The 71,679-nt window shown below is 41.9% G+C and overlaps 2 protein-coding genes across 2 annotated transcripts; both read right to left on the reverse strand.

Moving 5' to 3' along the window:
- Positions 1–2,332: 2,332 nt before the first annotated feature.
- On the reverse strand, positions 2,333–41,350 carry ahr1b (aryl hydrocarbon receptor 1b). The gene is made up of 11 exons (XM_015958034.3): positions 41,088–41,350; positions 39,813–40,000; positions 26,720–26,829; positions 24,627–24,716; positions 22,150–22,273; positions 20,729–20,859; positions 16,829–17,037; positions 16,644–16,753; positions 9,951–10,092; positions 8,620–9,874; positions 2,333–2,610 (listed from the first exon to the last, which is right to left on the reverse strand). The coding sequence occupies exons 1-11, from the start codon at positions 41,126–41,128 to the stop codon at positions 2,473–2,475; spliced, it is 2,538 nt and encodes an 845-aa protein (XP_015813520.3). The 5' UTR covers positions 41,129–41,350; the 3' UTR covers positions 2,333–2,472.
- Positions 41,351–53,621: 12,271 nt separating this feature from the next.
- arl4ca (ADP-ribosylation factor-like 4Ca) lies at positions 53,622–59,152 on the reverse strand. Its single transcript, XM_015958035.3, has one exon. It carries the CDS (start codon positions 58,424–58,426, stop codon positions 57,842–57,844), a length of 585 nt encoding a protein of 194 aa, XP_015813521.1. The 5' UTR covers positions 58,427–59,152; the 3' UTR covers positions 53,622–57,841.
- Between the last annotated feature and the right edge of the window lie 12,527 nt (positions 59,153–71,679).

Here is a 71,679-nt window from a genome sequence, read left to right on the forward strand (position 1 = left end):
GTGCTTTTAACACACACAAACACACACACACACACACACACACACACACACACACACACACACACACACACACACACGGAACACTATTACATATAACTTGTACCTAGTTTTTTTACTTATAACATGTTTTGCAAGTGTAACTTTCGTTCTGTAGCATTTAATTCACGTTTTGTAACACATCACGCTTGTTTTCTAATACATAATTCTACTTTTGTAACATGTAACTTTCATTTTGTTGTAAATCTAATTTTGTAACATGTAATGTTTGTTTTCTAAAACGTAACTCTCGTTTAGTAACATGTAACATTTGTTTTGTAACGCACAACCTTCATGTTGTACCATGTAATTATCGCTTTGTAACACATAACTTTTGTTTTGTAACATGTAACTTTCATTTTGTAGCATGTAATTCTTGTTTTGTAACATGTAACTTTCATTTTGTTGTAAATCTAATTTTGTAACATGTAATGTTTGTTTTCTAAAACGTAACTCTCGTTTAGTAACATGTAACGTTTGTTTTGTAAAGCACAACCTTCATGTTGTACCATGTAATTATTGTTTTGTAACACATAACTTTTGTTTTGTAGCACAACTTTTGTTTTGATGCACGTTATTCACGAAACCTTTGTCTGTAACATAAAACTTTAATTTTGTAACTTGCAGGAAAAAATCAATGTAAAGTTACATGTTACAAAACAAGGTATGACATGCTACAAAACCAATGTAATGTGTTACTAAATGTTAATTATGTGAAACAAAACGAAAGTTACTGTTACAAACATGTTACAAGTTACATGTAATATTGTCCCAATCCTAGCTCCATACACACACACACACACACACACACACACACACACACACACACACACACACACACACACACACACACACACACACACAGTTTTCTTTTTTAATTATTAAAAAAGATGCTCAGTTTTATAATTGTCTTACAGCATTTGATCTCATAAGTGCTTTTAAATGATCTGTTTTATAGGAAAAGACAAAGTAAAATAAACTAAGGAGGTAAAACTATAAATGCATTTCGTTGCTGTGGTGATTGTCATCCGCTGATGCTGCAGATTCTGTGTCTGATACGTCTTTATTCAGGACATTCAACACCAGAGACGCTCTGCATTTGGTTTCCGACTCGATGCTAAATGCTAAAGGACTTCCTTCTTCAGGTTCTGGTTCTCAGGTCAGCTGTGTTCCAGTCCAGATGATCCAATCACAAGTGGAAAATTCTCTCTCTGTAAAAGACACACTCATCAGCTGTTCCTGTTTGACCCAAACCTGTGATTGGACCACCCAGGAGAGAGTTTGATATCTTCATGATACATAAATAAGACCTTCGGGGAGTCGATGAGCTCTGATGATCTGACCCGGTTACATGTTTGGTTTCAGGCTCCAGCTGATGGAGTAGCACCAGGGTTACACACATGAACATCTCTGACATAAACAACCAGTAGATTAGTGCTTCAGTGCTGCTCGTCTGCTCCTGAGTCACTGGATTAAAACAAATCATGTATTTACAGTTCGGTTGGTGTGTGTGTGTGTGTGTGTGTGTGTGTGTGTGTGTGTGTGTGTGTGTGTGTGTGTGTGTGTGTGTGTGTGTGTGTGTGTGTGTGTGTGTGTGAGATGGGCCGAGGCTGAAGACAAGGCATTAACTGGGGGAGTTCTCCAGTCAGGAAACAAAATGCTTTAACTGGATGTGAACCTCGGATCGTGTCTGACTGGCTGTTTAAGTGCACAGAACCTCTGTAAACAACTTCAGGACAAACATCTCCACCTCTCATCTTCTACGTCTCTTTAATAACACCAAAAGGAATGAGATGCTCCAGGATGACCCTGTTGACCCCCACTGATGTTTAAATAATCTGTAATCAGGAAGATTTGATATAAATACTGAACATTTTTAGAAGTTAAGCAGCATTTTTTGACTCTTCTGTTGGTTTAATTTCACATAAATATCATTTAATTACTGCAGATAGATGAAAAATCTTTTTGTAATTTGACTGCAGATCAGTTTCAACAAACCTATCTCCTTCCAGTTTCCATCGGGTTACACAGACTAGCCGCTACGATGCTACAGATGGGCTAACTGGTGCTACTGGTGTGGCAAAGATGAGTGAACACGGTGTTTCTACGACACAACATCAAGTTTAAATGCTTCAGCCATCTGAAACTTGCAGATTATTTCAGACCGAATTAAAATGAAACCCACAGCTAAGCAGCAGAAGTCACGAAGAGAACCTGAGCTCCTCGGGCCTCCTCCTCCTCCAGCGGTTTCTGCTCAGATCAGAAAAAGGTTTCTGGCTTTTTTCCAAACTTTCAGTGAAAAACGAACACGGTGTGACAGAAAACATCAGCTAAGTTGTTTTAAGGTTGAGGTGAGACATCGGAGCAGTTCTTAGGAGGAAGTTAGACCCAAAGTCCGGTCTCGCTGTACCTCCTGTGCTCCCCCTCTTCCTTCAGTCAGAGGAAGAATCCTGATTTCTGGGGGTCCTGCGGGCCCAACAGTCCATCGGGACACGTCACTCCATTTGTTCCCAGTGCTGGACATGTCCTGATGTATGATGCGTTGGTGCTGCTGAGAAGACAAACGCTCTCCACCTGAGAAACAGAACAAATGATTGATATTCTGGACCGCCCCAGGACACGCTGTGCAGACCTGAGATCCTGGGTAAAGGGTGAGACTCAGATCATAAAGCATGTTCAGCAGTGAGTTTAGTTAGTTAGAACAGATTCTCGTCCTCCCGGGAGATGGTGGAGAACCGAGTCTGGCTGCACGTCTACCCCCCCAGCGTTTGCAGCATTAGGTAATGATGACAGATAAATTGTAGGTCAGCAGCGCTCATGCCTGACTGGCTCGCCTGCCAGTATTTTTCTTTCAGCGACAGTCACTGACCCTGAAGAATAACAGAGGAGGCTGAATGAGGGGGGCGGCCTTGTTCTATTCATTACTGGATCCTATCTCACTGCTGTCCTCACTCTTATTTCTCCTTCTCTCTTCTTGTTGGAATAAACTGTCAGAAGCACAGAGAACTAGGCTGAAACAAGAAGCAGCCATTTTTGAAACACAGCAGAACAACAGAACTGTCAGAACTCCTAGAAAAGTCCAGCTGAGCGCCTCTTTGGAGCCCTGGGTCCAGAAACAGGTTTAATTATTGTGGCTCAGTGATGATCCTAAACAGAACAGTCGTTACTTGGTAAACTAAAAGCAGCGAGGATCTAAATCCACTCAGATTAGGGCAGGACACGAGAAATGACACGTGGAGATCAGGAAGTCACTCTAAACCCCGACTTGACTCTGGCCTGTCTCCCTCTTGTCTTATTTACACGACATGTCTGTTCGTATCAGCGCAGTTTACACTGAGCCTGGCGTCGGCCCGAGGCTTCTGTGTGCCAACTCGGAACAAACTCCATTTTCATCACAGTGAAAGAGAAGAGCCAATCGCTGCGGGGCTGTAGATCCTGTCGATGCTCACTCTTATTTGAGGGCAATAAAGACTCGAGGCATCGAGGATCGGATGGAGAGTCCAAACAGAACCGGTAGCTCGGGCTCTGGGAGGAAGCAGGAGAGGAAGATGAAGCTGAGCCGACAACACAGACGCTCTGAGAGGAGTTGGTCTTGAGGACGACCGAGACCAGGAGCGTTTCTCAATATGCGTAGTTGTCTGAACTTGTGACACGTCATCAACGGCGGCCCGAGGACGGTTCCAATCCTATGTATGCATCATGGCAAGTTTGCTCAAAGCTCCCGGATGTGTTCTTGCTCCGCCCATTGTATCGAGGATGCATCAATGCATCCTTTTGCAGACGTGGAACAGCAGTTCCCCACAATGCATTGCTTCGCAACCGTTATACTCCGAATGTCAGAGGATAAATCTAATAACTGTAGAGTTTTATATGAGAAATACTAATAAAGAAGCATTAAGTTGTCTATTATTGTAAACAATTGTGTGTAACCTGTAAAATTTGCTGTGTGCATTCAGGTTTTATTTTTCACGATCCCTCAAAATGCTAATCAGCTAACCCACTTTCAAAATAAAAGCAGAGTTGCTCTGTTTTCAAGAAAAAATATTGTTTTTATGCACTTAACTGTGGAAAATGCTGGTAATTTATCAGTTTTGAACAAAAGTGGACCAAAGATGATACAAATAACATGTTTTCGTTGTTATTTACAACAAATTAAACTTTATTTTTATATCAGGCCATTTAACCGGAGATAGAAACAAGCAGTGCTTGTTGCCATGATGCAACAGAGTACTGGAGCGACATGAATGGCCTCATTTGTGACCCAAAGGTCACACTTCCTCAGCTGGGTCAAGCTGTCCTGGCTGTACTTCTATCTACAGATTATCCATCACAGGAGACGTGAAGTCTGCTGTAAACCATCTTTAATCTGACTGCTGTTCCATCCGCAAGACGAAGGACACTTCAAGATTTAAAAGAATCATTTTTAATAAACTCTTTTCACTGTCTATTACAATGTTCATAAATAATCATCAAGGTTCATTATAAATGTATTTAATTACTGAAATGAATTATTATTCTTTGGTTAATAATAATTATTATTTATGATAATCAGTAATGTTTAACAGTGACAAGACGGTCATGTGCACTTATACACACCATGCAGGACACAGAACTCAGGTTAAGGTTAACTGCACTCACATGTTTATATTTATTTATATTTATTCATTTGGCAGACACTTTTATCCAAAGTGACTTACAATTTATAACCTATAGGGCATGTTGTGATCTGTGGGGGAAACCGGAGAACCCCGAGGAAACCCACGCATGCATGGGGAGAACACGCAACTGGGGTTGTCACAGTGTGAAAATTGAACCTCACGGTTATTGTGACCAAAATTATCACGGTTTTCGGTATTATCGCGGTATTTTTTTAAACGTGTTACATTTTCAGACGATTAAATAAACCCAGTATATCAGGAAAATATTGTCCTCAGTTTGTGTCTAAACTTTGCCTAAAACGTGTTATTTTGTAATTATGTTGTTTATTTGTTTACATTTTCCCCTTTAGTCTTTAAAATACCAATATTTGCCCATAACTTGTTATCTTTTGTCTGTTTGATGTCATCATTTTAAAAGTATTACATCAGATGATACTCAGTACTCAAGTAGCATTCTAATCAGATGCTTTTTTTCTCTTACTTGAGTAATAAACCCTATATCAGGAAAATATTGTCCTCGGTTTGTGTCCTTCCAGTGAGCTTTGCAGATTTCGGAAAATGCCATCAGGCAGTAATCATTGTTAAATTCATAATTATTCTCGGAGAGAAACCAACTCTTATCTGCCCCTGGGAGCTCCGTAATGCATAGCATCCGCGACACGGTTTATATGCAGGTAGCGGCGCTGCGGCTGCTTTATATATTGACTCGTTGCATTCTCCCTCAACCCAAATCCTCGGATCACGCACTTTAGCTAAAACGCTAACATTAGCTTGCCTTGCGTTGACTGTAGAGTTGTGGGTGATGGTCACGCAGATGTGTCATGAGATTTGAAGCGTTGCTGCCTTTCACAGACACTTTTTCTACACGTGCTGCAAACAGGATAGCCGTCTTCTATCAGCTGTCCCTCGGCATTCTTCAAATATCCAAAAAACTCCCATACTTCCCACTTTGTCGTCTTTGAGGGATAATAAATGTCCTGAGTGCTGCCGTCTCCTCCTTTGGTCATTATTTCAGCTTTAGCTTCAAGAAAGTTTTGGTTGTAAACAACAAAGTGCGCATGTGCCGCCGGCAACTTCAGCAGACGATACGGTGGCTGGTAAGGGTCACTGCGCCTACACCGCAGCCACGGTAACCCACCGAGATAATATAGTTTTTAAAAAACAAGACGGTTATTATTATTGTCAACTTTGTTACCGGGGTTTACCGCTACACCGGTTACCGTGACAACCCTCCACGCAACTCCACGCAGAATGGCCACAGCTGAGTTTCGAACCTGTGACCTTCGTGCAGCTAGGCTACAGTGCTAACAACTGCGCCATCATGCAGCCCACCACGCAATGTAACAGGGTGAAGACACAACAAAATCCGACAAGGGGCAAATGCAGAACAGGGGGTATAAATACATACATGTCTTTGTTCCATAACACCAGAGCTTTCTATCTTGGGAGGGCGTGTTTTGAGGTAAGTTAAAACCTAACTCCTCAGTTCAAGTTCAGTTCTTGAGCTCACCAAAATCTCTCCGTGGCAACGAGAGTCCAGAGGATCGGGTCGGCCACTCGAAACCTCTACTAAAGCTTTTCTGTTATGCCAATAGAATTGCTTCAACAGAAACGCCATCTGCAACAAGCTGACGCTAAAAGATTCCTTAAGAATCTGCTCAGACGCAAAACCATCCACCTGTGTGCCTGCGGCAACTCTAGGACCAGAGAATCGGCACCACTGGTCTACCCTACCGGACCGAGTACCCAGAGGCTGATCAACATCCTCCCTTGACCTCCGGATCCAAACAGAGGGTCGTCTGAATGGTGAAGTAGAACACAAGATTGCGTCTGGATGCCTGTTTATTAAGAAATAATTTAGCTTAGCTGCAAACCAAACTCTTTCACCCAGAACACGTTTTTCTCTCTCTAAGATAAAAACCTTCTGAGACCTACATTCACACATCCAAACACACACACTTCATTTTTAGTTTCATCCAGACACAGATTGCTTTAATACCAAGTTTTTAATACCAAAGCTTTTATACATTGTCATTTATTAATTGTCTTTTAAATTGTCATCTTTAAATTGCACCATCTTGTAGCTTTTTTGGTTTTATTTGTGCCATTTCAAATGGTTTTTATCACTCGTCACATTATTTTTATTTTTGATAGTGATGTAAACTGTTCTCTTATTCTATTGTTTTTAGTAGGAATTTTTATCCTTGATTATTTATGCTATGTTTTTATGTATTTTACCTGCTTTCATTGTGTTTTATTGATTTGTTCAAGCATTTGGCTCTTTTATGTACTGCACTCTGGTTAGCTGCCATGTTATTTTGAAATGGTGCTTTATAAATAAATTGGAATACTATGAGATCAAAATAACTCACAGCTGTGGTAGAAAAATCACTTAACAGTAGGGATGGGTACCTTTGACATTTGAATCAATTCGGTACTAATTGCCGGTACCTAGGCATCAATACCGGTACTTAACGGTACCAATTTTCGATACTTTTGAGTGTTTAATATTTAAATACACTTTTATAATTAAATATATATTTTCTCAATATATAACCATATTTGATAAATATCACAATAAATAACATACAACTGTTTGTATTTTAACATCGTCCTTGTAGTTTTATAAGCTGATAATTAAACTGAAGCAAACATCTTTACTGTGAACTAAATTTACTGTGTATCTTCATTCCTTTTACCGTCCTTTTTCATTTGATTTTTCCTACTGGGAAGTTAGAATCTCCGAGGAGAAAGCGAACGCACCATTAGCTGATAACAATGGTGGCAATGGAAGCTAACATATCAAGCTAACGCTATCTTAAACAGTTTATTTAGCTGCTGGAGCAGATTAAAACGATGATGCCTCACACTTAGATCGTTGTTGCTGGTTTCATCTTCACCCAATCACCTGTCGCATTTAGTAAAGTGAAGCCAAACTTTAGAGCGCATTCATGTTCTTCTAGTCAGAAATTCGGAGTTCCGAGGAGAAAGCGAACGCACCATTAGCGAAACGGAAGCTAACAAATCAAGCTAACGTTATCTTAAACATTTTATTTACCTACCGGAGCAGATTAAGATGAGGATGTCTCACTTAGATCGTTGTCGCTGGTTTCATCATCACTCAGTTACCCATCACATTTAGTGAAGTGGACCCAAGCTTTAGCGTGTGTTCTTTCTACCATGCTGCTCTGTTTACAACTTGCTCGCAGCGACCGACAACATAACACCCTTGCAGCTGTCTAGGCAAGTTTTCGTTATGAAGGACGGGTACCGAAACGAGGCACCGTTTCAAATGACATGAATCGGTGATCAGTCGGTACTATGGAATTCGGTCGGTACCTTAAAAAGTACCGAATTCGGTACCCATCGCTACTTAACAGTCTAAATATTATTGCATTTCTACCTATAATCTAGTTACAGCATACCTACAAATGAAAATCCTTAACACCTTAACAGTGACACTAGAACAGGCACTGATCTGACTGATGTTTTAAGTTTGCTAACTTAGGTCAGACCCAAACCCAGAAGTGCTGAAGCTGGGTGGTAAAGACGCACAGTAAGCTGTAACACCTGAGCGGCCATGACGTCCGTGTTACAGTGGTACTAAAGAAATGATCAGGAACACTAACGTTAACACTGCAACAGTAATGGAAGCAGAGTCATAATGATTAAGTCATTCATCTGTTTTCACGTTAATGAAAATACTAACTACGTTATTCCCATCTCTATAAAATAATCTCTGAGGTTAAACAGGTGAGAAGGCTCCGCCCAGTTTGGAGCTCTCAGGTACTGAGAGAACAACAGGGATCCTAATGAGCTTCTAGCATCAGCATTAACATTTCTGTTGGTTTTGGTTCTCTATACAATCAAGCACGGACCACATAGAGCAGACTAACATACAGATTTATTATTTAGTGTGTCTCACCTTGGCGTCTGCCGTCGGGTCCAACAGGCTGTAGGTTAATGGTGTCAGCCCGTCCTGCGGCTGCGACAGTGACAGAAGCTGTTCTAGCTCTGGGGAGGAGTTCTGAGTGGACCCGTTGGGCAAACAGGATGGAGCGATCTGTTTATAGTGACCCAGCGGTGGCTGTGGAGGTACTGTGGTACCCGTCATACCGTTCAACAGCAAGCTGGACAGGCTGTAATCCACGTGTCCCACCTCCAGGTTGGCTGGGAAGGCCATGAGCTGGTTCTGGAGGTATGACCCGTTTGATGTCAGCTGACTGTGGCAAGCTGACAGGCTCTCCTCATTTCCCTGCATCTGCCACTGGGACTGCAGGTGTGGGTCCTGATCCAGATGTTCACCATTAAGCTGCGAGTGTGTGGGTGGGGGCTGATGAGACGTGGGATGATCCTGGTCCACCCAGTCACTGACAGATAAACCGCCCAGATCGTCGGTACCGACTGCTCCAGGAAGTGAGGCAGACTGGATGTGCTGCTGCATCTGCTGTGACAGCTGGATGATGGGCTGTCTGGTGCTGGAGGGGACCAGGGGCACAGAACCCGGCTGCTGTGAGAGGTTCTGGCCCGGGTCAGGGTTTGATGGATGGCCCGGCTCCTCCGTCTCGCTCTGCAGAGAGTCGTGGACGTAAGAGAGGATTTCGTTGTTGGTGAGCATGTCGCTGAGTGAGGGGACGTGGGTGGGGTCCAGCTCCACCTGGATCATCCGCTCATCCAGCAGCAGAAGCTCCAGATCATCAGCATTCAGGCCCAGATTCTCCAGAGCGCTGAAGAGCTCGCTGTTGGAACACATTTCTTCTTCAGCCAGAGACAGGGAGTCCAGAGTGGACAGAAGAGGGTCAAAACTCAGCGTTTCAGCACTGCAGGTCCCTGCCTCCCTGCTGGACCCGATACTCCAGCTGGTGCTGCTCAGCAGGCCGTCAGGCTCACTAGTCCTGCTGCTGTGGAGGGAAATCTTGGGTTCCACATCCGGATGACAGACGTATACAGATTCATCCTGGCTCATCAGCGCTCCCAGAAGAGAACTTGGGTTCAGCTCATCTGCAGAGCTCCTGTCCGCTTTGCCCTTCTTGGATTTGCTGCCTTTGGCTTTTCCCTGAAAGGAATCTGGGAAGCCGTGCAGCGGGTATCCAGTCTGGTAGAGAAGAGCCTCTCCGGTGGTGAAGGTGAAGGGAAGGTGCATAGATCTTTTCCTCAGGTGTTCCCCTCCCTCCTCCTCCCTGTGAACAGACTATCGATCAGATAAATCAGGTCAAACTCAAACAAGCTGCAGAGGAAGGATGCAGAAACACTCACGCCAAAGGCCTCTGGGTGGCGATGATGTAGTCCGGTTTGCTGTTCTTGTAGACGAGTCGGGCGTTGGCCTGGACCCACTTCCAGCGGTTCTCCTTGGTAAGCAGTCTGAAGACGGTCAGGCCGCTCTCGCCCGTCTTTATCACTGAAACCAGATCAGACGACTCGTTGGAGGCTCTGCTGCTGACATGTGAGCGTGTTTAGTCATGCGTGATGCTCAGAATGAGGCTACATGCTATAAATCCTGATGGATGTGTCTCCAACAGCTCCACTGACCAAACAGGAACATTTGTGTCTGTTCATTAGTTTTAATCTCTCTTCATTTTCACCAATAAAGCAAAAAAGTCAGACATTAATTCTGGAGGATGAAACTTTATCTTTTAGCTCATTATTTTCTTTTGGAATTGGTGCTTTTGAATCTGACTACAGGGTTAAACCTGCAGAGTGTGATTCAAGCCTACCACCCTGATGCTAATGCTAACGCTAACCCTGACATGCTTCTCATAGAGGTTTTGAACAATAACAGTTTGCTTTATGTCCAGTAGGAGTTGTGACACTTTCTTAGCTGAATTTAATGCTCAGTAATCGTGATCAGTGACCATGTTTAGCCAGCGATGTGTGTTAGTTTGACCGAAGTTGCTGCTGCTGCAAAAACACATCACGCATGTGTGTGTGTGTGTGTGTGTGTGTGTGTGTGCATTTAGAGTCTGAGCCATCAGCAGTAACAGCCTCCATTAAGAGAAATCATTTACATCCTTCAGTTCTGATGAGCTAACGGCTAGTCTGAGTGTGTCGCTGTGGTCCTAAAACTCCCCAAACCCTGTTTTGCTGAACTGAGGCTGTGCAGGAAGCTACCTACATGATTGATTGATGTCATACACCATAAAGGGTGCCATAAACTTTTATCGGAATTTTCTGATCTTTTAACAGACTTTCTTCCAAAATATGGTGATTTTAATATACATGTTTGCTGCCCTGACAAACCTCTTGTTGGTGGCTTTTTAGAAATTTTAGATTGTTTTGGTCTCCAGCAACAGGTCAAGTCACCCACCCATTCAGGATCGCACATTTCAGACTTGGTTTTGTCATTTGGGATCTGTATCTCTGATCTGATTGTTGACTCTTCATGTATCTCTGATCATTCTCCTATTATTTTTAATATCTGTGGCTTGACACCTCCATTCACTAGGCAACATAATCAACACCTTGCAAGTTTGCACATACCAACCTCTGTATATTTTATATCTCTTATTTTATTGTTTACTTTATTCATTTGTTAAATATGTATGTACGCACACTCACATGCACACACGTGGAAAAATAAAAAATAAAATGCTTAACACACACATTTAGGAATGTATATACCTTAAATACTATATATATTATTACTTAGATCAGCCATTTTTATATTTTGCTTGTTTTTACGTTATTGTATTTTGCACAACTGTTGCTGTGAAGCTCGCATACAAGAATTTCACTCACATGTACTGTACCAGTGTACCTGCACATGTGACGTGACAATAAAAGCGATTTGATTTGATTTGAATAATTTCCCCTTTCACCACCAATCTATTAGTATCTAGCCTAGCTGCGACTCTATCCACTTCCCAACCTGATTCCACCTGTGTAGAAGTTGAGGAGCTGCTGACCTCTTTCAACTCTACCTGTTAAACTGTTTTAAATGCAGTCGCTCCTCTAAAATCCAGGTATAAAAAAAACTGTGGCAGACCCTTGGCTCAATGAGGAGACTTGTGCCCTAAGACGCCAATGTAGGGTCTGCGAACGCCGGTGGCGGAAGGACAAGCTGCAAATCTCCTACCAATTATTCAAGGATTCTTTGACCCGCTATCAGAAAGCTGTCCGCACAGCTAGAAACAGATATTTTGCAAATATAATCACTAGGCATAAAAATGACCAGAAGAAACTGTACAGTGTCCTCACCTCTGTACTATCCCTTAGAGAATCTCCCAACTCTTCTCCCTCTACAGGGGCTCTTTGCAACGAGTTTCAAAACTTTTTCCTGCATAAAATCCAGGATATTAGATCCGGTTTCTCTTACTCAGGCTGGGTTACCTGTGTGGAACCTCATTGTCCACCCTCATTCTCTTGCTTTGCGCATGTGACACTCTCTTCCCTGGTTGATCTAATCTTGGCTATGAAGCCCTCAGGCTCTCCAGAGGACAGCCTTCCTCCAAGACTGCTGCGCGATGTCCTTCCAGCGGTGGCCCCTGCTGTTTTGGATATTGTCAATTCCAGCTTCTCCTCTGGTGTGTTTCCAGCTGCTTTTAAAAATGCAGTTGTTCAGCCGCTATTGAAGAAACCAGGCCTTGACCAGTCTGGCTGTGCCAGTTATCGCCCAATCTCAAAACTTCCATTCATCTCAAAAGTAGTTGAGAAACTGGCTCTCACGCAGCTTACTTCTCACCTAGATGACAATGGGCTTCTTAACCCATTTCAGTCAGGTTTTAGACGGAATTACAGCACAGAATCTGCACACATTAGGGTACTCAATGACATCTTGATTCTGACTGACTCTGGCTCCCATGTGCTGTTACTCTTACTCGACCTGACTGCAGCATTCGACACTGTAGACCTCACCATCCTACTTCACAGACTTGAATTTTGGGTGGGTGTGACCGGTACTGCCCTCGAATGGTTTAAGTCGTACCTTAATGGTCGGTGTTTTAGTGTTCATGTTGGAGACTGCTCTTCTCCCAGTGTCCCACTTCTATGGGGAGTACCACAGGGCTCCATCCTGGGTCCTCTCCTCTTTTCAATTTACATACTACCACTCGGTAAGATTTTAGCAAGTCTCAGGGTTAACTACCACTTTTATGCAGATGATTGCCAGATCTACCTTCAAATCAACCAACAACACTCATTTTCTATGATGTCAGAATGCCTCTCCCAGGTCAGATCCTGGCTTTCTCAAAACTGCCTACGTTTAAATTACAGCAAATCTGATGCCATACTTTTTAGCCCCACTAACATGATTGGTGCTTTAGATGTCTCAACTCTCCCACTCAATCTCAAATCATGTGCCACTAGCCTAGGTGTGAAACTGGTCTCTGACCTTCCAATGTCTTCACAAGTCAACGCTAATGTCAAGTCCTGCTTTTTCCAACTCCGCCGCATCACTCAGCAGCACATTACTGCAGCAGCACGTCTTGCTCACGTAAACTGCTGCTTGGCCCTTCCCACGAGACGCGAAGCAGCAGGGGAGCAGCTGTCACTGACCGAGCACGAAGTCACATGAGTGACTTCGTCAGTAAACACAACAACAAGCAGGAGAAAACTACAACATGGCTCCAAAAGGTTTGTGTTTTATGTTCTGTCCATTTTATAATCGCCAGTACGGACCTGAAAAACAAAGGAGACTGCTAGCTAGGTGATAACTTCTCACGGGGCCGCGCATTTAGTAACGTTTTTTAAAAGTAAAGCAACCGAAAGGCAGTACGTTCTTTATTCTGAAAATCTCGGGAGCTTCTCTCCATTTCCGCGTCCGATTTCCTGTCTTTCCTTCCCCAAAAATGTCGAACTTGACCCGTTTCAGAGGCGTCGCGCGTAGAAAATAGAACCGACGCGTAAAGGCCGCGACATGCTGCTCCTGAGATGCAGCCGACTCGCGCTGCTGACGGCTCCAGTGGAAAAGGTTCTGTTGACCACAGCGGTTCCTATCAGCAGCTATGACGTGCTGCTGCAGTAACGTGCTGCTGACGGCTCCTGTGGAAAGCTGGGGTTACGCCGGCTCCCAGGTCCTGTTATATGTTTACAAGGCTTTGTACTGCCCATCCCCATTCTATCTGACGGACCTGCTGACCCCATATGTTCCCACCCGTGCCCTTCGGTCAGCAGATCATCTGCTGCTTGTTGTTCCGAAGGTTCGGTACAAATCACGGGGGGAGCGTGCCTTCTCTTATGCAGCCCCAAAACTCTGGAACTCTCTGCCCCTCCATGTGCGTCTGGCTCCCTCTGTTAGCAGTTTCAAGTCGGCCCTGAAAACGCACTTCTTTAGCATTGCCTTCCCTCTGAGACACTTTTCATGACAATCTAGCACCGGATTTGAGTTTTTAATTCCATGTTTATGATTTAGTTGCTCACTTTTGGCACCTCACACCATCTGGTATTTTATTTTGTTTTATTTGTGCCATTTCAAATGTTTTATTATTCATTGCATTATTTTATTTCTATAGTGCTGTTAACTGTTCTCCTATTTTATTGTTTTTAGTAGGAATTTTTATCTCCGACTATTTATGCTTTGTTCTTATGTATTTTGCCTGTTCTTATTGTGTTTCTTGGTCAAGCATTTGGCTTTTTTATGTACAGCACTTTGGTTAGCTGCCATGCTATTTTGAAATGGTGCTTTATAAATAAATATGGTATGGTATGGTATGGTACATTAATGGTATAATTTTTTACAGTAAGATGCCCAAATTTTTATTTGAGACTCGCCGAACGGCATTGAAATCACAGATAAAAAAGATGTGGGTTCAACTTTCATTTTGGAACAATTTTTCAAGCAAGGGAAGGGAATGATCTGAGCATGCAGGAGGACTGACCCATCATAAACCTTTGTCGGCTGTGCTGAAGAGAAAGGTACAGAACCAAGTTATTTAATTAATTAGCTGCACATTCTCCTGTCCTCTGTCCTCCGGGCCACACACACACACACACACGGGACTGTCTCAGCTGTTATATTCGTTAAGGAGTGTGAGCGTACAGCATGTGCACCTCGTGCATGAGCCTACTATTGAAGCTGCCGTTACGCTTTTGGCCTGAGGGGGCAATCGTGAGCATAAAAATTCAAAAGTCCGAAAAGTCCCTTTAACTATACATGGAACCCATCCTGTGCCCCCCCTCCACAGCTAACTTTGCTGCAAACTTATGCACACCCAGAAAGCATCTTAATGCTTGGTGTTGAACAGAATTACATTCAAATGTTTCTTTGGAACCCCAAACTCCTGCAGCATAAAATAGAACTGGGTCAACTAACGATTCATAAAGTTGTGTACAAATGGAAAAACCAAGATCTGGGCAAGATTACATTTTGCTTAGCAAACCACCAAGAGCTCTTCCTGCAGAATCTGCTGGTAATTTTTTTCCTTCCTGAAACATCATATTCTCATCCAAAGCAAAACCTAAATATTTATAAGATGAGGTAAACTTTAAGGAATCATCACCAAAATAAAAGGTGTAACTACTCTGAGGAACCCTCTTCCTTCTAAAGTGAATCACCTGCGTTTTTTTTATTATTAATAGCAAGGCACCATTTTTTACACCAGAGGTACATAGTATCTATCATTTTCTGCAAATTATCAGGGTTTTCAGCCATCAACACAATATCATCTGCATATGATAAAATACTTAAATTTAAGTTATCTACTGGAATACCCATTTGAATTCGCTTAATTTCCTGGGCCAAATCATTTATATAGAGAGCAAATAAAGAAGGAGAAGGTAGATCCCCCTGTTTCACACCGAAGGGCGTTGCAAACCAGTCCGTTCTCATATTATTAATTTGTACACAAGCAGTTGAATTTCTATACAGTGCTTTTATAGCATCATAGAATTTTCCATCAATACCAAAAGATAGTCATTTAAATAACAATAATTCTCTATTGATACAGTCAAAAGCTTTTTTAAAGTCCACAAAACAGCAATAAGTACTCAATCCCTTATTCAACAATTAGCATGTAAGGAAATGTTTATACATTTTAACCATAAACATTCAAAGTATCTGATCTACTGAGCATTTTTGATAATGATCAGATCTGTCTGCTTATTTAGCTTCCTCCTAATCTGGTTTTGGCTTGTGTTCTGAGGGATTACAGACACGAATACGTTCAGCTCCTACAGTAATCCACATTCATAATATTTTATTTAGATTGCACCAGTTATGCTGTCAAAATATTTTCTTCTGTGGTTTCAGAGGTCAGAACATCTACTTATCTGGGCTTAATGTGCACTCTAACAGAATGTGTGTGTGTGTGTGCGTGTGTGTGTGTGTGTGTGTGTGTGTGTGTGTGTGTGTGTGTGTGTGTGTGTGTGTGTGTTATGGCATAGGAGCCAATGTTTGTAAATCCATGTTGTGTGTTTCTAAACATATACACTCGTATTTCTTGCTTGATTACAAGTGTGTGTGTGTGTGTGTGTGTGTGTGTGTGTGTGTGTGTGTGTGTGTGTGTGTGTGTGTGTGTGTGTGTGTGTGTGTGTGTGTGTGTGGCAGTAGAAGTGTAGGCATTACGATTGCCATGGCGACCAATAACCGGGTCATCTGGGACAACGCTAAGTAGGACACTCACTGAAAGATTTTCTCCATCAGCAGCAGAGCCACGGTGTGTGTGTGTGTGTGTGTGTGTGTGTGTGTGTGTGTGTGTGTGTGTGTTATGGACGCGGTGCTGTGGGATCACTTTAACTCCTGTTATAAACTAAATGTTGTTTTAAAACATGGTTCTGGTTCTGTAAGTCTGCTTTGAATCCATTTGGAGCAGAAATAATCCAAACTAGATCCAATGAGTCAGAAACATTTGAAGCCTGTTATGTAAATGAAAGCATCTGTGTTTGTTTTAAAGAACCTTTTTTTTTATCCCAGAGGAGAGTTTTCATCCCAGTGGCTCTGGGCTGGACCTGTAAGCAGCCAGCCTCAGGTGTGAAGAGACTCTTTCTCAGTGCAGAATGAAAGCAGCTGGGACTTACTCCGTACGTGGTTCTCAGCACAGTGTAGCATGTCGGCTGCATGAATGAACTGGTACCCCGAGCCCCGGACTCTGAGTTCTGCTTCGGTGTAACCCAGAACTATTTTCCCCCTGCACAAGCAGAAGCAACCGTAAATGTCATTACAACCATCACCACAGAGGGGAAATCCGATCAGGGTTACATACTTTGCATCACAGGCCATCGGTGTAAAGTCCAGCTTGTGTTTGGTTCTGAAGATCATGTTCTTGGTCCGGATCTCCAAGATAGCCGGTGGCTGCAGCGGCATGGCAACAGCAAACAGGGCGAGCTGTGGTGGGCTGATGAGAACATCATCGTCGCTCTGTTGTCTGTTCTGACCGTGCAGGAACTTCAGACGGCCCTGGATGCTAAGTGGCTGTAAGAAAGTACCTGACTCATCATCATCATCATCATCATCATCATCATCATCATCATCATCATAATCATCATCACCATTACAGTCATCACCATCATCATCATTAGAGAAAGCACAATCATCACCACAACCATCATAGTCATCACCATCATCATCATCACCCTCATCATAATCATCATCATCATCATCATCATCATCATCATCCTCATCATTATCATCACCACTATCTTCATCCTCACCATTATCACCACCATCATCGGAGAAAGCACCATCATCATCATAGTCATCATCATCATCATCATCACCATTACAGTCATCACCATCATCATTAGAGAAAGCACCATCATCACCACAACCATCACAGTCATCACCATCATCATCATCATCATCATCACCATCACCAACTCCACCACCACCCTCATCATCATCATCATCATCATCATCACCACCACCATCGTCATCATCGTCACATTCGCCATCACCACCAGCACCATCATCATCACCATCAACACCATTATCATTTTCTTCATCATCACCATCATCAACACTACCGCCGCCACCACCATCATCACCACCATCATCACCATCATCATCATCATCACCACCACCATCGTCATCATCGTCACATTCGCCATCACCACCACCATCATCATCAGCAGCAGCAGCACCATCATCATCACCATCAACACAATTATCATTTTCTTCATCATCACCATCATCACCATCATCACCACCATCATCACCATCATCATCATCATCACCACCACCATCGTCATCATCGTCACATTCGCCATCACCACCACCATCATCATCAGCAGCAGCAGCACCATCATCATCACCATCAACACAATTATCATTTTCTTCATCATCACCATCATCAACACTACCGCCGCCACCCATCATCACCAACATCATCACCACCACCATCATCATCATCATCATCATCATCATCATCACCACCATCATCATCATTAGAGAAAGCACCATCATCATCATCATCATCACCATCACAGTCACAGTCATCACCATCATCATCATCATCATCATCACCATAACCATCACAGTCCTCGCCATCAACTACATCATCATCATCGCCCTCATCATGATCATCATCATCATCATCACCACCTCCACCACCACCACCACCATCATCACCATTATCACCACCACCATTGTCATCATCGTCATCGTCATCATCATCATCAGCAGCAGCAGCAGCACCATCATCATCACCATCAACTTCATTATCATCACCATCATCACCAACACCATCATCATCACCACCACCATCGTCATCATCGTCACATTCGCCATCACCACCATCATCATCATCAGCAGCACCAGCACCATCATCATCACCATCAACACCATTATCATTTTCTTCATCATCACCATCATCAACACTACCGCCGCCACCCATCATCACCAACATCATCACCATCATCATCATCATCACCACCACCATCATCAACATCATCATCACATTCGCCATCACCACCATCATCATCATCATCATCATCACCACCACCATCATCAACATCATCATCACATTCGCCATCACCACCATCATCATCATCATCATCATCATCACCACCATCATCATCATTAGAGAAAGCACCATCATCATCATCATCATCATCACCATCACAGTCAAAGTCATCACCATCATCATCATCATCATCATCATCACCATAACCATCACAGTCCTCGCCATCAACTACATCATCATCATCGCCCTCATCATGATCATCATCATCATCATCACCACCTCCACCACCACCACCACCATCATCACCATTATCACCACCACCATTGTCATCATCGTCATCGTCATCATCATCAGCAGCAGCAGCAGCAGCACCATCATCATCACCATCAACTTCATTATCATCACCATCATCACCAACACCATCATCATCATCATCATCATCATCATCAACTTCATTATCATCACCACCACCACCACCATCATCATCATCATCATCATCATCATCAACTTCATTATCATCACCACCACCACCACCATCATCATCATCATCATCATCATCAGCAGCAGCAGCAGCAGCAGCAGCAGCAGCAGCACCATCATCATCACCATCAACTTCATTATCATCACCATCATCACCACCACCATTGTCATCATCATCATCATCAACTTCATTATCATCACCATCATCACCACCACCATCATCATCATCATCATCATCATCATCACCATCGTCATCATCATCATTATCATCATCATCATCATCATCATCATCATCATCATCATCATCACCATCGTCATCATCATCATTATCATCATCATCATCATCATCATCATCATCATCATCACATTCGTCATCACCACCATCATCAGCAGCAGCAGCAGCACCATCATCAACACCATTATCTTTTTCTTCATCATCCCCATCATCACCATCATCATCACCATCATCATCACCATCATCACCATCATCATCATCACCACCAACACCATCATCATCTGCTTCATCATCACCATCACCATCATCAGCAGCAGCACCTTCTCCACCACCACCATCGTCATCATCATTATCATCATCTACCTCGCAGGTGTCAAACTCAGGCCGAATTTGATCCGCGGTCTTTTTTTATTTGGCATGCGAGGACAAATATCAATTATATTAAAACTGGCCCGCCAGCCGATTTGCCCGCAAAGACTACAAATCCCATAGTCCTTTGCGGCGTTAGCCCGAAGCACCCCCTCCTTTCTGTTTACATTAGCATCCACACTACTACTCGGCTTCTACAGCGTCACCTCTCCCTTAGGTGAAGGAGCGGTATCTGAGAATCCTTACAAACTTAGGAACTCATATATGTTGTTGACTTTTTATACCTCTAGACTTGTTGAATCCAGCATGTCTAAATGACAGAAACGTTGCTCTGCAGTGACCTTCTCACCTCCTGGCCTCTCATGTGACCCCCCCCCCCCCCCCCCCCCCCCAACCCTGAGTAATCGACCATTGTGGGTTTAAGGACCTGTAGCTGCGGCATCAGGATTCCAGCCCTGAATAGCAGGAGGGATTATAAAAAACCAAGCCACAGCCGATGCAGACAGGAGCAGAAACTTGGCTTATTGCTCACGCAAACCAACAGGGTCCAGACCTCCATTTGGGTCCAACTGGAGCATCTCAAGAGGCTCTTTGTGCTGACATCACCTCTGCTTTCATGTTAAAAATACTAACGTTCTCCTTCAACGTCTCACAGAAAATGTAAAGATGAATTTCAGAGCTTTTAAAACTTCGATATTTCAGTCGGGTTCTGATGAACTAGATCCAACCTGGAAATCTGAGAAAAAAGTCTGTATTTGTTATTTTTCCTTTCAGTTAAAGAGTTCTCATATTCTTCTCAAACTGTGGAGAATCATGGGAAACGAAGGATTTGTCAGCAGCTCCTGGACACATCAGCCATCACCTGGAGCAGCAGTGGCTCTGACTAACCAAGTTCCTTCTGGTTGGTGGGAGGATTAATGCCTTTTTACCCACGACCCCGAGGTTCCCTTAAGGCGGATTATAGGAGCAAACGTTGGTTTCTGATCTCTGAAGGACTGAGGTGGCACGCCACAAAGCCGGCAGCACAAACAGGCCTTTAAACGCTCTCATGAGGTCTCTAAATGGTTAAAAGGTGAGCTAGGGTCACTTTCTTTACTGATAAAAGCTAAAGTCCTCACCAGGAAGCCAGAGGAATTGTCCAAGAGGCAACGGAAGCGACAGACGAAGGCTCTCTCCAGGAAGGAGGAGTTTTCAGGAGGAAGCTGGTCAGGGTTGTAGCTCACCAGGCAGGAGGAGGCTGATTCTTCAGCTGAGCACACAGGCACACACACACACACACACACACACACACACACACACACACACACACACACACACACACACACACACACACACACACACACGTCAGATTTTTATTACCACAAAAGATGGCCGCCACAGCTAACGAACTTAGCTAACCCAAAAATGGCTCCAAATCAGTCAGATTGACAGATATTAGGCTAAAGTCTGATAATCATTTACAGCCTGGTGCTGATAGATCAGACATCAGATGATGATTTAAAACCCTTCGTTTGCTTTGATTCACATTTATTTAGGTTCCTGGCTGTCAAAACAAGAGGTCTTTATGAAACTGTATCCAGAACAGAGGCGGGCGTTGTGTCCTTGGTGTGTGAGATGTCAGCAGATCAGCCTTCTCTAATTCAACACGACGAGAGAGTAAAGCCACGTGAGCATCTGAGAGCCTGTTGCTGGCTCCTTTTTAACTCAAAAGCTGTTTTTACAGGACCGAAGCGTTTGCAAAACGGGATTTGCCACGGCTCCCTGGGGAGGATAAAGGTCGTTTATAAGATCAGACCGTGGCGGTAATGTGGCGTAATCGTGGCAATTTTATAAAAGATTAGGTGATGGCGGCATAAAGGGGGTATGGGGGCGGTCTCTGCGCTGCCGCAGACTTCCGTTTATCTTGGACATAACTTGCTTTTTATTGCGATTGAAGCCGTGATCACTACGTTTTTGACAACAAGCAGCTCCTAAAGGTGTCTGTCCCCATCAGTCCCTGTGCAGTCCCTGGTGATCTGAGCTTCAGCTCTAACAGAGAGGCTCGTGGAGCGCTGCGGCGCTCCAGTTTGCCATGTCAGCTGATTTTGTTCAAAAAGCAAACCTTATTGCCTGTGTTTACTTTCATTTTCAATAAATCTCCCCACGTCATCATGACATCTGTCTCTGTTGCGCCAAGGCGCATACGACGATATTACTACCAAGCGAGGAGGAACGAATGCCGCAAAATTCGCGCAACGCCATGCCGGCATGGCGCGTTTATAGACATACCATTGCGGTAATATTACGCCGATTTGCCGGCATGGTGTGTCTTGCAAAAAAGGGCTAAAGTGTGTGTGTTTACATTTAGAGCACACCTCTGGAGGATTTGCTCAAAGGTCATCAGTGGTTGCCCTTCCCTGACCTCTAGTTTCTGTTTACCTCTTTGCTCTTCAGAGTGGATTTTTAATGTTGAGGGGAGGGGAGGAGGGGCGGGGTCGCGTCACAGACGAAGCGTGTAAGCCGTGTGGAAGCAGACTAGGTGGGTCTCCAGGATACCGACCTGCAGGATCAGTGGGGGGTTCCAGGCTGAGAGGAGGATTCAGAGCCCAGTGAAGATTCCTTTTGAACTCCTGCTGGTCTTCAGTGTGGATCAGCTCAAACACACTCTGGTGCATCACATCAGTCTGACAGGAAAAAAACATCAGCATCAGCTGATTTCAAGCTCAGACGTTTAAATCTTTTGCTTAAAAACCTTTAAAGAGCAACTTGACTTGTGTTTTTTTAACACATGTATGGCCTCTAGTATAAATTATTTCCTTGTGGGGAAAAAACTGCTTCAGGATGTATGTGAGCTACAAGAGCTGAGCTTCAGATGACAGGATTTGGAGTCTTATTTTCTCACATCTCTTCTCTGATTGGCTAACAGAAACGCGACTCTACCACTGACTCTGTTTACTTTGCAACGTTGATGTTTTATCCCCATAAGTAACACAAGTCTGGAAGAGTTCTGCTGTGTGGTGGAGTTGCTAATGCTGTCAGTTAGCTTCTGCTAGTCGGGACGCTCTCTGCTGTTTCCTGGACGTTGGACCAACAACAGCCGTTCCCGTCGCGAGTCTTGGGTGAGTCCATGAATGTTAGGTGACGGTGTGACTTTCAGATCCTATCGTATCAGAAGCTAGCAGAAGCTAAAACGTGGCCTTTAAACTCACAGAAACAGACTTTACACCATTTCTGGATTAAAGTTGATCCTTATAAAGCATAAAAGAAAATAAACTCTCACTGGAGATTAAAATCCGATTTCAGAACTAAGAGGGTTGCTTTTAAAGTGAAAGTCCCATAGTCATCATCACACACTGGTGAAACGACATCTCCACATTTGACCCATCCCCGTAGGGAGCGGTGAGCTGCAGCTGTGGAACTACATGGTGGTTTAACCCTCAATCCAACCCCTCAAAGGGATATTCCACCCATTCACTTCCTTTTGGTTCTTTACAAAACATGGATGGCACTGCCGTTTTTCAGCCGCCAGTGGCTCTTTCGACTGCTGAGTTATATCCATGTACCATTTATCACTTTTGCACACAAAATGCTAGTACCGGCTATTCACTACTTCCATTGTTTATGCTAAGCTAAAGCAGACGGACTGCTGCCAGACCCGGAGAATTACTGAAATGTTTACAAAATGCTTTTTTCTCACTTATCTAACTCTGGGGAATATGGAAATAGACAAAATTTTACTTAGGGGTGGAATATCCCTTTAAAGCTGAGTGTCAAGCAGGGAGGCATTGGGTCCCATTTTTAAAGTCTTTGGTATGATCCAACCGTGATTTGAACCTCGATCTCCCAGTCCCAGGGCACACTCTACCACTAGACCACTGAGGAGGTGATAATTTAATAGATAAATTATAAAACAGAATTTTAAACAGATCAAACTCTGTTGTACAAAATAAATTAAACATCATTCTGTGGAAACAGACGGTAAAAATCTTCTGTTTTGAGCTGAAAGTTCTATTAAACCAGATTTCTGTACGTTTTATGGTCAGTTAGAGAAAGTACAGAAATACCGGACCTGTTCTAATCAAAGTGCTGGCGGACTCTCCCCTGGTCCAGAGGGTGGACAGGACTCTAACGGGTCAGGGGGGAAGGACATCTGAACATCTTATCTGTGTTTGCAGGTTGTTTCAGTCGAGGAGTTCCTTGAAGTGAAGCCAAACCAGTTTTGGATTCAAATTTCTGAATTGAAGCCAGAGACCCGCTGAGACTCAGAACCAGACTGACCCAGCTTTGGATGTGAGTAGAACCGCCCTCCCAGTGGGGAGGAGTCAGACTTGGGTCAACACGAGAGATTTAGACCGGCTCAAGTGTTAAAAGAAGTGCTCTCCAAACATTTCTGCCAGTCTGTGTCTGAGCTCCCGGGTTCTGGATTGAGTGTTTTGCTCTGATAATCTAATTCAGTCTTCATCTGATTAAAAAAATCAATTCAACATATTTTTTTGTGTTTGGGCTCATCAGAACCACCTAAAGTAACTTCAGATTCTGTGTGTACCATGAGAGGTTTGCAGCTATGTTAAATGTTGGTGTTTGCTTGGTAAACATGAGACGACGAGCCTCAGGTGGACAGGGAAATGAGGGAGGAAGGTGAAGATCACACCTCTATTCAGCACAGGAAGCAAAGTGTGTGTGTGTGTGTGTGTGTGTGTGTGTGTGTGTGTGTGTGTGTGTGTGTGTGTGTGTGTGTGTGTGTGTGTGTGTGTGTGAGTGTGTGTGTGTGTGTGTGTGTGTGTGTGTGTGTGTGTGTGTCTGTGTGTGTGTGTGTGTGTGTGTGTGTGTGTGTGTGTGTGTGTGTGTGTGTGTGTGTGTGTCACGCCAAGACTCAGGCTAAATTCATGAGCCTCCTCTAAAATGAGATTAGAGCGCTCTGTTGTGCTGCTAAGTGGATTAAAGCTCCATAAGTGCTTTTTGTTCCAACCCCCCCATCAGATGAAGATGATGCCATCACTGGCTGTGAACTCAGTCTGTAAAACTCAAGCTGCAGACCTGATGGAAGCCCAGGAAGTCCTGTATGGTGTGGGAGCAGAAGAAGATGGTTCCTTCAGCCGTCACCACCAAGACGAAGCCGTTCAGGGCCTGCAGACACGAAACACAAATAACAGAGGAGAAGATGAAGAAGATCGGACCACCAACGATAACGTGTAACAACGTCAGAAATAGATCCAGTAAGGTGTTTGGTTTTTATCGTGCAGGAGGGATCAGACTAATCCGTCTGACTCAACCTGTTTTGTTTTTGGCTCAAATCAAATTCCAGCAGGAACTGAAGATTTTAGTGAGAAGAAAAGAGGCAGCAGAGGATGAAGCTAAAATAACTGGGATGAGAGCATCCTCCATGCAGAGGGAAGGTGACAAGAGGACATCAGAGTGAAGATGTGGAGGAAGGAGGTCACACATGGATGAGTAACACCTCCATGGAGCTCTTCCTGAAGCCCCGGGGGTCTCTGAAGAGGACACGATCAGACGTGTGCACTAACACAGACTTCCCTTTTCCTTTAAAAGTATTTAGTGAAATTCCTGAACATTACAAAGCCGAGAACCAAATCATCTACTCTGGTTTTAATTGATGATTTATTTAAACGTCGTGATAGAAAACCCTCATCTATGGTTACGAGATTTGGGCGGGGACCGAAAGAACAAGCGGCCAAAATAAGTTTTCTCCACAGGGTCGCTTAGAGATAGGGTGAGAATCCCATTCATCCGGGAGGGGCTCAGAGTAGACCCGCTGCTCCTCCTCAGTAGCTACATTTACATGGGCACAAATAATAGGAATGAATGCCCTATCAGGTCAAAAAATCCTCAAATAAACACGGAATATTCCGATCCGATACAGCTCCATCGGAAGGACATTTCCTTCCGATTGAGAGAGGAGGTTTTGTCCGATTATTATTCCGATTGACGTCCATGTACACATCCATTCGGAATGTTGGGGTAAAACAGTGCCCATGTGTGCAAATTTAACGTGACGTCTTTCTGCCGTTGCAGACGCTCAGGACAAGTCGATAACATGGCGGGAGGTAACAGAAGTGGTCCGTCTACTGGAAACTCTACGGGAGCTCAAGATTATTGAACGTCTCGATGCGCATCTAAAGTTGCAGGAAGCTGGAATTCACTGAAGTATCGACCAAATTAAAAAACGCTGGAAAGGTAAATCAACGGACAAAGTTAGAGAATAGGAACATAAAATGCGTGTGGACAAGATGTCGTTTACAAAAAATTTTTCCCCGGGAAAAACAACTCTGAGCACGCTCGACCTATTTCATCTGATTGAATGCTCGGTGTATGTATACTCATGGACGTAATTTTTATTTTAGAAGTGGGGGGGACACGGGGGGTAGATGGGGGGAATTATCTTTACAGTATGCTCTAATGGGAAACAGGCTTCAACACAAATGGTTGTTTTCTGCATGGTCCTAGAGCTCAACCAGTGTCAATTTAATATAGCGTGATATTGGTTTTGGATGGTAAAAAGTGCAGGGGTCAAAACTTGATTTTGGAAAAAGTGGGGGGGACATGTCCCCCCTGTCCCCCCCCAAAATTACGTCCATGTGTATACTCACAGCATGATCGGATCCTTTCAGTTAGTGTCCATATGAACAGAGATTTGGGATTTCCAATCAACTTGAATCAGAAAGGGGAAATTTGGCGCACGTAAACGTAGCTACTGAGAGGAGCCAGTTGAGGTGGCTCAGGCATCTATTTAGGATGCCTCCTGGATGCCTCCCTGGTGAGGTTTTCTGGGCATGTCCAATCAGGAGGAGACCTAAAGAAAGACCCAGGACACGCTGGAGAGAAAATGTCTCTCGGCTGGCCTGGGAACACCTTAGGATTCCCCCGGAGGAGCTGGCCCAGGTGGCTAGGGAGAGGGAAGCCTAGGCTTCTCTCTTCAGGCCGCTGCCCCCGCCACCCGGCCGCGGATAAGCACATAAGAATAGATGGATGGATTGACTGAAAGCCAAATAAAACATCATATTTATATCTTTCAGGTTTGCTTCTGTTGTTTCCTTTCATCCATCAGACCACAGCCTGCAGATGCTCTACTCAGAGGTCCTGAAGGTTTGTTTACTGAGCTTCTCACCAACCTGCAACAGCAGCTCTCCCTCAGGAACCCGACCTTCTCCTGAAGTCCGGCTGCCGTCGTTCTGCTCGCTGCTCTTCTTCACATCGTTCACAGGCTGACTGTTCAATGCCACTACAACAATGCAGAGAGGAGACTAGTCACAGAAAAGTAAAACCTCTTCTGTCAGGAACATTACACATTGTCTACAATGGATCATCAGGAACATTTTAGCAAAAAGGAGGCGGCACAAATAAAGGCTCCACTAAAAAAGTGATTTAATCTCTGAATATGTAATTAAAGAGGTTTTTTCTGGACCAACATGAATCAACTGAAGGTGTGCTTTTATTTGAAAGGGCCTCTTAAAGGGTGAGTCACATCCTGATAGAAAATTGTTCCTAAAGGAGGTGTCGCTTGTAGGGATGAGTGAGTACACCACTATTTGTATCTGTATCTGTTCAACAATCTAAATTATCTGTATCTGTACTCGGAGTAGGCGTGGTCTAACCCGGAGGTGGGTGTGGTTTACATCAATAGTTTAAGTCTGACATTGATATGGATTGATCAGAAGTTGCTATGTGTATTGTTTATTTAAAAACTATTTACAGAGCAGCCTCAGAACTGAGATTAAATATTTTTGATCACAATAGTAAAGAAACTGTTACAGAACAAGTTTTTCAATAAAATCAGAACATTAATATTTCAGTGTATGGATTATTGCATACAAAGAAATTTGAATTGAATTTGAATTTGAATTGAGTTTATTCAGTCAAAACATAATAATATAATCAATAACACATTACATTTAATTACATTTAGAGTGACTAAAAAGGCTCAGGCCGAAGAAACATGCTTATATTTATGCCTGACCTTTTTAACAAATTAAACAAATTAATCTACCCCTTTAACACAAATCTGTACAATTTAAGCAAAATAGAAAATAAGAAGAGAAATATACACTATTTAGTCAAATAAGTTCACAATACTCTTACATTTACAGCACAACTTATAAACTCTTGTAACCATAAAAAATTATCTTCAAAACCATCCTTTTAAACAACAAAAATGTACCACAAGTTCTTACCTTTACACTGGGATTATTCCATAGTTTAACCCCACCACAGATATACATTTCATTTAACTTCTTTTTTTTTTTTTTGCCAAAGGAACAATAAATGTATTAATATCTCTAAAGTCATACTTAGTTTCTACACAAGAAAAAAAAAACGTTTGTATACTTTGCAGAAGTAACTTTAATTTAGCTTTATACATTATTTGCATTATATTATAGTAAACAAAATCATTAAATTTCATAACATGTAATTTTAAAAACAATGGATGTGTATGTGCCAAATAATCCGCCTTATTAATAATACGTATTGCACGTTTTTGTAAGAGAACTATTGCACTAACTAACGTTTGATTGGTCAGTCAACAGACTTCCACACGGTATGAAATGTGAGGTAGTATGAGTGAACAATAAATGATATGAAATGCTGCATAATTCAACTTATGTCTTGATTTGTACAGTATTGCTATAATCTTAGAAAGTTTTCCTTTAATGTAATAAACATGCTGTCTCAATTTTATTTTATGATCAATAACCACGCCCAAAAATTTAATTTCTGTCACCCTTTCAATTTCAACATTCCATATTTTTAAGTTAATTTCCCTGTCAAGTTCCTTTTGATACCAAATATCATAAATTTAGTCTTTTTTAAATTGAGTGACAGTTTATTAATATCAAACCAAGAAAGGGGGGGGGGGGGGGCAACCGGAGCAGAGCGGAGGCAGTGACCGACGCAGCACGAGCCATTTTCAGCTCTGTCTTGTCAAATGCACCATGTACGTTACGACAAAAGTAACTTTTAATATTAAACCGAAAAAGAGGCGAGCTGAAGAAAACCTAGGGAGCACTGAAGAAAGGTGAGCAACAGTGAAGCAAGCACAGAGAGATCCGTTACTGTCTGTGTGTGTGTGGATGGATGGGCCAGACTGAGCTCCCGGCTGTAGAGTTTTGTGTGTAGGGAGGGGCGGGCAATGTATGTGACTGGCCAATCACAGAGCGTGAAGACAGTCAGTTACCCAATGAGGATTTCCCTTCAGCACGATTACATATATTTACGAGTTTTACTCGTTTCATGCTCGTATTCTTCAAAAATGCTTTATCCGTACCGGATACTCGTCTGAAACAAGTATCCGGCTCATCCCTAGTCGCCTGGCGGACAGAGAGAGCAGCACTGAGGCAGTGATTGGCATCACTATTGTGTTCATATTGTGTTTATGTGTTTCAGATACTTTTTAACACTACATACTACACACATGTACTACATACATTTCCCTTTCATTCTCCACCTCTTCATGTGCTCGTCATTTTCTTCCACGAATAAAGAGCTTGCTGTGTATCTTTGTTCTCCTTCAGTCATGGGTGAATAAACATTAATTATGGCCTTTTTCTGCTAGATGTTTTTCAATATGTTCCATGTCTGCTGTTAAATATCTTGGGCTCCCTTTATTGTTTGAGGGACAATGGCAGTGCTGTCGACAAAGTTAAAGGAAGCGGCGTCCTGACCAATCACAAGTTTGCAGTCTCTGTCACTTTATATAGGGCGCCTAAGTCTCTTCCCTTTCCGGTCGGCTCAGGGGTCCCCGGAAGAACAAAAAAACAAATAAGAGTCAACTAGGCTAAATGAGCTATTTTCTAATCCACTTAGCCTTAGACCCTGGATCGCACACATGTTGTACTGCAATTTAAATGGCATCTAATGATGGGTGTTAACACGCCAATCACATACTTTGAGATTTATCAGCTTTTAAAAGTTCGTTATTAGCATGACCACAACTTAGACATTGGCACAGAGATACGTCATCAGGAACCGCCAAGGCTTGTTCCAATGTTCGTGTTCTACTGAGGTGTGTGTTCTCTGTTTGTTAGCCATTTAGCTAGCTGAGCAAGGACACACGGAAGGTGTCTTGTAGCCTAGCCTTGGTCAAAAATTTCCCAAAATACAGCGCAGTATTTTTAAAAGGATGGCCGACCCGAAGCTGGCACCTACTTCAAAGGCAAATTTCAAGCTGAAAGGTAAGTCAACTAATTGTAGCTATCGGGCTGATATCTGAAATGTTTTTTTTAGATCCAAAGAAGTTATCTATGGTTGGTTATTTACTTAGTAGTTGCAGCTTCAGTGGCTAGCGGGTAGTAACTCCATTTTTGGTTCTTTTTTAAACACAGATTAGGTTTCTCTTTACCTTGCTGACAGTTTCGTTTGTGGCTGCAAACATCTTCAGAGCTGACGCTGATGGTGGCGTCACTTCCTACACCGGGTAGTAGGCTTTAGGGTAGTAACTCGCTTATATATTTAACTTAACAAATATATACACAATTTAAAAAGTAAAAGGCTCATTATATTTATATTGAAACTTATACGTATAAAATATAATGTTATTTTGTATGTCACGTGATGTTACGTGACCGCCGCGGAAGCCGTGGCAAACATCATGCAAGTCTGTTCAATTTAACCGTTTTCTTTGACCAAGGAAGGACAGCATCCTCGTGGCGCCTGGCCTTGCAAGACATCACCTGTCGAGGCCAGGCGCCTTGACATTGAGAAACACCCTTAGACCCACTCCCATGTAATCTAGAACAGACTTTTATGATTATATGTTATGAAGCCACCAATACTGTTCAACTACTGGGCATCACTTAATTAATTTTCAACAACATTTTGAAGGATATTTCCAGAGATTAATGGTAAAAATCACACGTTGTCTCTTTAATCTTGTATATTTGTGTCTTTAATTATGTAAAATTTTACTTCCTGTAAATTCATTATTGTATAACATTAAATAATTAAATGTTTTCTATGAAAACATATAAAATGAATCATTGTGAGCTTGTTTTCTGTTTTGTTAATAAATAAGCAGATTTCTTTATAGTTTAGAAACCTGGATTTCTCCGAGTGACTCGAGTGCATTGGTGGAACTGGTTCCTGGTTCATGTTTCGGAACTGCACTGCTCTGGATGATTGCCTGTTTGAGTAGCTCTGTTGACTATACTTAAGTTTTGCCTTTTTTTGGACATTTTTCTTCTAGTTTCTCAAGAAAAACGGTATTTTTTTTTTTGATATTTTACTTTTCTGTTTCTGGTGCTGTGCAGCTTAGAAGATTTTTACTGCTATTTTATCACTTTTAGAGCATTTGTTAAGATCCGTAACCATGGCAACAAGCTGGTTTACAATCGGGAGCAGCTGATTAACATTGGAAAGGCTGATATAATACTTCAACTGAAGCCACAAATCCCAAATGAGCTAAAACGCAAGAAGCGTGGGTGCAGAGCGGGGGCAAAACGGAGACAGAGAAAGAGGAAATTCAAACCATCTCTTCCATCGATCATAATGGGCAATGTGAGATCATTGGCCAACAAGATGGATGAACCCCAAGCCCTTTCAAGGACTCAGCCAGAGTATTGGCAGTGCAGTGTTACGCGTTTCACTGAGACGTGGCTGAAGGACCATATCCCCTATTCCAGCGTCTCTCTGCCGGGATTCCTGACTGTACGAGCAGGCAGAGATCTGAAGAGGAGTGGGAAAAGAAAAGGAGGTGGAGTGGCAGTGCATGTCAACAACAGATGGTGCCATCCAGGTCATGTTTCAGTGAAATGTCGTCTCTGCAGCCCAGATGTTGAACTCTTGGCAGTAAGTTGTGGCCCATATTTTTGCCAAGAGAGTTCACCAGTGTTGTCTAGGCAACTGTTTATATTCTACCTTCAGCCATTGCTGAAAGTGCATGTGATGCCATCAGTTTTGTTGTCGCTAAGCTACAAACCTAGCACCCCAATGCATTTGTGGCTATATCTGGTGATTTTAGTCATGCCTCGCTCTCTGCTACACTTCCAACATTTCAACAGTTTGTCAGCTGCTCCACCAGAGAAAACAAGACATTGGATTTGTGTTATGCAAATGTAAACAAGACCTCCTCTGGGACAATCAGATCACAATCTTGTTTTTCTCTGCTCAGAATACAAACCACTTGTTCAGAGGCAACCAGTGACAAGAAGAACTGTGAGAAAATGGTCACAGGATGATGAAGAAGCCCTGCAGGGTTGCTTTGCGACCACAGATTGGATTACTCTTTGCCAAGGATATGAAGAGGACATCAATGCTATGACTGGATGTGTCACTGACTATATAAACTTCTGTGTGGACAACATCATACCCACCAGAACAGTGAGATGCTTCGCTAATAACAAACCCTGGATCACCAGTGAACTGAAAAATCTGCTAAATGAGAAAAAAAAGAGCCTTCAAGGAGGGAGACAGGGAATTATTGAGGAGTATACAGAAGCAACTGAAGATCAAGATCAGAGACAGCAAGGAGGCATACAGGAAGAAGCTGGAGAACAAACTACAGAGGAAAATATCAGAGATGTCTTGTCAGGGATGAAGAAGATCACAGGCTTCAAGCAGAGGAAGCATTGCACAGATGGCAGCCTGAACACAGCCAATGAACTGAACAAGTTCTTCAATAGGTTCAGTTCAGGAACAAACCCAGCATCCTCCTCACCTGTCCCCAGCCAATCAGACATCCCATCTTCCTCTGATCCAACATTTTCCTGTCACACGCCAGCTCTTTTGTCCTCTAACACAGTTATGGACTCTTCTGGTTCTATAAATCTGTCTTCAACCAAGTCAGAAGATGCTGCTGCCCCATTTACCTCCCCCTCCCACCTATCTGTCCCTAGAAGTCAGGTGAAGAGGCAGCTGGAGACTGAACAGGAACAAGGCTGCCGGTCCAGATGGTGTCAGCTCCAGGGTACTGAAGGCATGTGCAGAGCAGCTCTGTGGGATTCTGCAGCACCTCTTCAACCTCAACCTGGCCTAGGAGAAGGTTCTAGTCCTGTGGAAGACATCCTGCCTTGTTTCAGTTCCAAAGAAAACTCGCCCATCAGTCAATGATAACTACAGACCGGTTGCCCTGACATCCCACATCATGAAGGTCCTGGAGAGACTCCTGTTGGTCCACCTGAATAAGCAAACTAGAACATATCAGGACCCGCTGCAGTTTGCTTATCGCCATGGAGTTGGAGTTGAAGATGCCATCATCCAGCTGCTTCAACCAACCCACTGTCATCTGGACAAAGCAGGCAGCACTGTGAGGGTCATGTTCTTTGATTTCTCCAGTGCATTTAACACAATCCAGCCTGGTGTACTTTGCCAGAAACTCCAGAAGACACAGGTGGGGGCCTCAACTATTGTGTGGATTAAAGACCACCTGACAAACAGACCACAGTTTGTGAAGCTGAAGAACTGCACATCAAACCAGGTGATCAGTAACATTGGAGCACCACAGGGGACTGTACTCTCACCATTGCTTTTCACCCTGTACACCTCAGACTTCCAGTACAAATCAGAGACCTGTCATCTACAGAAATACTCAGATGACTCTGCAGTTGTTGGGTGTATCAGAGAAGGACAGGAAGCTGAGTACAGAGAGCTGGTGGAGCGCTTTGTGGCATGGTGTGGAAACAATCATCTGGCCTTGAACATGAACAAAACAAAGGAGATGATTTTAGACTTCAGAAGAAACAGGGTGGTCAAACACTGTTTCCATCATGGGAGAAGAAGTGGAGGTGGTTGAGGAATACAAATACCTTGGAGTTCACCTGGAAAACAGACTGGACTGGAGAAAGAACAGCGAAGCTGTTAACAAGAAGGGGCACAGCAGACTGCACTTCTTGAGGATGCTTAGGTCCTTCAATGTCTGTAGCAAGATGCTGCAGATCTTCTACAAGTCTGCTGTTGAGAGTGTAATCTCTTCAGCCACCGTCTGTTGGGGTAGCAGCATCAGAAGCAGGGACCTGAAAAGGCTCAACAGCCTAATAAAAAAGGCTGGTTCTGTTCTGGGGACGACTGGGGAACCACTGGAGGAGATAATGCAAAGAAGGATTCTCCAGAGAATCAAGAAAATTATGGACAACCCTGAGCATTCTCTTCACAAGACTGTCCGACAACAGAAGAGTGTCTTCAGTCAAGAGGCTTCTTCTGTTTCGCTGCAACACTGACCGCTACTGGAGATCCTTCCTGCCAACAGCCATTGTAATATACAATAACTCTTTGATGACTTGATAATAATTATTATTATGAGCTACTACAGCAATCAATTTCCCTCTGGGATTAATAAAGTATTTTTGAATGGAATTGAATTGAATTGGCTGCAACTGTTTTAATGTTCCAAGAACACCAGGCCGAGGTGGAGGTCTGGTTGTCGTTTACAAATTTCACTTTAGTTGTAGGCAGCTCACTCCCTCTGTGATACCTGCCTCTTTTGAACTTGTTGAAGTTGGCTCATCTCCTCGGTTACTGGTGGGTGTGATATATCGCCCACCGAAGTACGATTCCGAATTTCTGAAGGATTTTTCCGATTTTGTGGTGGACAGCTTGCAGAAATATGATCATGTTCTGCTTCTTGGTGACTTTAATAAACATGTTTGTTGTCCTGATAACCCACTTGCCAGAAACCTTTTGAACTTGCTGTGCTCTTTTAATCTGACACAATGGGTCAGGGGTCCAACTCATCATGTTAAAGGGCACATGCTGGATTTGGGTTTTTCTTTTGGTTTCTCTGCCATTAATGTTGAGATCATCCCCTCTACATCTTCAGACCGCTCACCAGTTTTTTGTGATTTTATTTTACCTTCTCCCCTGTTGTGAGGGATATTCAGTCTAGAAGATGCTGTGTTTTAAATGCAGAAAGGGTTTCTGAGTTTGCTGAACTTTTAACTTTAGAAGGGAAGAAGCTGATCTTGATGTCTCTCAACACTGAGGAGTTTTCTCGTCAGTTTCACTGTATGCAGGAACATTTTTGATATCGTTGCCCCTTCTAAGGTCAGGAAGCCTAGACTAGGAAGGGAGCCCTGACTCTCTGATGCTACTCGAGTGTGCAGGCGGGACTGTAGTTCTGCAGAAAGGCAGTGGAAGAAAGATGGTCTGCAGATCTCTTGTGACATTTTCCAGGTGTCTTTGGCTGCATACCAGGATGCTGTGAGGAAATCTAGGACAGCATATTTTGCTGACATCATTTCTGCTTACTCACATGACCCTAAACTCCTCTTCAGCACTCTAAATTCTGTATTGGAATTTCAAGACCTTGATTTAACCCCTTCCATGGCTGGTGACTCTAATGATTTTCACAAGTTCTTTGTTGAGAAAATATCTATGATTAGATCATCAATGTTTGGCTCTGTTTCTGAGTTTGTGTAACCGGTAGGGCAGAACGATTAATTGCTTATGCAGATGTGACAAAAGGAGATTTTCTAATCGCAAAGGCTGCAATTTGACTGGCAGTGAGTGGTTAGCGCAATGCTAATATACATTGAAAAACCCATAGGGATGCTAATGCTAATATTGCTGATTACATTGTTACAAATTACGAATTAGGAACGTGCCAAATTATTACATTTGGAGTCTAACAAAAAGTAAAAACTGTTATTAATCAAATATTACAGATATTTTAGTAAAGCTAGAAAACTGTAAGAGACTTTAACCCCACTGGCTAGCAGCTATGAACGAAATTGAACTACCGAAGCTCTGCATGGGCAAAACGTCAAAAACTCTCAAATCAAAATACTTCAATAAAATGGGACACACTTCCTGCAAATCAATTTTCACAATTGATGATAATACCCATGGTCCTTCAATGGATGTGCTCCTGGCTGCAAAGCATTGCACCTTAAAATACAAATTTTTCTTTTTACTTGTGAGTGTTTATGTAGACAAATAAACTTGTTGATATGATATGTAGATAAATATGTACATACATAAACTTGTTTATATTCAGTACAAGTTACATAGATTTTTTTTTTTTACTTTTTGCTTCTGTTAGTTGAAAAATGAGAAAAGCCCCTTGAGAAAATAATCGTGAATTAAATCGCAATTGCAATATTGAAGGAAAAAAATCGCAATTAGATTATTTTCCTAAATCGTTCAGCCCTAGTCACCGGCCATGCCTCGTGCCACATTAGCCTCTTTTGACCCAGTCTCTTTAGCTGAGTTGGAAAGGCTAGTCTTCTATCCAAAGCTGGCTGGCTTTCCTTTTGATGCACTGCTGCCTCGTGTCTGTAAGGAAGCCTTCTCCTCACTGGGCCCATTTATACTAACCATTATAAATGGCAGCCTGTGTTCATGTTCAGTTCTGACTTCTATAAAAGATGCGGCAATACAGCCAATATTAAAGATGTCAGGCTCTGGTATGTCTGTTTTGGAAAATTAAAGGCCCATCTCTAAACTTCCTTAGACCCTAAGTTACTGGAAAAGGTTGTCTGTCCGTAGTTGGTGTCTTTTTAAGACGGTTCGGAGATGTTCAGATCTGGATTTAGGGCTGGACAAAGCATGGAGTCTGCACTGTTAATGGTGTTAAATGATATCTTAGTAGCTATGGATCAGGGTGCAGCTGAGGTGCTGTTGTTATTGGACCTAACAGCAGCCTTTGACACTGTCGACCATGAAATTCTGCTGGATCGCCTGGAGCGATTGGTGGGGATCACAGGGTTGGCTCTTGAATGGCTGCGGTCATACCTCTTGGGTAGGAGGTTTTGGGTCATGGTGGGCGATGGTGTGTCACCTTGGGGAGACTTGCGGTGGGGGGTACCACAGGGTTCTGTCCTGGGGCCCTCCTCTTTGCTCTTTATTAATGTCTCTTGGGGGCTCTCCTGCACAGTCATGGTGTTGAGTTTCTTCTGTATGCAGATGACTGCCGGATTTATTTTCCTTTGTTTCCAGGGGAAAGGGGTTCCATTTCTAATCTTCTGGCTTGTTTGGATGATGTTAAGTCCTGGCTCACAGCTGATTACCTCCATGTGAATGAGAGCAAAACAGAGCTTATTACATTCCTCCCACCTAGTAAGGTGGGTGAAAGTTCTGCTCCCAATTTAGATGTTCTCTCTCCCTACCAGAAGTCAGTTGTCACCAGCGTGGGATTGAGGCTGGATGTAGAACTCATATCAGAAGCTCACATCAACATGGTTGTACGAGCCTGCTTCTTCAACCTGCGATGGCCAACCAAAATCAAGCGCACTGTCTCAAGCGCATATGGAGTCTGTGCTCCAGGCATTTGTTTTATCCAGGCTCGATTATTGTAATGCTTTATATGTTGGGTTTATACTGGCAGCACTGAGACGTCTACAGTTGGTTTAGAGCTCTGTAGCCAGATTTCTGACAGGGAAGAGGAAGTGGGCACACATCACTCCTGTGCTGACCTCATTACACTGTCTCCCTGTAGGTTTTCAGGCAAAGTTTAAAGTTCTGTGCTATGTCTTCCAGTCTCTTTATGGTGGTGTTCCACCATACTTGGCAGCACTAATAAAAAGACATACCTCATCACGAACTCGGCTGACTTGGAGCTACTGACTGTCCCACAGACTCGATACAGGTCTAAAGGTGGTCGGGCTTTCTCGGTCTTGGCTCCTTCTCTCTGGAATGAGCTTCCACTCGATATTAAACTGTCACCATCACTGCAGGTCTCCAAGAGTCGTTTGAAGACTCAATTTTATTGTTTGACTTTTATGTGACTTGGTTTTGTGCTTTAACCTTCTGGAGGCAGGTGTTGCAGATTTGCAACGTTAAAACCTACCTACCTGGTTAATCCACATACGTGTTTCATGAGCATTTTTTAACTCAGAAGTACCCCTGAAGGACTTAGTTGTTCGTCCTTTTATCAAAATTTATTTAGAGCCTGAGAAGGTTAATGCTCCTTTTACATTTGTCTGCATGTTGCTTTTATCTCCTTTTTATTGCTCTTCATGTTTTTAGTGTATCTTATGTTCAGCGCTCTGCAGGCTCCCATAAAGCCAGTGGAAGGCGCTTTGTAAATAAAATAAATAAAGATTGAAATAATGAATGTGACGGTTATTTGGATGCCTGTTGTTTGCTTTCTGTCTCTTCTGATGAACAGTGGATGAAAGTAAGTATGAGTAACATCGTTTTCCCTGAAGGGGTATCTCTGTGACCTTTGACCCCAGAGATACCAACACAAAGAGCGGCGGCGGCGTGCCGTTGACCGTGAGGAAACAGTCTGGAGGAAACAAAGAGCTTTTCTGAGACGTTAATGGAACAGGAAGTCTCTGACTAAACCCAGGTTCTTCAGATCCTGACCCAGATTCACCGCATCCATCCTTCTGGAGAGGTTTTGGCAAAAACAAACATGGACACAGATCCTGGATAAAGTCACACTCTTTTATTTATGTGTGCTTTTCTAATAAACAAACGAAAAACTACATAAGAAAAACGTTTTTCTCTTTTTCACATAGTTAGTCATTCCTGGTGGATTTATTCAGGAGAATGTCAACAGACTTAATCGTGTCAATAATTACTAATGAAAACAGATTGGTGGTAATTTATGAGCTGATTTATTTGAGCTGCAGCCAAACTTGTATTTTGTCTTGGCTGAGCCTCTCAAACAAAAAACAGAACATAAAATCCATCTTGACCATCAATAATTCAGAGCCAGCAGGGATGGAACGGGAGTTTAACGCTCTGACGTCAGAAGCTGTCGGGGTGGGGGGCAGCGTTGCCTGAGGCGGCCGAGCAGAGGAGAGGAAGGGATGTTGGCACAACGAAGGACGACGACATCACCAACATCCAATAAAAACATCACAACAGAAGCTGCTCAGCGGCTCGCTTCACCCAGAGCTGCATCAGCCGGAGGACGAAGAGCGAGAGCGGTCTGCCACTTCACTGATTAACAGACTGAGATAGAAACAGGAGGAGTGCTGGAGTCTAGCGAGCAGTTCTGTGTGTGGAGCTTTGAAATATTCATGGAATCAAACCGATTTGTAGCAGGAAACATTCATCTGATGTGAACGGAAACGCTCTGAAACACAAACGTTCTTCCCCATCTCTGCTGACTGACCTAAAAGCATGTTCCCTCTTGATCCGTCGGAAGAAATTCAACAAAATAAAAGCCTGCAGCAGATTTAGGAACCGTTCATGAGATCTCATGTTTCATCTCCTCACGCTTGGATTTCTCATCACTGCCTCTGCGCTTCACTGACGAACCCGAGAGTGGATTGTTACTCTGCAACCCCCCTTCCATAGGCCCGTAAGCCCCCCCCCCGGAGTGGATTACACACACACACACACACACACACACACTCTGAACGCCTCAGCCTCCTCACTCAGACGCAGGTTGTCTCATGGCCGAGGGGCGAAACAGGACTGACCCTCAGAACGGTTTGGTTCCATCAGAACGTTCCGATAACAGAGGGTCAGTGAACGTTCAGCCACTCCGAGACGAGAGCCCCGGCCTTATTCTGCTGATTAAGGAATCACCAAATCAAGTCTGAGACCAAATCAGAGACATTTCTACAGTAAACCCACATAATCTCCACGTCTACGGAGGGAGGGCTTTCTGATGGCTGTAGAAACACAGGATGTTATTTTGATACCCTGAAATTCAGTTTAGGCCAAAAACAGTTTTAAGTAGTAGGATTGACACTTTCAAACCTATTTTTAGATCCTACACAGACAACTAAAGTAGCACACACACGCCTCCTTAGCTAAAGTCCACCTGCTGCGTGTGTGAGCCTGATAAATCCGACCTGCTGCACTTCACCACCTCTAAACCAGGATGTGAATCAAAGAGGTCCAACTAAAGTGGTGTTTCCTGCGACACCATCCAAATAAACACACACCCAGTTCTTTGCAGTCGTTTTGGATGAATTATTAAAAAACGACTCGGTTGACCCAAAAATAAGCCCCATAAATAACAACATCAGCTTCAGTTTTCATCCTCCTGAGGCAGGAAAGTGGTTGGATAGGAGAAAATAAAACCAGAGCTTTTAACAGGAGATGTGAGGATGTGTGTGTTTCACATTAAGGTGGTTTTTCAGCTACATAAACACAGTTAAATGAAAGAAAACTGGTCTGAATCGATTACCTGTGGTTACTATGGCAACCCAAATGAGCCGCTGGCCGCAGCCTTAACATTTCTTCCTTCTGTTTTAATGTTTTTAAGCATAGCAATCTGATTTTAACAAGGTGGTTATTGTGAGTGTTTCCGCCTCCTCAGCAGCTTTAGGAACACCTGAGGGGGGAACCTGACCCTTCAGCGAGCCGCAGTCCCACCTGAGAAGAAGCTTTTGGTTCGGAGAAAGCTGACGCTGAGCCTCAGGATGGACAGCTTGTCCAGGCTGGAGATGACGTCTTCAGGGAATGGCAGCAGGCTGGCGAGTCGATCCAACTCCGAGTTCAGGCGGTCACGATGGCGTTTGGACGGGTTGGACTTGGTGCCCTCTGCAGGAGTGGGTTTGACTCTGGAGAGGATACAGATACAAAAAAATATCTAATGTGCATATAAGTGTGTGTAACATATATGGCATGTTTGTCACTCAATTGTACTACATTTTATATTATCTTACGCGCACATGTACTGTTTTTAAATAACAAAACAGATTTAAGACAGTCAGATATTCAAAGCCGTGCTGTTTGACCTTAGGAGCCAGAGAAGGACCCTGATCTTCTGCTTCAGAAGACAGTTTGAAATATTTATGCTGGAAAAGTCATGAAAACTGAAACAAACACAAATAAAATACTAAAAACCCACAAAAAGCACACAAACCTATCATGCACTGACACAAAAAAGGCACTGAAAAGGAAAATGTTTCACGGAGATGCAACAAACAGTCTTATAAAACAAGAATATCCGCAGGAACACACTAAAAAAAACTAAAGCAGTGGATGCTAAAGAACCAGAAAATAAATGATAAATGGCCCGCACTTGTATAGCGCCTCTCAGAGTAAGGACTCCAAAGCGCTTTACACTACAGTGTATCATTCACCCATTCACACACACATTCACACACTGATGATGATGAGCTACGATGTAGCCACATGCCCTGGGGCGCACTGACAGAGGAATAAAGCATAAACATATCAACAAAAGAAAATGATAATTTAATCATATAAGAAAACACAAAAAGCCAATAAGGAGGAGAAAGGGCAATAAATGTTAGCAAGAAGTGTTAATGCACGCAGTAAATGCGGAGTGCAAACCAAAACTGCACACAAAGATGGAATGACCAGCAACAAGACAATTTACGAAGGACAAAAAATATATTTTTTAATATTAAAATGTAAAATAACCTCTGAGAAAAAATACATGGTGTAATAAACAACTAAAAACATAAAACAACTCGGAATAAACCGGCACAGTTGAGGCCTAACCCAGATTATTAGATAATAATCAGGTAATAGTTTAATTAGGCTGAAGATTCCACCTGCTGCCTACAGGAGGCGCTGCGGAGATAATCCCATGTGCACAACCCTTCAAGGGGATTAAAGTGTATAAAAATGTTTAAAGCATCTTCATTTGGTGTGGAACATCTTTAAGGTGTTACTTACCCCCGCTGAGCCGGTTTTCGTCTTTTTCTTCCGGCGTACATTTTATTATTTAACAGTAAATTCCGGTAGAGGCTGACTGACCCACAAAAATCCGGTCACCAATAAATGTCAAACATCCTGTTCCGTTAGGGTCCACTAGGGTCTAAAGAACCTCCTCGCTGCGTTTAAGATCTTTCTTGAGTAAGAAAGAAAATTAAAGGATTTATGAAGGAAGAATGAAGATGTTACAAGTCTGTGGCAAACACACTACCGCTCCCGGTAACGGTTCTGTCAGGTCCGCTCCGTTACCCCGTCCTGTCGGTCCGCAGGTGCGTCGAATCCAGCGAACTAAGCCTGCCCCGGTTTCTTCTCACATTCTGGGGCATCAGCGGAAAAAAAAAACCCGCAATATAAAAGCGTTAAAGTCCGGTATTTCTTCCCTGTCCCGGTCCGTCAGCTCCGCCCTCCTCCCGGGATCTGCTCGTTGTGAGACCGGAGCGGCGCGCGCTCTTCCCGGAGGAGTTGCGTTGTATGGTGGGTTGCACGTGCCAGGTCTGAGCCTGTCTGTATGACATGTAGAACGTGCCACGCCAGCAGCAGGAGACCACCCCTGAGGGACATTCGCATGGAACCTAAATCCAGTCAGTGATGTGCAGTCAGGGTGTTTTCTGTCACATGACAAAGCACTAACAGTGATGAAAGAAAATCTCCATTTTCCTGCTCCGTAAAAAAATTTCCTGGATCATTTCAACATTTTTATAGCTGAATTTATGTGTTTGCTATTAGGGATGTAAGAAAATATCGATATAGCAACATATCGTGATATTTTTTCATGCAATATTTCAGAAGCTGTGTATATAATTTTTGGAGGCATTTACATGCAAAAATTTGAGTCTTTTCTTTTTTTTTGGTGCAATTCAAATGCTGGCCGCTAGTTGGCAGCAGTGTGCAATGGGTTTTGTTTCCACCATTGAAATGTAAATCCCTCTATTATGGATCAGATACCTCATGCTCAACATGTTAAGTATCAGTTTGGACTGTTTGTTGAATTCTCCAATATTCGCCGATACCATAAATCTCTATCGTCTGACTGAATGTATCACAATATGTCGTGATACATTGTATCGTCTCCCCTCTTTCGTAATACGTATCGTACTGCCATAATTTCACCAATAAACATCCCTATTTGCAATTTAATAGAAGAAGCGAGACGTAAGGTATTAATGAGTTCTGCCTTTATTCTGAAGGCACTTCGCCGCACACAGTGACTGATGCAGGAAGTAGATTCATCCTGTCTGTAAATCGCCAACACAAAGGTTTGATTACACATGCGGGCATTCCTCAGACTGTCTAGTATTTTTGATGAATGCGTGAGCACTTTTTAGTTTCTCTGATCAGTCGTAATGGAAGAGAAAAATGCATTAAGTACCATGGCTCACTGACAGGGGACAGCGTTGAGCCCCATAGATGCAGGTGCATGTGGCTGTCTGCTCTTCTACGTTGAGTGTAGAGTGGTGCAGACGAGGGTGAACCAGTTTATTCCTGTTCAAATAAAACGGAAGATTATGGCTGAAAAACTGAGGGAATTTTTAAAACTAGATCTTCAGTAGAAACCAAGCATCCATAAAACTGGTATGAAAATGAAGCCAACACCGAAGTGACAAAAATTGCAGTTCCACCCTCATCCACTGGGGGCTGGTGTCAGAAGCGAGCAAATCCTCATTGACTCCCATGTTAAAAATACCAATTTCACAGCAGAAATAAACATGTTTCCAGCCTGGTACCAAAACATGTTTTAGGTTTAATAGATCTAGTTTACACTCATGACAACTCTGGGGGGGGGGGGGATTTTTTTCTCATTCTTCTGTTTAAGTGTATTAAAAGCCTAAAATTCTGTATAATTAATGAGCATCAGACCCACAATTATACATACAATTATCAACAAAATTGCTGAGTTTGCAACACTATGGGAGGAGCGTTTCATTTGCAACTCAGAACAGGAGGGAGGAGCAAATAATCGGCTTGTTTTATTTTTATAATCGTAAAATTCGATTAACGTCTCTTTCCGGAGCATTTCTCTTATCCGATGGCACCATCTAGTGGCTGACAAGCATACCACACAAAAAGTCTGTCGCTCTGTTTGTTTAAGATGGCAACTTCATGTTTCTGTTTATAAATGTGCTTCTGTAGCCGACAAACAGCTAAAACACGTTGTTTTATGAGTATTATTCTCATGTCATGTAGTGTTTTCATATATTTACATTTTAAAGACTTTCTTGTCCATGAAAAATTCATCAACTCTGCATCAGCCGAGGTATTCCTTAAATTAAAAGCGTCTAAGCGGTAGTTAAACGCTATTGGTTAGTTCTGGTCGGTGCTCTGTTTCCTATTGCATGGAGCTCTGCGGGGCAGGGGCCGTGCATAGCAAAATAAATAAATAAATACCTGACGTATTGATTACATTATATCGCAACATAATGAGATAATCACAGTTACGGATTTCTGAAAATCCATAGTTTCTGAAAGTAGGAGACTCTGGAAAGCTACTTTAATTGAGCAGCCCCACTTGTGAACTAGACCGAACTTTGCAAAGTTTGGTCTAGGAATGCTCCATTGGAACCTCAGCGGCCCCTGGCGACATTCTGGCTGGCCAATCACAGCTCCCAAGGGTTTCAAACTGACAAAGAGGATAGATCGCTATAATTGGCCCACCACTGTGGACCAATCACAGTCCTCTATCCGCTTTGGGGGCCAGTCAGGGCCCTCTATTCATCTGGAGGGTGGGATGATGCGACAGAGTGGAACAATATGGCGACAGCTCTTTTGAAACAGCTTTTTTTGGACTTGGGCTTTATTAGAATCAGGAGCGGCTAGATGTACGCAAGTCCTTCTTCAATAGCAAACTGCCTTGTTTACATTGCGGTGAGTATGTCACGTTGTTCGTTTTCCAGTAGCATGCGGAGATCTTCAGTTCAGTTCAGTTCATTTTTATTTCAAACATTTCACACATGTATCATTACAAAATATAATTCCATTATTTGTTTGAAAAGGAGTAGGCAGAAGTATTTGCTTACTTGTCCCTACCCCCAAGTTTTACCTCTTATTCATTTAATTTTCTTTCAGTCTTAAATTAAACAAACAACATATAAAATATATATATATATATATAAAACAAAACAAAACAAAACAACATATGGAAAACAGAGAATGTGTACATTTGCAGATTCACCAGTTATGGAGAAAAAAGAAAAACCAAACAAACCAAAAAACACTGAAAAAGAAGCACAACAGCATAACCAGCCACATTTACCATCCTGGGTTAACCCTGTTTTCTTCATTCTTACACTTATTTAAATTTAGGTTTTTATATTTTACTTCAAACTGGTTTATGTTTTTACTTTCTTTTATCTCTTCTGTTAGACCGTTCCATAATTTAACTCCTGCAATTGCGATTGACATAGTTTTTAAAGTTGTTCTAGCACTTTGTATTTTTAAATTCCATTTCCCTCTTAAGTTACACCCACCTTCTCTTTCTTTGAACAACAAACAGATTTCCCTTGGAAGCAATTTATTTCTTACTTCATACATTATTTGTGCAGTTTTGAGCTTCACCAAGTCTTGGAATTTAATAGCTTGCATTTCGACAAAGAGTGCAATTGTATGGTCCCTGTACCCCACATTATTTATTATTCTAATGGCCTTTTTCTGTATTATAGTTTTCGTCTGTATGTTACTTTTGTATGTTTCCCCAGACCTCTATACAGTTACTCATATATGGCAGTAAAGCACAGTGTAATATGTGCAGGGCTTTCTGATCCAGCATATTCTTTGCTTTCCCCAGGATGGCAACGACCCGTGCTAATTTCCCCCGAACATAAGTAATGTGTTGCATCCAACAGAGCTTATGGTCAATAATCACACCAAGAAATTTAATTTCATTTACTCTCTAAATACACATTATCCCACACATTTATATTTTGTTGTTTTTCTTTTGGTTACCAAATAACATAAATCTGGTTTTATCTAGATTCAATGATAATTCATTTATATCAAACCACTTTTTTAATATTGTTAATTCCTGTGTGATCAACTCCAAGACCTGTGGCAATTCCACCCCTGAACACAGTAGATTTGTGTCATCTGCAAATATTGTCACGTTGTGGTGTAGGTAGGACCCAAAACGCAGAACCCAGGATGACAAGAGGCAGAAGGTGGTTCAAAGTAAAATCCTTTTATTTTAGGACAAAGAACAAAAGTAATCCGAGGCAGCGAGCCAAAGTCCAAAACGTCCTGGGGAACAGGAACACCCAAAGCTCTTCTTAGAGCACAAAAACCTGGAGACAAAGTTCCAACAGAGCACGAGCACCGCAGACAACATCCAACAACATTCAATGGACCGACAAGAACACAGAGACAGACAGGGCTTAAATACGCTGGGAGGAGCAATCAGGGAAACAGGAAGCAGGTGTATGGGGTGAGCTGCAGGAGGGATGGCAGGTGACAATAATACTCTAACTGGGGAAACAGAACAGAAGGGCAGATAAACCTAAAATACAACATCTAAACCTAGAGACTGAGGGAAGGACTCACACAAACAATCTGGAGGAGGACATAATACACACACCGGCACACACACACACGCATACACTGGGTTGTGGAGCACACACATACACGCAAATCTACACAACACTAACTGGGCAGGACACACACACACACATACAGAGTTGGGGAAGGCTGGAGCTACCGACTGGAGGCTGAGGATGACTAAATAAAACATTGTACCTGAGGTGATAATATGAGGGCCTACAAACAGAAGACACAATATATAGATGCAGACAAAAGACACATGAGGGCGCCAAAGGGCTACAACATAAGACACATAACAGGGATACAGACAAGGACACATGAGGGCGCTAAAGGGCTACAACACAAGGGGAGAACCTGGAGTGGAGCACAAGAGGAGCTGGGGAACAAAGGGACACAAGAGGGAATCTAGAGAGGGATGGAGGACACCAGGAGGCACAAAAAGGGAAGGGGCTGATGCAGACCATGGCAAATATTACAAACTTTAAAATTGTTGATACTCTGCAGATATCATTTAAGTGCATAATAAACAATTTTTGTCCCAGTACTGAACCTTGAGGTACTCCACAGGCTATATCCATCAAATCAGATTTGTATTCATTTATTCGTACATATTGTTTCCTATTCCCTACATAGCTTTTTAGCCAGTCCCCAACAATTCCCCTAAACACGTACCTTTCCATTTTTTTAATATAATTTCATGATTAACAGTATCGAACGCCTTTTTTACGTCTAAAAATGCATACCTCTTATTATCCATACAGTCCGTTATCGTTTCCATTAAATCTATCAATGCCAAAGTTGTTGATCTGTTGCTTCTGAACCCAAATTGGCTATATGTCAGTAATTCACATTTTTCCACAAAACTGTCAAATCTTTTTATGAACAGTTTTTCCAGTATCTTAAAGAACTGGGAGAGGATCGACACTGGTCTATAGTTTGTAAAATGATGCTTTTCACTGGTTTTGTAAATGGGAATAACTTTAGCAACTTTCATATCTTGTGGAAAAACCCCGTTTTGAAATGACAAATTGAATATATATGTTAATGGTTTTACAACACCATCAATAACTGTCTTAACTGTTACCATATCAATATCACTCCAATCTGTGCTGGTTTTGTTCTTAAGTCCTCCAACTATGTCATAGATCTCTTTCTCTTCCACTGCTCTCAAAAACATTGAGCTTCTATCCCTTTCAATATTTTCACCAGTGTCCCTTTCTATTCCATCAACCTTTATTTCTTCAGCCAGTTTTGGCCCTATGTTTGCAAAGAATTCATTAAAACCATTTACTATCTCCTTCCTATTATTAATGCTTCTTGTCCCTTCCATAAAGTACCCAGGGTAATCATTATTCCTTGATTCATTTTTGATTATGCTGTTTAATACCTTCCATATTTCTCTTGTGTTATCGTTATTATGTTGTAACCTTTTAATGAAATACTCTCTTTTACATGATCTCATATTTGTTAATTTATTTTTGTAATTTTTATACTTCTTTTCAGTTTCTATTGTGGGTATTCTTTTTTTTTTTGCTGGCATTTTGTAGTCCTTTAGTCATCCACGGTCTTCCTGCATAGTTGTGTTTCCTGTTGATTTCAATTACTGGGCAATTTTATCAAGTAATGTGTTTCTTTTATATATTTGCCCTCTTGGAGAGATTATTAAAAGCTTTACTAAGTGTCATACCATTTATATGCGGATGGTATTCAACTGTACTGCTCTTTCAAGGACAAAGAGTTTAACAAGTTAGCTGATCTACTTGATTGCATTGAGCGTAAGGACTGGCTAGCCAGTAACTGTCTTCAGTTGAGCTCAAGCAAGACCGAAACACATTGCTCCTGAACAGAAAGCGCTTTTAATCAAACAACACCTCGGTTCCCTGAGCTCCTCAGTCCAGACCAGTCTCAGAAACCTTGGTGTTCTTTTTGACCAGTCGATGTCTTTGAGCTGCCACTCAAAACAATTAGTAAAAAACTGCTTTTATCATTTGCGAAACATTTCCAAATTGAGAGCTTTTACTTCAAAATCGGACTTGGAGATGATTATCCATGCTTTTATTTCTTCTCGTTTAGATTATTGTAGTTCTATCTTTACTTGTTTAAACAAATCAGATGTCAGTCGTCTCCAGTTGGTCCAGAACGCTGCAGCAAGGCTTTCAACAGGAACCAATAGAAGGGCTCACGTAACACCAGTTTTATCTTCTTTACATTGGCTACCGGTCAAGTTTAGAATTGATTTTAAAATTTTAGTTTTGACTTTTAGAGCTCTTAATGGACAAGCTCCACAATATTAATCAAACCTTTTAACTCTTCTGGCCGCACTCTACGGTCCTCGGGTCAAAACCTACTGAAGGTCCCTAAGACCAGATTTAAAACTAGAGGGGACTCGTCCTTTCAAGCTGTAGCTCCCAGACTTTGGAACACCCTGCCCTTGTTTCTTCGTGTGGCCGACTCTGTTGATTCTTATAAAAAGCAGCTGAAGACACTTTTATTTAGACAAGCTTTTATGTAAGTTGACCTTGTGCTCCTGTCTTGTTTTACCTTTTTATGTATGTTGTGAAGCACTTTGAGATTTTATCTGTGAAAAGTGCTATATAAATAAAGTTTTACTTACTTTTACTTACTTAAATGTTCTTAAAAATACTTCATACGCTTCGTTAACTTCTGTTTGTTCATATACCATATTCCAGTCTTGTTTTAAGAGTTCATTCCTAAGACAGTTTAATGTCCTCTCTGTTCTTATTCTTTTGTACATAATCTTGTGCCCATAACTGTTCACTTTATGGTGGCAATCATGAGACGCAAAGACTGGAAAATGGTCAGTTATATCATTGATTAACAGCCCACTTTTTATATTTTCTTCTATTAGATTTGTAAACATTTTATCTATTGGAGTTGCACAATGAGATGTTATTCTGGTCAGTCTTGTTATCAGTGGAAATAAGCCCATGCTGTACATGGAATCAATCAGTTCTTCTGTACTCTTATTATGATTTGGATTCAATAGGTCAATATTAAAATCCCCACAAATAAACATTCTGATTTATAGTTGTAAATAATTCCTCCATATAATCCTTAAATATCTCAATCTTGGATCCTGGTGTTCTGTTTATACAACTGACAATTAAGTTTTTCCCTTTTTTCATACTTATTTCCACTGTTAAACATTCCATCACTCCATCAACAATAGTCGTCATTCTTCCCGTTCTTTCATATTTTAGGTTTTTATTAATGTAAACCCCCCCTTTCTTGTTGACGCTGTCTACATGAAGAAATTCATATCCATTTATTTTAAAGTCTTCTTCTTTTCCAGGAGTTATCCAGGTCTCTGACATGGCTATTACCTTGAATGGCTGTTCAAACTGAGTTATGTGGTCTTTTATGGCTTGAAAGTTTGCATTTAAGCTTCGATTATTAAAGTGAACCATTGTTATACTCTTTTCTATCTTGATTGTCTTTTTAAGTTCCTCTTTTGAATAATAATTGCATTCATTTGTCTTACTGTTAAAGAAATTACAATCAGGATCTATATTGCTGTCATGCCCCAATGTCTTATTTTCATTATCTATATGAGTTGTCAGTTGTAAACTGTCAGCCATCTGAGTTGGTTGTGCATCTTAGATCTTCACCTCATATTTCGCTCTAATTTGCATACTGATTTATCAGGTATAGATTTCCAGTTCCGTCATCTCTAGAGTTTGAAAGACAATGGTAGAACCTGTCCCGTGACCAAGAGCCGTCAATGGAGCATTGCCAGACTAAATAAGATATTTATCAGGTTCTGCAGAAGCCTGTTAATCACCTACTAATTGAAATCAGGTGTGCTGAAGTAGGGTTATAACCAAAACATGCCGGACACCGGCCTTTGAGGCCCGGAAGTGAGTTGCCCTGCTGGACAATGCGTACAGCGCAGCTCGCTGTCAGCGCGCACGTAAGGGTGGACAGTGAGCTGAAGATGTGGATCGGGGCTTGGAGCGCGTTGGTCCTCCCACTGAAGCGAGTGTTCTCCAAACCCTGTCTCTCAGAGAGACTTGTCACTCAGAAAATGTTCCCTGATTATGAAACTTTGATTGAATAGCGCTTGTTCCTGTCTCTAATAAGGCGATGCATCCATGAGCCTGTCTGAGGAAAAGTCCTGAATCTCATATCCTCTTCAGCTCAGAAAGCGCCTATTGTTATTTCAGGTATTTATCATTTGTGTTTAGATTTTAAAAGATGACAATCTTTACATTTAGAGTTGACATACATAGAAACATGAATGCAGTAAAATAAAATACATTTTAATTAACTTTTCATTCAACATTTTACAAGCACAGACAGCCGCATCAGATGGATGCAGCGCCAGAGCCGTGCGTCGCCAGCTGACCGTCTTATTGATGGTTTGATGAATTGCAGGTGTGTCAGCAAAGGAAAACTGCAGAGCGTCACCATGCTGCCCTCCAGAGGCCAACCTGCGAACTCAGGGAATAAACAGAAAAAGATGGAGTCCGGGCCCGGACATGCATCCACATGTTGGTGGTGATAGGCAAGGCAGCTTTATTTACAGAGCACATTTCAAACACAGACGCAATCCAATGTGCTTTACAATGATCAGGACATGATATCAAAACCACATAAAAACACAAATTAAAATACACATAGATAGAATTACAGTTTAGAGCTAAAGGAGAAGACAAAGTTACAGCGCAGGTTGCAGCGGGGATAACGCAGCGTAAGAAACAATTCATTTAAATGCTGATGAGTGCATTACGGTTTTTAGCGTTGATTTAAACAACACGGGTTGGAGCACATCTGAGGTCAATCAATCAATTAATCAATCAAAGCTTTATTTATAAAGCGCCTTCCGCAACCCTGTCAGGAAGCCCAAAGTGCTGAACATGGTTCAGTTGAAAAAGGTCATGGGAAAGCTGATTCCATACGTATGTGAGCTGCATAGTAGCTAAAAGCATCTCCACCATGTTTGGTTCTGACCCGAGGTTCCACCAGCTGATTGTTTCCAAGGGATCTCAGAGCCCTATTGGGTGTTTATATACAGGAATGAGATCAGACATGTATTTTGGTCCATGCTATTGAGTGATTTATAAACTAGTAGGAGCACTTTGACATCTATTCTGTGGTTTACTGGAAACCAGTGTAGGGATCTAAGAACAGGAGTGATGTGCTCTTTAACTCATTCTCTGCCAGCCGTTTCCTGATCAGTAAAGCCCTTCGCTGCCAGCGTTTCTCACCGTTTTAACTGTTTTTTTAAGAGTCACAGAACGTTGCGCGCTAGGATGGTGTTGACGCCAAAACAACCAAAACAAAGCGGAGACTCACCTCTTAAATCAGGAAGAATCCGTGCGTTTCGAGCTGTAGCGTTATGGATTTATGCTCTTTTATGAAAGAGGAACCAAGCTACGTATTAATTCGGAATATTAATTTTAATAAATCAATAACCAAATTTTATATTGTTCAGAAGACTCAAAGGTTGTTTTCATCCATAAACTGCCGATAATATCTGAGTGTCTGTGTTTCAGTTCAATGAGGAAACAAGTTTGAAGGATTAAAAGTTTTAATTCTTCAAATTAAACTAATGATTTTGAAATTGACAAACAGGAAATACAATCAACATTAGTAACTTTGTGGGACAATCTCTTTAACAGTTGATATGCTGTTCTGGCTCAAATAGACCTTCTGATGAATTTATGAAGATTGAGAATGTTGTGATGGTGAGAGTGATATGAGCTGGGATGGGTGCGTGAGTGCATCTGATTTTGCTTCAGGAAGAACCAGGTGTCTGAGTGAAAAGTGATGGTTTGAATAAACTTAGGCTCTTAGTTGGAAAAGATGCATCAAAACGCTAAACACCGTGTTCTGTCTCACCGAATTCTTTTGGACCCTCTTTCGGATCCGGGGCGTCACCTTAGGATGTTTCATCCAGGGCACCTTGGCTGGCAGAGAAGACAAAGATGCGCTGCGACCCGGTCCAGAGTTGTCCTCGGTACACTTTGATGGTAAAGCGTTTTGTCGACGCGCTTTCTTAAGTTAATTCACTCAGAAATCAAAAGACTCGGTAATGAGTCTTCGTTAGAAGTTGCGATTCAGCTATTCTGCCTGGCGTGGCAGAAACAGCGTGAAAGGGGGGAAGAACGAGCCAACAGGCTCTGCCCCCCCTTTGGTTTTCAGGTCTGTTCTCTCTCGTTGTCCAACACGAACTGAATCATAAGACTGAAAACTTACCAAAAACTCTCTCTTCTCAAAGCAAAAACATGTGCGTCATCAAATGTGTCTGGATTTTACTGTGGGCAAGATGTGTGTGAATGTTTGTGAATGTTTGTGTGCTTGAGTGTGAAGGTCAGTACCAAACATTCAACATTATCTACTTAAGTGTGGATTCATTAATCCATTATAATTACCCCAAAGCATAAGAACCATTCATTTGATTAAACACATTTATAATGAGCAAAATGATAATGGTTATTTTAACATTAAAATCAAGAAAAAGAAGTTTAAACTTTATGTTTTGACTTGGTCTGGGTACAACTCATGTAAACACATCTTCTGGTAGACTGCAGGTGGTTGATGTTATGGTTTCCTCCCAGACTCGCTGGCGTTCAGGTCTTAATCTGTGGGTGAAAGTTCTCAGCGACCCAGCTTTGACACAGCTGAGTCCAACACCACCTTTGTGATAGAAAACCCATATTTCCTCACGTTACAGAGCGTTATCCGTTCTTTCTTAATCTGTTGTTGAATTGTGATCGGCAGACGCTTTTCCGGTTCGCGCCTCACTTTTGTACAGCAGCGGCCCAAAACGATCTCCTAACACATGGATTTTCTGCTTCCTGATCACGTGACGTGTGACGTATGCGGGTGAAGATCGTCTTTAGAGCTGAGATGTTTGTTCTCACGGTGCGGGGGCTCGTTCCAACACCCACACGGTAAAAAAATGCAGTTAATGAGCTAAAGGACTTCACCAAACAAGATCTTTGGCATTCTAAAGGAAAAGAAACAATGAAACCATGTTAAGTGTTACTGTTGTTCTGGGTCAGTTGTTCATTCACAAATGGAGATTTCTAAAACGTAAACCTACGTTTCATACCTTCTGTAATAAACTAAAACTCTTCTCCACGCGCTCTTTCATGGAGACGCACTGTGACTGCTATAAAGGCCATGCTGACTGAATGTAAACTTTCTACCCACTAATTCACCTTTGATTTCTCTTTCTTTATATTCTTATTTATTTTTTCATGTCCCGAATGTTGGCTATAAGTCAGTTTTTTATTATTAAAATGACATCTTTGTGTATTGTTGATCTGTGATTTAATAAATACATTAAAAATAAACTTGAACTTCCTGAAACGGGTGCATCTGGGCTTTTGTTACCCCCAGAGTACGACTTAGGAGGCATTCATTCCCACTAGAAGCCACCACAAATGTATTAATTAAACAAGTGATCCAGATCTTTTAGGAAATAGACAGCAAATTTCCCGAAAACAGAAAATGTTTTTAATTCCAATAGTTCAGCCCGTTCCTTCAGTTACAGCTGAGAACGCCACAACTATCGATGTTAGTTTCCCAAACAGTAAAATCACTGCGGTAATGCTTCCTTTTACAGTCCCCTAATTACTAAGTACTTACATGGTTATTACATAGTAAGTTAAAGTGTATTATTGTTTCTGAGTAATTAAATAGTTATTACCGTGTAACTCAAGTTCAATTCTAGTTTTTATTTTAACAATCATTCCCAGTAAATAATTACACTTTATTACAAATATACATGTTAACCACACAATATACACTTTAACTTACTATGTAATTACCATGTAAGTACTTAGTAACCAGCGGACTGTAAAAGGAAGCGTTACCAACACTGCACATGGTAATTATAAAGCATATAGGTACGTTTTTGAGTCGGCTTATTGAAATTTCTCCCAGAGTTACAACAATTTTACATAATCTAGAGATAAAAAATAAAACACCAGACACAAGTTCAGTAATAAATAAAGAGTTTAATCTCAAAAATACTTCTCTTTTCCATTTTGGCATCGATCACATGTTGGCTGTACCATGGTGTCTGACAGAGTCGTGGCTGACATGTACATGAAACAAAACTGACAAAAGGATGTTCTCATCCATCGTGCATGCTGCCATCACGGCCACAGAGGTGACGGGGTGAACTAGTCCGGGTAGGGCGGCGTTAGACCAACATGCTGCAGGCTATGGCTTCAGTTATGTTGTTAAAGTTGAGCAACACTCAAAAGTCACTTATTATAAAATCGCAAACCAATATTAACACTGTTGGATTTGGTGTTTGTCAGTCAACTCTAAAGGTTTAAACGAATCATTGATCAGGTTCCAGCCTGTTGGTTTGTTTCACTACAACCTTTAAACAGGACGCCGTTTTCCTGACAGGTTGGTTCCGCCTCCATAACTCAAACAGTCGCTATTCAAACATGACTTACTTAGGGCAACCTAAATCTGATTTATGGTGAATCTGATGTGATTGCGTTCTCCAAGCATTGGACTTTTGGAGAAGCTGAATTGTATTTGGCCTCCAGGTCACATAAAAATCACTAGATGCTGACGACTGTGTATTTTGTATTTCTGATTCAGAGCCTTGCTGTATTTATTTGGCGGGTTCGTGCTACATTTATCTGGGATTAAGAAAAGTATTGTGGTTCTAACAACCAGGCGCCTCGTTTATGAAACTTTGCAAAGAATCCTTACTTTTCTTAGTTTAATTAGTAAACTAATTTTCCAACATATCCACCTTATGAGCAATATGCAGCCCATGTATGGTCTGGTGTTTACATGGCGAACATATGGCATTTTTACATTTGTCGTTTAAAAGCAAACATAGAGTCGACTCGGAGTCTTAAAGAGCAAGTCAACCCCTACCAGAATCTTAAGCCTGGGGCACAGCTGAGGTGGACACGGCGTGTCACGCCCGAGGTTTAGAGAAGCCAAGTGGTCACACAGGACGCGCCGCGCCGTGCTGCGCGCTTCTTGGAAAATCCCGCGGTAAGTGACTCTATTGTTTATACGTGATCAGAATTGCCGTTGTGTTTTGCAAGACTTGAATTAATTAAAAATGGGTTAGTGTGCTATTTATTGGGATATTTTAAGATCAACAGTACTTTAAAGTTATCAAAACTTCGGCTGGGTTTGTGCCGTAAAGCCGTTCCGCGTTGTAAAGCACTCCACAATGTAGTAAACAGCCAAGGCGCTTGAGACAGAACTGGCGTCCATCTTCAGTGCCTCGGCATGACGCTTCTGGGATGCGGCGCTCCCCGTGCGCCCACTCTCAATAACTATAATGGCTTCTATTTAAAATGATGGTGCAACGCTGTGCGGCGTGCCCGCCTCCGGTTTGCCCCAGGCTTTACTCCACTCCCACTTCCTGTTTGAAAAATGCAACAAATGCTGTTGCCTGGCAGACTGAGAGGGTGGAGCAGCTAACAAACGGGAGGCGACAAACGACTACGATCAGCGAAATTCGTCGCTGTCACTTTTATTACCTGACACACGGGAGGCGACCCGCGGCCAGCGGAAAAGCCGTCTACCCGTTCTGTTCCATGGCGAAATCGAAACTTCCGTTGTTTTGTTTGGCTGTGTCAGGTTGGAGGGAATTAAGGTTATTTAAGCGGTTCAGAGTTGAAAAAGTGGTAGATATGATGTTTCACAAGGTGCTGCTAGAGTTATGTGAAATCTTACTTCTGATTTTACTATAAAACATAATAATCAACTTCTCCTTCATGTTTGCTCGGAGATGTACGGAGCATCCTGTCCGCTCATTGGTCAGTGAATGAAACCCCCGTTAATTGGCCCTCGTCCGAGCGACAGCGATGAAAAGTTGAAAATATTTCAACTTTCTGGGATCGCGTTGCTGGGTTGAATAAGCACGACACGTGCACGAGCACAAAATTTGACACGCACGTTTTTCGCGTTTCGCTTAGTAGGAGGGAGACCCGCGATTATCGCTTTGTCGCGCATGTCTCATTGAAAATGAATGGAGGACAGGCGATGTCGCCTCCCGTGTGTCGAGCCAAACAGGCTCACAACGACATTGTGACATTATAATGTACCAGCTAACATCACAGAGTACCTCTTACCCCAAAATTCCACTATCTCCGCTCCGCTGCGCTCCGGCACGAACTCCGCAGCAAAAACGGTCCCGTTGTAGTCAATCAGAGCTGTTCCACTACTGTGGCCGTGCGGCGCAGTGCGCCGCCCGCCCTTCCGCCATCCGGCAAAAAAAGGATCGATTCTATTTTTGCCGGACGCCGGAGCACCTCCGCAGTCAATGGACAGAAATCACAACCGCCCAACAGGAAAAGGAGCAAGCACAACTTCCGTTATCTCACAATAAATCGATAAACAAAAGGCGTTTTTTGTTTCATATGCACAGGTTTAACAACTTTTAAAAACTATCAATGGCAGTTGAACTTTAAATGCACAAAAATAAGCCATAAATACAGTTTCCACTATCAACGTAGTCACACTTTGTTGATCCAAACACTGCTGATCTCTCAACACAAATGATGGGCAGATTGAACAGTTCATGCCGATGCTTCTCCCACACAACGGGTGTTTGGATCTAACTTCCGCGTTTATTGCTCGGACTGTATCGCAAGATCTCGAAAATCCCGCGCATGCCTGTTTGTGCACCTCAGGTCTCCGCACCGGAGCGGAGCTGTTGTAGAACGAGTACAGTATAATTTGAGTTCGGAAGCGAGCGGCAGCGGAAAGCGGGGTCGGAGCGGAGATAGTGGAATTTTGGGGTAAGCCATTAGCAATGGCAGATTAAAATTATTGGCTACACATGTCTACAGCATGATTAGACACTCTTTTATGTAGTTTATCAGCAAAAAAAAGTTGATTTGGGGGTGACTTGCTCTTTAAATTCTTCATGACCAAGCCTGAGTTTAAGTTTCTACATCAGGTGTACAAACAGCAGGTTGCTCATTACGGTAGGTTTAATGAAAATATTCAATGGATTTGATAATGTTAAACATGAAGCTCCATTTTGATAATTTCTCATTTTAATCCTCAGTTCAGAGATGGGATCGTGGCTGGTGTGTGTGTGTGTGTGTGTGTGTGTGTGTGTGTGTGTGTGATGCGAGTCTGAAAACGCGGCTTTCTTTCACTGTTTTATCATCTCACCAGCCGCGTCGTCGTTTCCAAAACTAGGGTCAACATTTGTTTTCCATTTCCTATTTTCCCATCAAGTTTTTCTTTATAAATCACTAAGTTTGCATAATAAAAAACTTTTGCATGTTTCCATTATGTGCATAAACAAGCTTTATAAATGAGACCCCTGATCTTATTTACTGCCGCTTTATTAGGATTTATTTGTGTAAGAAAAGGAATCAGAGGAAGACTTTAATGCTAAGATTTCAACGTTTCAATTAATCAGATAATTTCTGCTCATTTCTTTTCAGCCGCTCAATAAAAGGAAACATCCCTAGTTTTCCTCCTTTATTAAACACACTAATTTAAAAACCAAAAACTGTTTGCACTGATTCTTGTTGGAGTCTCAATTAAGCCAAAAAGAATGAATGTGCATTAATTTTCTACTGATAGCTAATCAGGCTATAAAGTTTTCCTGTACTTGGAAGACATTTGGTTAAAATACAAACCAGTAAATTATAAAAATAGACAAAAATATATAAATTTGCAATTCAAAGTGGTCAAAGTCAGACTTCTGATGTGTTTTTTTTTCCTGGGAGAAATGAATAAAGGGGATTCCTCTGAGAATCAATACTTTATATTCTGGTCCAAACCCCCAAAATGTTTTCACCTCAGTCTGACCAGAAGCTCTGGTTTTAGGACATCCTCAGGTCTTCAGACCAAACAGACTTTAGAGTAAAAAGTGATCAGACTTCTGACCAGCCTGACTCTGTTTTTGGGTCACGTGGTGGTTTTTATTTATTTTTGTCTGGTAGCTTTGTTCTTAAAACCCATTTTCCACCTGTAGTCGAAACTAAGAGTCTGATGTTTACCTGAGACCTGAGGCGTCCTGAACCTCCAGCACAGAGCTCACAAGCATCTTCGCTGAAACATCCAAAATAAACTTTTTAAAATGAATGATTAATTAACATTTTATTTAGTGCATAATGATGATGTAATATTTAATTATGCTGCATGTTTTATTTCCTGCATGTCTGACTTGTTATTTCACAGTAACTTGGTGTGAGGTCCATCACCACTCACTGCCTCTTCTTCTTCTGCTTCAGAGTCTTCCTCCTTTTCACGATCATCTCGTAAAGCCGGTCCATGCCCTCGTGCAGACCCTCTCCGATGATGGCGCAGGCCGGCTGGACGTGGTACGCGGTGGAGGGGCTCAGTTCAGACAGACCCAGCTGCCTCTCGATCTCCTCCACGTCCAGCGCGCGCGGAAGGTCCTGCTTGTTGGCGATGACCAGCAGCGGGGTTCCCTGGTTCTCCTGGAAGCGCGTGATTCGGTGCAGCTCGGCCCGGGCCTCCTCTAGCCTCTCGGAGTCGACGGAGTCCACCACGTACACGATCCCGTCCGTGCAGCGGCTGTACGGCTTCCACAGAGGCCGCAGCTTCTCCTGGCCCCCCACGTCCCAGAAGTGGCAGCTGATGCCCCTGGAGGCCCCCGCGCCGCCCAGTCGGATCCTCTCCGTGTTGAAGCCGATGGTCGGAACAGTGTTGACGAACTCGTTGAATTTGAGGCGGTAAAGAACGGTGGTTTTACCGGCAGAGTCCAGACCTAGCATCACTATGTGCAGAGACTGGAAGGCTGCCAAACCGGACCAGCTGTTCCCCATCTTCCTGATCGCGCAGCGGGACCCGGTTCGGTCCGAGAAGCTACCGCAGGAGGGGGTTAAAAGCACCGGGAGCGATCCCTGACGAGCTGCAGGGCGCAGCGGCACTCCGGCAGCCAGACGAACCGCAGCATCCCTGTTCCGGACTCGACACAGCCAGCAGCGAGAGCCGCGCAGGACGCCCTCAGAAGCGGTGCAGTCAGCGTGCGCACCGCACTCCAAATGCGCAAACTGTCACATCTTCCCCTCCCCAGGGAAACACTCAGCCGAAGTGACGCGTCAGTACGCTTCTAAACATGCGGCAAGTTACACTAGAATATGTATTCATGTGACTTCCGGTTACGGCTTCAAAAATAAAACCCTGCATAGCGTTCGTCTTATTTTGAAAGGCATTGAGTTTCCTGATGGGGACTCTGACACCTAGCGGCTAAAACAAGAACCTACCAGAGGGGAGATGAGGTGATTCCGATCCAGAAAAAGGTTTTTGTCGAGTTTCCAAGCTGATGATCAGTTAATTCAAACAATGAGACGAAATCAATGTGGCTGACTTATTAAAGGAACTATTTACATTTAAACTTGTCCCTGTGTAAACGTTACACTGTGTAGATGAATAAGATCTGGTGAAGTTATTTACCTTCTAATATGTTCCAGAACACAATCCATTTAGTTTTATTCAGTAGAAATAAAATAGTTAAATCAGGGCAAAAATGTGTGCGTGCGCGCACACACACACACACACACACACACACACACACACATATATATATATATATATATATATATATATATATATATATATATATATATAGTATATGGATTCCTCTGTGTAGCTAAATAAACTTAAATTTTTTCTTAAATATTAATGTATTTAGAGTACTGATGATGGAAGTGTTCATGCTTTTTTGCGGTACAATTACTCGCCGCGACCACTAGATGGCAGCAAAGTACAAAGAACTCCACTAAGTTAACATTATTTTCTATATTGGTTTAAGTTTAGTTAAATAAAATGCATTTATGTTTTACTCAGCAGAAATTTCTTTTGATTATACTAGAATAGAAATGTCTTTAGATGAATAGGTATAGATTTTGAAAGGGTGAGTTTTGTTTATACTTCAGATTATCTATGTTTTTGTTTCTTATGTGTAAAAACTAAACTATTGAACCAGGCAGTAATTTATTAAATAAACACAGATTTAAAAAATACTAAAAGTGATTTATTACTTAGATGTCAGAAAAAAATATGAAATTATGATTATTTTGTCAGAAATGTTCTGTAGCTTTTATTTGGATTTATAGATATTTTAAACAGACTTACATCTTATTGGTTGTTATTTTATTTTTGTTATTAATTGATGATTCAAACCCCCTCATCTTCCCCCTCTTGAAAAGACTAGGCTTGACCCCTCAGGCCAGTCACTAATAGGGGTCAAAACTCCAGTCCTTTAGGGCTAGCAGCCTGCACATGTTAGCTGTTTCTTTGCTCCCACACACCTGATTGCAATAATGAGTAATTAACAGGCCTGTGCAGAATTAAACGTGGTAAAAAGATGATTAAAATACTCTATTCAGGTGAGGTAGAGCAGGAAACTACAGAAAACTAGCAGGATGCTAGCCCTCGAGGACTGAAATTGCTAACGCCTTCTCTGAATGAACCTCCATGATTCTGAATCCCTCCAGTTGGTCTACAGAGCCCAGTTTTTCAAAAGTTATTCACTAGGGTTTTGGATAACGGATTGGATCAAATCTTGAAAATGGATTAAAAAAAAGGATTACATAACTGGATTAGATCACATAATCCAATCTTGGTTTTGATTCGGTTGAAACCTTTAGTTGGGTTTTTCCGAACGTTTTTGTAGGATTTGGATCACTTTGACCCCAAAAATCTGGATTAAACGGATCCCATCAGAAGGGTAGATTCAGCGTGGATTTCATACCCAAAATGTAATGAAAACTTTAAAAATGTATCAAATGATACTATATTTGCATAATGCAGTATCTTACAAGATAACCTATTTATTCATAAGGTTCAAATTCTATTTGTTCTTCCATCAGGCTACAGTGATTAAGTAGGCTTTAACGTATTTAGCCTTTCAGTATAGGCCTACAGCAAAGTAGATAGTTTGGCCTCATAAAATAATCCCCCAAACAGCTGTCAAAATTGACCAAAAACAATTTTATTCTGCCACAATTTCTGATATATATATATATGAATATATATATTCATCACAATCGAAAATATTGTTTTTAGAATATTTATTAGTGATGCATGCAATGATTACAGAATAACCCAAAAAAAAAAAAATGCCAACCAAGGCCAGACTTCAGCTCCGCCTCCTGAAGGCTATGCTCAGACAAGCTGGTCTCTCCACATCAGATGAAGAAGTCTGAAGTTATTGTGGTGTATCTGACATTAAGTCTATTTTTATTCAACACATATACATTGAAACTTGTTATAAATATCCTCAATGTACAGTGTTTGTGTTGTAGGTCTCAGATGAGTGGACTGCTGCAAGAGGATGGGGTTTTCGTTGTTTTTATATTTTTAAGTGTTTGTGTTTTCATTTGAAATGAAAATAAACTTATATTGATCCCACACTGGCTATTCTACTTGTTGCTCTTTACATATCTAGAGTTCTACATTGTGATTTCCTATCCTGTTTGAGCTGGTTATCCAGATTTGGTGATCCCGAGAAGTTCCTATCAGGATCAGATTGATCCAATCCCATGTTGCTTTGAAAAACTGGCTCAAAAGTAAGCTGGATTATGTGATCACGGATCGCAAAAAACAAAATAAAAAAAATTAAAGGATTATTAAATCCGGATCAAATTTATGTGGATTAAACCTTTTGAAAAATCGAGCCAAGATGAATCCCGTTGACATTATACTCCCCCATGATATTTCTTCATCCAACTGCGACTGTCTTGTGCCTAGGGTGTACCACAGGGTTCTGTCTCAGGCCTCTTACTGTTTATTTTAAGTCCGTGTGCTGTTCAGCACATTTTGAGAACCTTTATGTTTCTAAGCTCCAAATGAACAGAAGATATGACTCCATTAGAGGTTTGGGACAGATATGAGCCTTTTCTAAATGTTCTAAACCTTCTGTTGGAACCATGTTGGATGTTCATGATAGTGTAGCGTTATGGATTTATGCTCTTTTATGAAAGAGAAACCATGCTACGTATTAATTCGGAATATTAATTTTAATAAATCAATAACCAAATTTTATATTGTTCAGAAGACTCAAAGGTTGTTTTCATCCATAAACTGCCGATAATATCTGAGTGTCTGTGTTTCAGTTCAATGAGGAAACCAGTTTGACGTTTAAAAGTTTTAATTCTTCAAATTAAACTAATGATTTTGAAATTGACAAACAGGAAATACAATCAACATTAGTAACTTTGTGGGACAATCTCTTTAACAGTTGATATGCTGTTCTGGCTCAAATAGACCTTCTGATGAATTTATGAAGATTGAGAATGTTGTGATGGTGAGAGTGATATGAGCTGGGATGGGTGCGTGAGTGCATCTGATTTTTGCTTCAGGAAGAAACAGGTGTCTGAGTGAAGTGATGGTTTGAATAAACTTAGGTTTAGTGGAAAAGATGCATCAAAACGCTATCTGTCGTGTTTTGCCTCACCGAAAATCGGACCCTCTGTTGGACCCGGGACGTCACCTTAGGATGTTTCATCCACATCACCTTGGCTGGCAAAGAAGACAAAGATGCACTGCGACCCGGTCCAGAGTTGTCCCTCGGTACACGTTGATGGTAAAGCGTTTTGTCGACGCGCTTTCTTAAGTTAATTCACTCAGAAATCAAAAGACTCGGTAATGAGTCTGCGTTAGAAGTTGCGATTCAGCTATTCTGCCTGGCGTGGCAGAAACAGCGTGAGAGGAGGGGGGAAGAACGAGCCAACAGGCTCTGCCCCCCCTTTGGTTTTCAGGTCTGTTCTCTCTCGTTGTCCAACACGAACTGTTCACAAAAGACTGAAACTTACCAAAAACTCTCTCTTCTCAAAGCAAAAACATGTGCGTCATCAAATGTGTCTGGATTTTACTGTGGGAAGGTGTGTGTGAATGTTTGTGTGCTTGAGTGTGAAGGTCAGTACCAAACATTCAACATTATCTACTTAAGTGTGGATTCATTAATCCATTATAATTACCCCAAAGCATAAGAACCATTCATTTGATTAAACACATTTATAATGAGCAAAATGATAATGGTTATTTTAACATTAAAATCAAGAAAAAGAAGTTTAAACTTTATGTTTTGACTTGGTCTGGGTACAACTCATGTAAACACATCTTCTGGTAGACTGCAGGTGGTTGATGTTATGGTTTCCTCCCAGACTCGCTGGCGTTCAGGTCTTAATCTGTGGGTGAAAGTTCTCAGCGACCCAGCTTTGACACAGCTGAGTCCAACACCACCTTTGTGATAGAAAACCCATATTTCCTCACGTTACAATAGATCTGTTTTTATATTTCAAAGTATCAAGTTGCTGTTTTGCTTTATTCACGTATTTAATTACATTAAACAAAAAAAAAATCTAGAAAATGTGACATGTTTTAATAAAAGCTTAGACTCTAGAATAAATCATTATTGCCTTAATTCATTTTATGAAAACTTATTGGCCCAAATAAACCAAAAAAAAGTCTGCTGCTTTTTTCTAGGCGTGGCAGTTTAAGTGACACATTCGTCACCGTGATGAGGTAATAGAAACTCAACTGGAAAAGTGCTTTAGTTAGTTTCCCATCAGCAGATGCAGTTTGGTTATCTGATAAAAGGATTTACGGCTTTGGGCAGAAACAAAATGGCCTAATTAGTCAGGATAAGTGGAAAGGTTTGCGCTTGCTTTAGGAAGCAGCTGTTAGCGGGAGGGAGAGGAAATCCAGTCCCTAAACAACAACGAGCTGAGTCATCACTAATCGTCCTCCTCCGTTATTGATTCTGTTTTTAATGAGGGTGTGTGTGAGATCAATGAGTCGAATCAGACACACACAAACACATTAAATTAATAAGAACGCAACGCTAAACTCTTCACCGCCCTTCTGATTTACTCCATCGATCCATCGCTGTCCCTCCTCCAGCTGGAGGAGAAAACCCACCGGACCTTCTGAAGCCAGCCTAAGGAACAGAAACTGAAGACAGGTTGGCGTGTTTGTATAAAAAATCCTCCAGTAAACATCTCTGAAAGTGGATGCGGGCCGCGGTTCCTGCTGATCATCAGCGTGACTGAATCCTTGGTGTTGGGAGTGGTTCAGGGACCCGCAACGTGACTAAAACCAGACCACGGGGCTCTTCTTCTCCCTTTGAGGGCCCTTTTCCAGGTGTCACCATCCTGGCTTGTTTCCACTCCAGACCCTCCAGATCAAATGTGACCCAAAGCGTTTCATCTCACCACCTGCTTCTGGTTTTCAAAAGCTGCTCCAATTAATGGAGAAGAGGAATTCACAGGTTTGTTTCTCTGATGCAGGCAGACTGTTTCATTTCTGCTTCTTTTATCAAATATAAAGAAGAATCAGGTAGGATGGAGAATCTGGCCTCTGTTCCCAAGAGGAAAACATCATAAACGTCACAGTTTCTATAAAGAAAACCTTTATAAAAACTCACCGCTCCTTGGATCATCTGGATGTTCATTATTGGAGCGGCTGCAGTTCAAAGGGAAGGCTGTTGTTTTAATGAACTCAAACTTTGCAGATCTCCTGAAAAAATAACCAAGTTTGGCATAAATTCCCCTAAAAACAAAAGAAAAGCAGGTTGAGTAAACAGTGAAGTGACCTGAAGCTGCTCTGTTTCACTTTGTTTTTAAATAAGTCACAAAAAATAATCGAGCCTCAAGATTTTTTTAAAGTTTACATTCTAACCTAAAAAGTTCACAATGCTAAACAGAAGAGGATTAGCAGAGGTGTGGACTTGAGTCACATGACTTGGACTCGAGTCATTATTTTAATGACTTCTGACGTGATAAAATCTATAAAGACTTACAACTTGACTTGGACTTGAACGCCAATGACTTGCAACGTGAATCGACTTGCATCTGTTGACTTGATGATGACTTGAGCATATTTGATATTTTAGCACAAAAGTGGCCCGACTCAGCTAAAATCCCGTTTTCTATTTCTACCATACGTTGACTCAACTCTGGCTCATCCCTTGAGTTGGGCCCCAGAGGTCATAGTTCAAGAGCTCTATCTGAAAAGGACCAGGAACAAGAAAAAAAACAAGAAGAAACTCAGAAAACCCTTCAGAAAGTCTGGAGATGTTTTGATCAAAACCACTTTAACGGACTACAGGAGAGTCTGGCTGCTTTTAAGGTAAAACAATCAACCGCCTCATGGACCACATTCAGTGTTCCAAACTGTCTCCTGGAGACGAGCATGAAGTGTGAGTCATCAAGAGTAAAGGACAACGCTGAAGGTGCCCTGTCCTCTGAGGGAGAATAATTATCTGTTTTAATTAAGCACATCAAACTCTGTGTGTGTGTGTGTGTTATAATGAGAAAGGCAACATAAGAGGATGGATTTGTGTGTGAATGTACTAGGACATAAGATCTGTGTGTGTTTACTTGCAGGAATCTCTTGTGTTGCCTGTGTGAAGCTCATTAAACACACACCATATTTACATAATAATGAGCACACACAGCCACACACACACACACACACACACACACACACACACACACACACACACACACACACACACACACACACACACACACACAGTACAGAATAACAAGTGTGATTAACGAGCATGGAGGATGTAGCACCGAGATCTAATCCACCACTGCGGTAAATTTAAAAAGTAGACTAAAATGGGAATTTAACATTTAGCAAAGCTTCCTTTTATGGAACTGTCATAGGATGTTGTGACTAGAGGAATTTAATAGCGATTATTTTGATTTAGTCTCTTAACACGAGTTTTGTAGCAATTACTTAATATTTTAGGCACATTTCAAAATCCTTTCAAAATAAATGGGTTTAAATTCATAAACTGGAGAAGGAATTTTCCAACTTTTTGTTAAATGAATTAAATCTACCCAACTCCTGCTGGCTCGTAGGAGCTGTGACATGTTTCCATTCTGATGCTGCTCCACAGATGCAGTTGCATAGCCCCACCACAAGGGGCAGAGTTCTGTAACTCTGAATTGCTATTCAAATCGGAAATCCGGTAGCCTGGCAAGCTACCCTTGAATACATCAGCCGTGGGGCAGGATCTGCAGTTGTTTTTCAAATTGTGTCCACATGCTATTGGACGACAAACAACGTGACATACTCACCGCTACAGATCTCAGTCAACGGGGCACCATAAACTGTTTGAAAAAGATGCAAATACAACCTTTTTCTAAATAAATGTAAGTACCTCTATGTGCTCTTTATCTTCGTAACGCTTGTTCTGTGAAATTTATCCAATGACATTTTTAGTGGTTCTTCATCATGCACAGAGCTTGCTGACATGTTTCGATCTCTTCTGCCGCCTTCGTCAGGGTAACCGCCGGTGTTGGTGGCGTCACTTCTGTTTATATGCGGGCAGCGAGGACAATATCACCCTCTACTTCCCGTGCTTTCTCCGTTGATCGCCAAGTCCCATGAGTGGTCCAGCGTTTGTCCCTGTTCACAGTCAGGGGTCCATGCCCCCACATCTCAATAACTTCATTTATCCATCTTTATGATAAATGACCCGCACTTGTTTAGCGCCTCTCAGAGTATGGACTCCAAAGCGCTTTACACCACAGTGTATCATTCATCCATTCACACACACATTCACACACTGATGGTGATGAGCTACGATGTAGCCACAGCTGCCCTGGGGCACACTGACAGAGGCGAGGCTGCCGAGCACAGGCGCCACCGGTCCCTCCGACCACCATCAGCAGGCAAGGTGGGTTAAGTGTCTTGTTCAAGGACACATCAGCAGAATTCTCTGTCCGGAGCCGGGATCGAACCTGCAACCTTCCGACTACTGGACAACCTGGACACTGCCCTTTAGAATTTCTGTCGTTCTGTGTGTATGACCCGTGTGCTGTCCCAGTCCATTATATGATTTTGTCTTGTGCAGTGGTCTGTTATGGCTGATTTTTTATTGTACTTTTTAGTGAGCAGGATGATATTGCGCAGTGCCGGTTCTACATGGAATTACTCCCCGGGCGAGGCCCCCTTTGAGCGCCCCCCCCCACCCCCACCACCACCACCACCACCCCACCCGCACGCACACCCGCATGTTTTCTACAAACAGGCATGTTTTATTAGAACGACTATTGAACATTCATTTTTCTAAGTTGCACATATTTACATTAATTACTATGAAGCTGTGAGAATGTAAAGCAATATACATTATATACTGTATCAAAATATATAGAATCAAATATACAAAAACAATAGCTAAATATTAAGAATATATGAACATAATATATAATAAATATTCTAAATAGCAAAAATATTTCACACATAACAAACTAAAGATAATCACCACAGCATTGCACTTAGAATAGAAAACACAAACTAAAATTAAAACCTAACGTTGATGCAAAGTCATCAATAATGTCATCATATGAAATCTGCTCCCCTACTGAGTGATTGATACTAATCAGAGCCAGGTTAGTGAGCCGCCCCTGAAACATAGTTGACCTCAGCTATGACTTGATCAAGTTTTGAAAAGCTCCTCTCAGCTTGAGCCACAGTGACTGGCAGAGCAGTCCAAAAGTTGGGGTAGATCTCCAATAGATCTTTATCATGATCCATAATATTTTAGAATTGCCTCTGAAATTGTAATTTAAACTGACATAAAAAACTGTAGACTACCAAAAATGCCAACTTTTACAGAACAAATCAGGTAAAAATTAATCAGCACAGCCATCTGCAATAAATAAACAGGATAGTTAGTGGTGACTGGGGAGTTTTCTTCTGCTTGTACAGTTGTTTTATTTATTATTATGTGAACATGATCAACATGTGTTTGTTGTTGTTCAGGCAGGCCACAGGCTGCAGCGAGCATTTAACAAATCCTAGTTTCAATCAGTAAAAATCGATTCAAGGAATTTTTTCGAACCATTTGAATATTCGTTTCAATATTTCAGCCCTATTAGCTCTGTTAGCAACTAGTTGACCGAATTTAACCGTTAAAATCCCAGTTAACTGGTTCAAAAAACTGAAAACATGCATCATGAGAGCGTACATACCTTTATCTTTCTCCTCTTTTTTCTTTTTTATTCCTGAATCGGGCACCTGGTGGTTTTAGCCTTTTTATGTTCATCTCTTCTGTTTGGCTCTTGGCTCAATAAGTTAACTTTAGTCAAGACTAAACAATTTGACCTTGATGGGGGGGTGACCACAAAATTGTTTTGTTTTTCCTTTTTTATTCGGCCATTTCACACAATTCAGAAAACCTGAAAGAATGATAGGCCTGTGTTTATGATATTATGAATGAAATGTGCGTTGAATAGAAGAACATCAAGATGTGATTGACTTTAGCCATGTTAACACAGTTGGTTCAGCCCCTACCCGCTCATTTCATTTGGGAAAGACCTAGAGGTGAATTCCCCTGCCGCACCCCTCCCCTTCCTCTTCTTCATACACACACGGTGCACGTGAACGTTCTCAGTCAGCAGGAGCGTCTGCAGCTGCAGGGGGCGCCAACTTGCTGTTTCCAATCCAGACTCTGTGATATGACAGATAATAGAAAACCTTGGTGCGGCGCAGATTTCTTTCTTTTTTATTTTTTACTCAGCGCTTCTGCGCCCCTTTTGTGTCATGAAAAAATGCCGCCCCAGGCAACTGCCCTGTCTGCCCGTGCCTAAAACCGCTACTGATATTGTGTCTGCGACTGAGTGAAACTAAAGCATTTTACAATTATACTCTTCGCCGAGGGGGCGTATAGCGCTTTCTGGGGTATCCTGCCATTGATGCCGTCACATCTGTAGTATGTTTATGTATTTCAGAGACTTTTTAACACAAACAGATTTGTCCTCCACTTCTCCATGCCAACATCTCTAAACTCACATTTCCTGTAATTTCCTGACACAAATAAAATTTTGCTGCATTATCGTGTTAACATTTATATCGTCTGACTTTTTCCACAAGACGTTGTTCAATCTGCTCCGTGTCTGTCACTAGATATTAATTGGCTCTTGTTTTGTTTTTTTAAACATGCTGTTGGCGAAGTTAAAGGAAGCAGCGTCCTGACCAATCACAGTCTTGAATTCTACGATGCTTTCGACTGATATTTAGAAAAGTGGGCTCAACTCTGTCCGTGCTTGCGAGCCTTTGCAGAGCCCTTGCAACGATGGATAGTTCAATGCAAATCAATTCAATTCAATTCAATTCAAGTTTATTTAAATAGCACATAAGCATGACACGAGTAGTCAAAAGGACCTTCACATAGTAAACATTCCAATACAGATCAGTTCATTAAGCCAATCAGTAAAAAGTTTCCTATATAAGGAACCCCGCAAATTGCATCAAGTCACTGACTAGTGTCAGAGTCTTTACAGCAGTCCTCATACTAAGCAAGCACTTAGCGATAGTGGAATGGAAAACTTCCTTTTAACACGAACAAACCAGACAGGGAGTAAACTGAGGGAAAAGGGCTGTAAGTTAAGCAAACTTCCCACAGGAGAAAAGAACCACTATAAATCTGGTCATTTGGTAAGTAGCAGCTATGCTAGGGGAGACGAGATTATGTGGTGACGTCATATATGCGACGCGTCGATTTCTAGTTTGTAGTCATGTTAATTACGAACTTATACAAGCTGATAAATCTCAAAGTACGTAACTGGCATGGTCGAAACACCCATCAATAGTTTTCCTTTAAATTGCAGTACAACACGTGTGTTATCCAGGGCGTAAGGCAAAGCGGATTAGAAAATAGCGTTTTTAGCCCCGTTGACTTGCATTCCTTTTTCGTTCTTCCGGGGACCCGTGATGCTGAAGTTACTTAGGCTCCCTATAGTCGATGGGCGTGTGTGTCACTTTTATTTAGGTGCAGAGAATACTTGGTAAGTTCTTTTGGTTCTTTTAGTACTCACACTGGTGGTGTCCATTTTTCCCGAAGCCGGAATGCAAAACAAGCCCGTTACGTCATTTCCTGCACGGATTTTCGGAGTTCCAAGGACAACTGGAATGCAGCATAAATCCACTTTCAACCAGGAGGAGGGAGAAGCTGGAAATCGCTTAGTGTTACTTCAACTATGGTATCAAACGGACATCCACCTGTTATAATGCTTGTTTTATGTATGCAGCTGTTTTTGAAAAGCCTAAAAAAAGAATAAGAGACAATGATCAGCCCAAGAGGAGTCCAGCCTGATCTGGATTCACTTCTGAACAACGAAACAGAAAACCATCAAATGGTCATCAACCTGCAGACATAAGACAAATTCTGTCTCCAAGTCAAAGTGTTCACACACATTCACAGTAAAGTTCAACCTTTCTTTTATTGATACTTTCTAAACAATAATACTGAAAAGACCTCTGATTCACTCCCCATCACAGCAGGGGAGACACTTCAAAATCTGTCAGTCGGCACTCAGAACAAATAAATACATTACTCACAAATGTTCTGTTTGGATCTGTTTCCTATCACAAAATAACTCAACTATGAACAAAATGACAGAAAAACAGTAAATAAACAAACAGAATGATTATCTGAGGTGAGATCAACACTTCTTAAAAACAAAAGTGTAACAAAAATACAGTTTTCAGTCTTTTAAAGGTTGAATGTTCTGAATGTACTGATATCTTGTGGCAAAGTGGAAGATTGCATCCAAAAAGAAAAACTCTCAGAGGTGAGACGGCTGTGGCTGAAAGACGAAAAGCCCCAACTAGAGTCCCTGTTTGGTTTAGATGATCCAGTCCCGCGATGAGGCGAAACCACCTTCTGTGCACATAAATATTTCTCCATATCAGCTGCTTAAGGATAATGTTAAAGGTTTGGTTGACTGAAAAACCATTTTTAAGATTTATTTCTGATTATAATCGGTCACACTGAGATTTTCATGCAGTCTGAAATGAGTCTCAGACACCTATCTCCTGCATTAGCTTCTGATAGAGAACAGATGGTGAAACTCCAGGATTAGAAAATTCTCACATATCTATGTCACACTGCGAATTTGCATTCATGGATTCTTGGCTTAAGCCTGCCCACAGGAATGATTTTGTTGTTTGCAGGGAGGAGAGAGTGGAGAGCGTCTTGGTGATGGTGACTTTGCAACATGGATGAACGCGTTCTGTTGGCCAATCAGAAGAGAGGTGTGTGCATATCATTAATAATAATGAGCAATCCTGCTGTTTTCAGCCCACCTCTGCACCAGCAAGCTTCGGCATCTCAGAACAGGAGCATCATAGATTTTTTTTTATTACTCATAAGGCATTGATCTACACTAGAGAACACTGCAAATGTTTTGAATAAACAAGTAAACCACACCTTTAAAGCACCCAGTCCCTGGTCTGGACTGTGCTTCAATAGAAATATATTAGTTACAGGTTTCTTCTGTTTTCCAAAAATAAAAATAAATTCCATGACTTTACACATGGAGGATTAGCTTAAACATCTAATCTCTGTAAATTATACCAGCAGCCCAGTTTTTGTCTATTGGAACCTACAGGTGATTAAACTGAAACGTTGCGGCATGTGTGTGTCTCCATTTCACCAGGCCAGCCCAGAACAACTTCCCAGGTCATTTTAGGAGCCAGCCAAGTACCTGCCTTGGGACATGTACTCACAAATAGCCCTTTAGAGTCACTGGGTGGGACTTGTGGCTAACTCACACTGACTGGTTGTAACTCCGTGGGAAATTACATCAGCAGACATCACCAAACAACTGCCACAAGAGTTGCAGCATTATTGCCTCATCAAAATTACCACTTCTAAGCTCCCAATGCTAAATAATAAGGTGGAAATCACTCCACTACGCTGCTTTGCTTCAACTGAGAGCCATAAAAACAGTTTTTCTTCTGGTCATTGAACGCTGCTTTATATGTCATACAGCCTTCCAGTGAATTGTCTGAATGGCAGAAAATACGGCGTGGTCTGAGAGAATAACACATCTTTAATTAACCATGCTTATGGCTAAGTCAATGGCTGTGGGCGCATTTTGGAGCTGATCAGTGATGTCACTCGCTGACGAAACAGATATGCTGGCATCTTAGCAAGTTCCTTAAAAGACTGAATTTGTACGGAGACACAACTGCTGAGAGGACCGAGATATCTGTCAACTCCCAGAGATGTCCGGGAACTCGTAAAAGTAAAAATGTAGCTAGTGTTTGA

The sequence above is a fragment of the Nothobranchius furzeri genome, chromosome 3 (assembly GCF_043380555.1).
Source record: "Nothobranchius furzeri strain GRZ-AD chromosome 3, NfurGRZ-RIMD1, whole genome shotgun sequence".
Lineage (NCBI taxonomy): Eukaryota > Metazoa > Chordata > Actinopteri > Cyprinodontiformes > Nothobranchiidae > Nothobranchius > Nothobranchius furzeri.

Bases quoted from the DNA above. Each gene is read 5' to 3' on its own strand.
- ahr1b (XM_015958034.3), bottom strand. From the start codon at position 41,128: ATGTACGCCGGAAGAAAAAGACGAAAACCGGCTCAGCGGGG. The intron at 26,830-39,812 runs GTGGGACTGCGG...GCATTGTTGTAG, and splicing joins AACCAAAAGCTTCTTCTCAG to TGGCATTGAACAGTCAGCCT. The intron at 24,717-26,719 runs GTTGGTGAGAAG...TCGTGTCTGCAG, and splicing joins AGGGAGAGCTGCTGTTGCAG to GCCCTGAACGGCTTCGTCTT.
- arl4ca (XM_015958035.3), bottom strand. From the start codon at position 58,426: ATGGGGAACAGCTGGTCCGGTTTGGCAGCCTTCCAGTCTCTGCACATA.